Genomic DNA, 72,089 nt, shown 5'->3' with positions numbered 1-72,089 from the left:
GTTGGACAGAAACAGGAAATGGGAATTCGCTAATAGCTGTCATCTTTTGTGGGTCTGCCCTTATGCAGCAATTGCTGACAATGTGTCCTAAAAAAATGAATGGATGTTTTTTTAAACTCACTCTTCTCATTGAGTATTAGGCCTTCATCCTGCAGATGATTCAAAACTGCTCTAACCCTTAGGTTATGTTCTTCAATTGAATCACCATGATCTAAGATGTCATATATATGGAATATTACACCTTCAAGGCCCTGTAGAATATTCAACATAGTTCTCTGGAATATTTCCAGTGCTGATGTGATACCAGAGTAATCCAATTTGTCAATAACCTAACTTCTTATCCAATAGATCTTGCCAAAAGCCACTATTCACATCAAGCTTCGTGAAGGCAGTACTTCTGGATAACTTCACCAAACTTTCATTCACTGAGGACATCAGATGAACTTCTCATGCCACAGCTGAAGTGATTTATGACTTTAACCCCTAATATGGACTAAACCAATTCAGGCATACATCCCTATGAATCTCCCTTAATTAAGTTCAATCCAGACAAATTCTTATAGACACTTATTTGGGTCCAAAGAATTGAACTAGTTTTCCCTCAAAGAAAGAAAACTAACAGAGAATATTACCATCTTTCACAGAGCCTATTTTTAATAATTATGGCTAAGTCATAAATATTCTCAGATATTATAAGGGCCTGGGAAAGTCTCTTCAATACCTAAAGAAGCACAGAGAGGGGGTACTTGTAGTTGTATACAGAATGCTGCATGAGACGATTTATTAACTTTTACATATTTATTTTTAAATTTAACATGCAATACTCTTATAAGTGGATAAGTATATCACAAAATGAAATATTACTAGGAGATGTAACACATAATTGTATTTCTAACATAGAATCCTTGCTAATGTTACAGCAAAATATCTGAGAATATCCATCAAAATTTAAATGGAGTTGATGAAAAATGTTTTTTTTAATATTTATTTTATATTTAGAGATACAACACTGAAACAGGCCCTTCGGCCCACCGAGTCCGTGCCAACCATCAACCACCCATTTATACTAATCCTACACTACCACATCCCCACCTGTCCCTATATTCCCCTCCCACCTACCTAAACTAGGGGCAATTTATGATGGCCAATTTACCAATCAACCTGCAAGTCTTTGGCTGTGGGGGGAAACCGGAGCACCCGGCGAAAACCCACGCAGTCACAGGGAGAAATGCAAACTCCACACAGACAGTGCCCAGAATTGAACCCGGGCCGCTGGAGTTGTGAGGCTGCGGTGCTAACCACTGTGCCACTGTGCCGCCGAGAGGGAGGTGGCGGTCAGAACACATTGCCTGAAAGGGTGGGAGAGGCAGAAACCCTCATTCCATTTAAAATATACTTGGATATGCAGTTGAAATGCTGTAACCTACAGGGCTATGGACCAAGGGATGGAAAGTGGAAGTGGCTGGATTGATCTTTTTCAGCTGGCACAGACTCAATGGGCTGAAGGGCCTTCTGCTGTGGAGTAAATCTTCTATATTTCCATAAATAAATTAGCATCACGATTCAGCAAGGAATTCCATGGAGTGAGGAGCAGGACCTGTCTCTAATGTCAGTGTTATGTGTGAGTATGTACATTGGGAGATTTCACTCCCAGTCATACAGCAGAGGGTTCTGTACTGTATGAAGATCAACCAATAATTACAATGACACAATAGAATACTTTATACACAATGCATAAAACTCCACATTTACAAATCACAGAAATAACCAACAGTTTTCTCTGAAGAACAAGAGGTGGAGGAGAATCAGAGCCTGTGTGTTTGGGCTTCAGTCTGATTAGGACAGCAGCAGTTAAGTACACAGCTATTCCACTAGTTGACCCTCAGAGTGGGTCGGACACCATTGTTTTGACTCATGGAAAAGTAAACATGAAAAGGTGACTGTGTGTGCTCGGAGCTGCTCGTGTGGGTTATGGAAGAAGGACCTGTAGTCTGTGATGTAGGAATCGATTTGTCAGGAAAGTCTTGAACCAACAGCCATGAACTGTGTCTCGGGGAGTCTGTGTAGTTCACACTGGGCTCCATAAATACTTCTCAATCAAAGAGGATGCCTCAGCTGACCCAGTAAGTGAGGTAAGTAAACACAGTGCTGAGCTACAAGAGCTGGTGGCCTCCTCACTGTTTCTGTCCAGAGCCAACAAGCAAACCAGGTTGGAATGGACCTGTTGGCAGAAGCAGGATCTGGAGCCTCCGTTTCCTCACTTGGCTGCTTTTCCCAATCTGAACACTTCAGCCCGCACATTATCAGACTCAGACTCAGCCTCCTGGTGAGAATTTTGTTTAGAAATGGTCGGATGATGATTGTTCTGAGCAGATGTAAGTGATTAAAGAAGCACAAAAACAGATCAAACACTGGAACCTCATTGTTGTTCTCCTTGTTCCCCATCTGATAAATTATTGCACACATCAATTTCTGAGAAAATGTCTTATTGTTGTCACGGGTCCAATTATATTGTTGCCCAGGCCCCTGACATAGAGAAACTGGACAACTGGAGAAACATCAAACAGACACTGAATCAATCTGTTTACCAGAGTGTCTGTGAGCAGTAACTATGAAGTCAGTGAAGATTTTAGCAGCTCTCCAAAGGCAGTCATAGTGACTGTCTGACAATCATGTTAGCTTATTGTCTTTAATCAAAAGCTTGGCCTGGATTTTACTGTACTTTAGACCTCCGGCCCAGCCCGCTCCCCCCTCGCACCATCTTCACCCCGCACCCCCTTCCCCTGCACCCCCCCCCCACCCCTCCCTCCACCCCTCCCCCTTGCATCCCCTCCTCCCACCGGCACCATCCTACACCTGCTTAGGGGCGCCAACAACCCCACTGCCTTGTGAGCGTCTCGGGAGAGACCAAGGCTAAGGGAGCAAACCCTAACAGAAAATCCGGAGCGGAACCCCGTAGGCGGTCATGTGTCACCTTTGGCATGTTTCTGGCAGTTCCTGCAGCCATACTGGTGCCAAACGTCGTGTCCTGCACTCCTTTGGACCCCACCAAAAAGGCCGAGAGGGGGGTTTTGACGACTGGGCAACTCTCAACCTCCATAAATTTGCCCAGGCATGCGTCATGGAGAGGTCACTCCATAGTTGCCTCACAGCGACTAAAACAACACGGAAGGCAGCAGTTACGGGTTATAAGTCCAGCTCAATTGGCATAGAAGCTGGGCGCCACGGGTTGCCTTTGTCGGTGGGAGAGGTCATGGCACCTCACTGGACAGCTACCGCCCGCCTCAAACCGGGCAGCCCCCGGTCAATAAGGTTCTGTCCCGCCACAGTCTACCTGCTTCAATGGGTGCTTGGAGCTCAGGGTCATTGCCCGAAAGGTGGACTGATACACCGCACCAAACAACATGAAAAAAGGAAAGAAGGTACCAGCCCTTCGCTTTGCAAGCTGGAACGTCAGAACTATGTGTCCTGGCCTGTCGGAAGACCTTACACAAATCAACGATTCTCGGAAGACCGCCATCATTAACAACGAGCTCAGTAGATTCAATGTGGACATTGCAGCACTTCAGGAGACTCGCCTCCCCGCGAGTGGCTCTCTAGCAGAGCAAGACTACACCTTCTTCTGGCAGGGCAGGGATCCTGTAGAACCAAGACAGCATGGAGTGGGCTTCGCCATCAGAAACTCCTTGCTCAGCATGATAGAGCCTCCCTCAAATGGCTCGGAACGCATACTGTCCATCCGACTGCTCACTACCTCTGGTCCAGTACACCTACTCAGCATCTATGCTTCAACACTCTGCTCCCCACCTGAAGCTAAAGACCAGTTCTATGAACAACTCCATAACATCATTAGCAGCATCCCCAACACCGAACACCTGTTCCTGCTGGGGGACTTTAATGCCAGGGTTGGGGCCGACCATGACTCATGGCCCTCCTGCCTTGGGCGCTATGGCGTTGGAAGGATGAATGAGAACGGGCAGAGACTGCTTGAGTTGTGTACCTATCATAACCTCTGCATCACCAACTCGTTCTTTCACACTACACCCTGTCACCAGGTTTCATGGAGGCACCCAAGATCACGTCGTTGGCACCAGCTAGACCTCATTGTCACAAGGCGAGCCGCCTTAAACAGTGTTCAAATCACACGCAGCTTCCACAGTGCGGACTGCGACACCGACCACTCCCTGGTGTGCAGCAAGGTTAGACTCAGACCAAAGAAGTTGCATCATTCCAAGCAGAAGGGCCACCCGCGCATCAACACGAGCAGAATTTCTCAACCACAGCTGTTACAAAAATTTCTAAATTCACTTGTAACAGCCCTTCAAAACACTCCCACAGGGGATGCTGAGACCAAGTGGGCCCATATCAGAGATGCCATCTATGAGTCAGCTTTGCCCACCTACGGCAAAAGTGCGAAGAGAAATGCAGACTGGTTTCAATCTCATAATGAAGAGCTGGAACCTGTCATAGCCACTAAGCGCATTGCACTGTTGAACTACAAGAAAGCCCCCAGTGATTTAACATCCGCAGCACTTAAAGCAGCCAGAAGTACTGCACAAAGAACAGCTAGGCGTTGCGCAAACGACTACTGGCAACACCTATGCAGTCATATTCAGCTGGCCTCAGACACCGGAAACATCAGAGGAATGTATGATGGCATGAAGAGAGCTCTTGGGCCAACCATCAAGAAGATCGCCCCCCTCAAATCTAAATCGGGGGACATAATCACTGACCAACGCAAACAGATGGACCGCTGGGTTGAGCACTACCTAGAACTGTACTCCAGGGAGAATGCTGTCACTGAGACTGCCCTCAATGCAGCCCAGCCTCTACCAGTGATGGATGAGCTGGACATACAGCCAACCAAATCGGAACTCAGTGATGCCATTGATTCCCTAGCCAGCGGAAAAGCCCCTGGGAAGGACAGCATTACCCCTGAAATAATCAAGAGTGCCAAGCCTGCTATACTCTCAGCACTACATGAACTGCTATGCCTGTGCTGGGACGAGGGAGCAGTACCCCAGGACATGCGCGATGCCAACATCATCACCCTCTATAAAAACAAAGGTGACCGCGGTGACTGCAACAACTACCGTGGAATCTCCCTGCTCAGCATAGTGGGGAAAGTCTTTGCTCGAGTCGTTCTGAACAGGCTCCAGAAGCTGGCCGAGCGCGTCTACCCTGAGGCACAGTGTGGCTTTCGTGCAGAGAGATCGACCATTGACATGCTGTTCTCCCTTCGTCAGATACAGGAGAAATGCCGTGAACAACAGATGCCCCTCTACATTGCTTTCATTGATCTCACCAAAGCCTTTGACCTCGTCAGCAGATGTGGTCTCTTCAGACTACTAGAAAAGATCGGATGTCCACCAAAGCTACTAAGTATCATCACCTCATTCCATGACAATATGAAAGGTACAATTCAACATGGTGGCTCCTCATCAGAGCCCTTTCCTATCCTGAGTGGTGTGAAACAGGCTGTGTTCTCGCACCCACACTTTTTGGGATTTTCTTCTCCCTGCTGCTTTCACATGCGTTCAAATCCTCTGAAGAAGGAATTTTCCTCCACACAAGATCAGGGGGCAGGTTGTTCAACCTTGCCCGTCTAAGAGCGAAGTCCAAAGTACGGAAAGTCCTCATCAGAGAACTCCTCTTTGCTGACGATGTTGCTTTAACATCTCACACTGAAGAGTGCCTGCAGAGTCTCATCGACACGTTTGCGTCTGCCTGCAATGAATTTGGCCTAACCATCAGCCTCAAGAAAACGAACATCATGGGGCAGGATGTCAGAAATGCTCCATCCATCAATATTGGCGACCACGCTCTGGAAGTGGTTCAAGAGTTCACCTACCTAGGCTCAACTATCACCAGTAACCTGTCTCTAGATGCAGAAATCAACAAGCGCATGGGTAAGGCTTCCACTGCTATGTCCAGACTGGCCAAGAGAGTGTGGGAAAATGGCGCACTGACACGGAACACAAAAGTCCGAGTGTATCAGGCCTGTGTCCTCAGTACCTTGCTCTACGGCAGCGAGGCCTGGACAACGTATGCCAGCCAAGAGCGACGTCTCAATTCATTCCATCTTCGCTGCCTTCGGAGAATACTTGGCATCAGGTGGCAGGACTATATCTCCAACACAGAAGTCCTTGAAGCGGCCAACACCCCCAGCTTATACACACTACTGAGTCAGCGGCGCTTGAGATGGCTTGGCCATGTGAGCCGCATGGAAGATGGCAGGATCCCCAAAGACACATTGTACAGCGAGCTCGCCACTGGTATCAGACCCACCGGCCGTCCATGTCTCCGCTATAAAGACGTCTGCAAACGCGACATGAAATCGTGTGACATTGATCACAAGTCGTGGGAGTCAGTTGCCAGCATTCGCCAGAGCTGGCGGGCAGCCATAAAGACAGGGCTAAATTGTGGCGAGTCGAAGAGACTTAGTAGTTGGCAGGAAAAAAGACAGAGGCGCAAGGGGAGAGCCAACTGTGCAACAGCCCCGACAAACAAATTTCTCTGCAGCACCTGTGGAAGAGCCTGTCACTCCAGAATTGGCCTTTATAGCCACTCCAGGCACTGCTTCACAAACCACTGACCACCTCCAGGCGCGTATCCATTGTCTCTCGAGATAAAGAGGCCCAAAAGAAAAAAGAAAGAAAGACCTCCAAGAACATGTCTCTAAGGTTGACTTCTAAATTCACGCTATAATCACAGTATCGAGAGAATTTCTTTAATTCAAGAATATAATCTGCAATCGATTCACTTGGCAACTGTTTCCTTCCATGAAATGCTACACACAGTGCAATTTCATTCATTGTTGTGCCATCATCCCTGATGAGGACTTTCCGTACTTTGGACTTCGCTCTTTGACGGGCAAGGTTGAACAACCTGCTCCCTGATCTTGCATGGAGGAAAATTCCTTCTTCAGAGGACTTGAACGCATGTGAAAGCAGCAGGGAGAAGAAAATCCCGAAGAGTGTGGGTGCGAGAACACAGCCCAGCTTCACACCACTCAGGATAGGAAAGGTGTCTGATGAGGAGCCACCATGTTGAATTGTGCCTTTCATATTGTCATGGAATGAGGTGATGATACTTAATAGCTTTGGTGGACATCCAATCTTTTCTAGTAGTCTGAAGAGACCACGTCTGCTGACGAGGTCAAATGCTTTGATGAGATCAATGAAAACAATGTCGAGGGGCATCTGTTGTTCGCGGCATTTCTCCTGTATCTGACGAAGGGAGAACAGGATGTCGACGATCGATCTCTCTGCACGAAAGCCACACTGTGCCTCAGGGTAGATGCGCTCGGCCAGCTTCTGGAGCCTGTTTAGAGCGACTCGAGCAAAGACTTTTTCCACTCTGCTGAGCAGGGAAATTCCACGGTAGTTGTTGCAGTCACCTCGGTCACCTTTGTTTTTATAGAGGGTGATGATATTGGCATCGCGCATGTCCTGAGGTACTGCTCCCTCATCCCAGCACAGGCATAGCAGTTCATGTAGTGCTGAGAGTATAGCAGGCTTGGCACTCTTGATTATTTCAGGGGTAATGCTGTCCTTCCCAGGGGCTTTTCTGCTGGCTAGAGAATCAATGGCATCACTGAGTTCCGATTTGCTGACGATGCTGCTTTAACATCTCACATTGAAGAGTGCCTGCAGAGTCTCATCGACAGGTTTGCGGCTGCCTGCAATGAATTTGGCCTAACCATCAGCCTCAAGAAAACGAACATCATAGGGCAGGACGTCAGAAATGCTCCATCCATCAATATCGGCGACGACGCTCTGGAAGTGGTTCAAGAGTTCACCTAACTAGGCTCAACTATCACCAGTAACCTGTCTCCAGATGCAGAAATCAATAAACGCATGGGAAAGGCTTCCACTATTATGTCCAGACTGGCCAAGAGAGTGTGGGAAAATGGCGCACTGACACGGAACACAAAAGTCCGAGTGTATCAAGCCTGTGTCCTCAGTACCTTGCTTTATGGCAGCGAGGCCTGGACAACGTATGTCAGCCAAGAGCGACGTCTCAATTCATTTCATCTTCACTGCCTCCGGAGAATACTTGGCATCAGGTGGCAGGACCGTATCTCCAACGCAGAAGTCCTCGAGGCGGCCAACATCCCCTGCTTATACACACTACTGAGTCAGCGGCGCTTGAGATGGCTTGGCCATGTGAGCCGCATGGAAGATGGCAGGACACATTGTACAGCAAGCTCGTCACTGGTATCAGACCCACCGGCCGTCCATGTCTCCGCTTTAAAGACGTCTGCAAACGCGACATGAAGTCCTGTGACATTGATCACAAGTCGTGGGAGTCAGTTGCCAGCGTTTGCCAGAGCTGGTGGGCAGTCATAAAGGCGGGGCTAAAGTGTGGCGAGTCGAAGAGACTTAGTAGTTGGCAGGAAAAAAGACAGAGGCGCAAGGGGAGAGCCAACTGTGTAACAGCCCCGACAAGCAAATTTTTCTGCAGCACCTGTGGAAGAGTCTGTCACTCTAGAATTGGCCTTTTTCGCCACTCCAGGCGCTGCTTCACACACCACTGACCACCTCCAGGCGCTTACCCATTGTCTCTCGAGACAAGGAGGCCAAAGAAGATGTGCCATCATATGAGTCTAGAATCTCATTAATTTCAGAATAGTCAAAAGTACTGGGGTCTCGTGAACAACATTGGTTCAACACAAGCTCAAAAGCTTTCGGCCCCATCATGGTGAAGAAACATTCACTTTATCCTCATCCACTATTTTATTAGCTTACAGTCAAATGTGTAACCTTCGTTCATAATTACTCAAGTCCTCTTTGTTCGGGTTGAATTCCCCTATTGTCTCAAAACATGTCTCGGCCCCATATTATTTTTAAATAACGCACAGTGTTAACTCACTGAGTTGAACCTGAACATGAATTGCAGACACACCCAGAGCAATCTTTCAAACTGCCAAAACCTCCTCAAAATTGACTTGGGAGTTCCAAAAAGTATGTCACAATGTTCTTCAGACTGTAATCTCTCAAATGAAGGTTAAAAAAAATCGATCCCATCTCTTCGTCATCATGTTTTTGTTGTGTATTCACAGAGTAAATCGACACAAGGTCCTTACTGGGAACAGCCATGTTGAAACTTTATTCACACCTCCCAACAGAGAGGGCAGCAGAGAGGCAATCAGCCAGTTCAATACAGTGCATTGCACGGGGAGAGAGTGGTCACTGCACACAGACATCTCCCAGAAGCTGCTTAATCTGGCCAGTGATTGTAAATAAAAAAGTCCCACCTGCGGGCTCGCTGGATGGGGGAGGGGAAGCTCCCTTTCTCTGTCTCTGACTTTGGTGCCAGCGGTACTGGTGAAACTGGGGATGGAGATATTCCCGGTGTCACCGTACAGCCCAGTGTCTGAGGTGGAGCGGGCCCCGAGCCTCTGCTGCCCTCTGGTGGAGACGGACAGAGTGAGGGACCTGGTCAGGTGCTTCCACTTGGTGGATGTCTGGTGAAATCTCCACCCCGATTCCAGCACTTTCATTTACGTGAGGTCTATAGGAGGAAGGTTCAGAATCGAGAATCTTTGCATTTCCCGGGTGTACGTCTCCTGCATTCTAGCAGCTTCCGTGCAGCTGCTGCCGTGCTTGGACCACTGCCTGGTGTGGATGGAGCTGGTTCTGCTCCGTGTGCGGGCGGGATCCGTGTACTGGCACTTTAACAACCTGCTGCTGGAGGACGAGTGGTCCTGGGATTTGTTCTGTTGATTCTCGGCCAATTGGAGAAGGAATCAGCAGGTGCTTCCCCTCCTTGTGGCTGTGGTGGAACATGGGCAAGGCTCACACTCACATCTCAGTCTGAAGAATCACACTTGAAGTCACAGCTTTAACTTTAACAAAGATTTAACAAGTCTTAATAAAAAGACTTCTGTAGAGTTCTTGCTTACTGCTGCTCACTGTGGTGACAAAGCCTTTCTGACCTTACAACAACCCCCAGGTCAGGTGTTTTCCACAAAGTACATGTTGCTTTCAGTTTCCCTTCCAAGTACCATATATTCTCTAATACTCAAGCCCACACATACAATCATGACATTCCTCCCTTATCAGACTAAAACATGTCCATGATTTTTGAACATAATCATAACACATAATCTTCCTATCGTATAGATGGTCTCCTCTTGTACCATGGTCTTCCTGTTTTCTCAGGAACTCTGGTAACCACATCAGGATGAGGGAATGTCGTCGGCCCCTCTGGAACCGATGTTTTTCCCTCTGGATACCAAGCTGTCTGCCTGTCAATAGCATCACTGACTTGGACATATGGATTGCTGGATACCAGCTTCACCTCAGCTCCTACATCTGCTTCATCTGCTGGTGTATCTTTGTCACCATGATACTTTTTAAAGCCTGAAGAACTTCTGTCATACAGTACTCCTTCTGGTGAATGCACAGTCACACTGTTTCCCTTCTTGACAATAACCATGTACAGCTTGGGATAATATGGTGTATCCATCTTACTCAGACTCTCCCGTCTCAGCAATACTTCATCACCTGGCATCACATCAGACTGTCTAGCTCTCCTTCTGTGGTCTGCATAAACCTTTGCAGCACCCTTTTTATCAGCATCATGATATCAAACCTCCTGATCAACTCCAATATCCCTCAGATCTGGTATCTTGGTGCGTATTTTGCATCCAAGCAACTCATTGGGGCTCTTTCCCATCGTAGTGTATGTAGTTGCTCTATGCATGACCATATATGACAACAACACCTCCTTCCAGTCTTTACCCTCAGCCTGAACAATCCTCATTTGTTTCCCTGAGGATTGGTTTTGTCTTTTCACTTCCCTATTTGTCTGTGGCTATTTCGGGGTAACTCTGTGATGGTGAATGCCTGTGACTTGCATGTAATCTACAAAGGTCTGTGAAATAAATTGTGGCCGATTGTCTGAATAAAAAGTGACTGGTAGACCATGCTGTGCAAATATTTCAGTCAATGCAAACGCTGTTTTCTCTGCCATTGTAGACTTCATTACCATATAATCATAATAACAGCTGTAATAGTCAATCACCACTAGGATGGACTCTCCTGATGGAAATGGACCTAAGAGGTCAACTGCTGCACCCTCCCATGGTCCAGTCAGTAACAGTGTGCTGCATACTGGTTACACAGGAACATACAAACATGCAGACTAAGAGAAGTAGGCTATTCGGCCCCTCCAGCCTGCTCCACCATTCTATAAGATCATGGGTGATCTGTTTGTGGACTCACCTCCACTTTCTTGCTTAGCCCTGTTACCCTTTGACTCTCTTGTTTGTCAAGAATCTGTCTACCTCTGACTTAAAAATATTCAATGACCCTGCCTCAAACACTCTCCAGAGAAGAGTGTTCCACAGACACACGTCCCTCTGAAAGAAAAAACTTCTCTTCAACGCTGTCTTAAATGGGTGACCCCTTATTATTAAACTGTTTCCCCTAGTTTTAGTCTGTCCCACAAGGGGAATCCATTCAACATCCATCCTGTCACGTTCCGTCAGGATCTAATATGTTTCATTCGGATCGCCTCTCATCCTTCTAAACTCCAATGAATACAGACCCAACCTTTCTCACCTTTCCACATAAGATAACCCTCTCATCCCAGAAATCAGTCAAGTGAACCTTCTCTGAACTGCTTCCAATGCAATTTTATCCTTAAGTAAGGAGACCAAAACTGTACACAATGTTCTAGATATGGCCTGACCAATGTCCTGTACAACTGTAGCAAAACATCTCTACTTTTATACTCCATTCCCCTTGCAATAAATGGCAACATTGCATTTGCCTTCTTAATCATTTGCTGTACTTGCATACTAACTTTCTGTGTTTCATGTATGAGGGCACCCAGATCCCTCTGCATCTCAGAGTTCTGCAATCTCTCTTCATTTAAATTATATGTTGCTTTTCTATTTTTCCAGCCAAAGTGGACAAGTTCACATTTTCCCACATTGTCCTCCATTTGCCGAATCTTTGCCCACTCACTTAACCTATCTCTATCCCTTTGCAGACTCCTTATGTCCTCTTCACAACTTACTCTCCTACTTAGCTTTGTGTCATTGGAAAATTTAGCAACAATATATTCCGTCCCTTCTTCCAAGTCATTGAAATAGACTGTAAATAATTGAGGCCAAGCACTAATCCCTGTGCAACTCCACTAGTTACAGCTTGCCAACCTGAAAACAACCCATTTATGCCTACTGTCTATTTCCTGTTAGCCAATCAATCCTCTAACCATGCTAATATATTACCCCGTACACCATTGCTCTTATTTTGTTTAGTGTCCTTTGATGTGGCACCTTGTCAAATGCCTTCTGGAAATCCAAGTCGACCACATCCACAGGTTCCCCTTTATCCACGTTGCTTGTTATTTCCTCAAAGAACCCTAATAAATTAGTCAAACACGATTTCTCTTTCACAAAACCATGTTGATGCTGCCTGATTGCTTTGAGATTTTCTAAATGACCGGCTATAACTTCCTTGATAATAGATTCTAGCATTTTCCCTATGACCGATGTTAAGCTAAATGCCCTGCAGTTTCCTGCTTTCTATCTTCCTCCTTTCTTAAGAGTAGGGTTAAATTTGTTATTTTCCAATCTGATGGCATCTTTTCAGAATCGAGGGAATTTTGGAAAATTGAAACCTGTCCATCCACTATCTCAGCTTCTTTTAAGACCCTAGCATGAACAAAGAACAAAGAACAAAGAACAGTACAGCACAGGAACAGGCCATTCGGCCCTCCAAGCCTGCGCCGATCTTGATGCCTGCCTAAACTAACACCTTCTGCACTTCCGGGGCCCATATCCCTCTATTCCCTTCCTATTCATGTATTTGTCAAGATGTCTCTTAAACGTCACTCTCGTATCTGCTTCCACCACCTCCCCTGGCAGCAAGTTCCAGGCACTCACCACCCTCTGTGTAAAAAACTTGCCTCGCTCATCCCCTCTAAACTTTGCCCCTTGCACCTTAAACCTATATCCCCTAGTAACTGACTCTTCCACCCTGGGAAAAAGCTTCTGACTATCCACTCTGTCCATGCCGCTCATTACTTTGTAAACCTCTATCATGTCACCCCTCCACCTCTGTCTTTCCAGTGAAAACAATCCGAGTTTTTCCAACCTCTCCTCATAGCTAATGCCCTCCAGACCTGGCAACATCCTGGTAAACCTCCTTTATTCCCTCTCCAAAGCCTCCACGTCCTTCTGGTAGTGTGGTGACCAGAATTGCACGCAATATTCTAAGTGTGGCCTAACTAAAGTTCTGTCCAGCTGCAACATGACTTGCCAATTTTTATACTCTATGCCCCAACCGATGAAGGCAAGCATGCCATATGCCTTCTTGACTACCTTATCCACCTGCGTTGCCACTTTCAGTGACCTGTGGACCTGTACGCCCAGATCTCTCTGCTTGTCAATACTCCTAAGGGTTCTGCCATTTACTGTATACCTCCTACCTGCATTAGGCCTTCCAAAATGCATTACCTCACATTTGTCCGGATTAAACTCCATCTGCCATTTCTCCGCCCAAGTCTCCAACCGATCTATATCCTGCTGTATCCTCTGACAATCCTCAACACTATCCGCAACTCCACCAGCCTTTGTGTCGTCTGCAAACATACTAATCAGACCAGCTACATTTTCCTCCAAATCATTTATATATACTACAAACAGCAAAGGTCCCAGCACTGATCCCTGCGGAACACCACTAGTCACATCCCTCCATTCAGAAAAACACCCATCCACTGATACCCTCTGTCTTCTATGATCGAGCCAGTTCTGTATCCATCTTGCCAGCTCACCTCTGATCCCGTATGACTTCACCTTTTGTACCAGTCTGCCATGCGGGACCTTGTTAAAGGCTTTACTAAAGTCCATATAGATAACATCCACTGCCCTTCCTTCATCAATCATCTTCATCACTTCCTCAAAAAGCTCAATCAAATTAGTAAGACACGACCTCCCCTTCACAAGACCATGCTGTCTCTCGCTAATAAGTTTGTTTGTTTCCAAATGGGAGTAAATCCTGTCCCGAAGAATCCTCTCTAATAGTTTCCCTACCACTGACGTAAGGCTCACCGGCCTATAATTTCCTGGATTATCCTTGTCACCCTTCTTAAACAAAGGAACATCACTGGCTATTCTCCAGTCCTTTGGGACCTCACCTGTAGCCAATGAGGATGCAAAGATTTCTGTCAAGGCCCCAGCAATTTCCTCCCTTGCCTCCCTCAGTATTCTCGGGTAGATCCCATCAGGCCCTGGGGACTTATCTACCTTCATGCTTTGCAAGACACCCAACACCTCCTCCTTTTTGATAAGGAGATGACTGAGACTATCTGCACTCCCTTCCCTAGGCTCATCATCCACCAAGTCCTTCTCTTTGGTGAATACTGATGCAAAGTACTCATTTAGCACCTCGCCCATTTCCTCTGGCTCCACACATAGATTCCCATCTCTGTCCTTGAGTGGGCCAACCCTTTCCCTGGTAACCCTCTTGATCTTTATATACGTATAAAAAGCCTTGGGATTTTCCTTAATCCTGTTTGCCAATGACTTTTCATGACCCCTTTTAGCCCTCCTAACTCCTTGCTTAAGTTCCTTCCTACTGTCTTTATTTTCCTCAAGGGATTCATCTGTTCCTAGCCTTCCAGCCCTTACAAATGCTTCCTTTTTCTTTTTGACTAGGCTCACAATATCCCGCGTTATCCAAGCTTTTCAAAACTTGCCAAACTTGTCTTTCTTCCTTACAGGAACATGCTGGTCCTGGATTCTAATCAGCTGACGTTTGAAAGACTCCCACATGTCAGATGCTGATTTACCCTCAAACAGCCGCCCCCAATCTAAATTCTTCAGTTCCTGCCTAATATTGTTATAATTAGCCTTCCCCCAATTTAGCACCTGCACCCGAGGACTACTCTTATCCTTATCCACAAGTACCATAAAACTTATGGAATTATGGTCACTGCTCCCGAAATGCTCCCCCACTGAAACTTCAACCACCTGGCTGGGCTCATTCCCCAATACCAGGTCCAGAATGGCCCCATCCCTAGTTGGACTATCTGCATACTGTTTCAAGAAGCCCTCCTGGATGCTCCTCACAAATTCTGCCCCATCCAAGCCCCTGGCACTAAGTGTGTCCCAGTCAATATTGGGGAAGTTAAAATCACCCACCACCACAACCCTGTTACCTTTACATATTTCCAAAATCTGTCTATATATCTGCTCCTCTACCTCCCACTGGCTGTTGGGAGGCCTGTAGTAAACCCCCGACATCGTGACTGTACCGTTCCTATTCCTGAGCTCCACCCATATTGCCTCGCTGCATGGCCCCTCTGAGGTGTCCTCCTGCAGTACAGCTGTGATATTCTCCTTAACCAGTATTGCAACTCCCCCACCCCTTTTACATCCCCCTCTATCCCGCCTGAAGCTTCTAAAGCCTGGAACATCAGGACCTGGGGACTTTTAGTTTAGTCAGCTTTTAGTTCTGGTGGATTGAGTCTCCTGACAAATTGACATCCATGACATGTTTTGACAAACTGCTTCATATCTTTCTCTATCCCTGGCCACCATAGTTTGGTTTGTAAGTTTTGCTTAGTACTCACCACTCCCAAGTGACCCTCATGAGGTCGCATCACCAGTCTAGGCCTAAGCTTCTGTGGCATTATAAGTCTGTTACCTCTTCCTAATTGTTCACAATTTAACACGTATACTGATGTACGTCTGAAATGGGCAATTCTCCCAATTTCCAACTTGCATTCTCTGTCTGATGTCATTCTATTCTGGATCCTTGTGTGACTTTCAATCTTTCTAGTTGTCATTGCTCTGGGTATAGCATGAACTGCCACAAACTGCACAAATGATTCAGCTTCCTTCTCTAGTGAAGATCTGTGTATTTGTCCTTTATGATGTCTTGGTCAACCAGTTCTTTGATCATTGCCTCAACTTTTCCTCTCAGAGCAAAAGGTTTTCTATGCACAGTTTGAGCTACAGGCTTCACGTTCTCATCAATTGTTAATCTCACTTGGCGGTTGTGCAATTTTCCAATCCCTTGAAACACTAGTGCAAACCCCTCTCAAAACTCTGTGTAGGATTTCACAGAATTCACTTTCAATCCAATGTGTCGCACTGCCAAGGGTTGGCCAGTTTCTTTCCTCAGAAGAGGCTCACCATCCTCCTCAATCACGACAAATTCTCCCTCCGCACTCCGATCTCCAGCTCTCACACACTCAGTGAAGCATCCAACAGTTTGAAATGGGGTTTATGATGTGTAAGGATAAAACTTTATGACACATTTTCCAGATGTGTACTTGATTCTCTTTGTCTTCAGTTCCTCCCACATTTGTACTACTTTCATCTCTCTTTCCTTGACATGATTTGCTGGACTCCCCACTCTGTTCAGCTTTGCTTTTGCACTTGGCAAAATGATCTTTGCCCGCACATTTTCTGCCTATCTTTCCCTTGGCAGGGCAGCAATTGTTTCTTCCATAGTGCCTCACATTGCCACATCTGAAACACTCTCTCTCAGACTTTTGTTGTTTTCTTTTACCCGCACCTGGATTCTGTTGTGTCACTCGATGAACCTCAGATTTGGTAGGGCCGATGGTGGAAATGGAACCAAGTTTCACGCTGTGAATTTGTACATCCACTGCTTCCAATGCAGCTGCTATTTTCAAAATGTCATCCAACGTTAAGTCACCTCCTCTTTCCAGCAGCCTGAGCCTCAACTTATCCGACTTGCAATGTTGGACCACCTGATCCATTATCTGATTATTCAGATCCATAGCAACATAATTACATCCATCCGACACCTGCCTCAAACGAGTTACAAACTGGGCTCCTGTTCCCCCCTCTTTCTGTCTCATTTGATGGAAAACATTGCCTTTGGAATGTGGCGTTTGGCATCACCACAAAATGGCCCTTCAAAGCTTTCACTGTACGTTCATAATCTGCCTTTTCTCCCGTGTCAGGCAATGTCTTGAAAGGCTCCCTCACCGTGCGGCCGATACTGCTGAGCTGCCAGCCCTCTGATTGGCCTGCAGCTCATGGAGGCGGGATTCCCATCTTTAAATTGACAGTATTCCTGGCTTGTGAAACTTTGATGGAGTATGACCGGAGATCGCTCCGGTGGGGCAGGAAAAGGCCGAGGTGAGGTTCTTTCTGCCTTTTCGGCCTGGACCTGGGAGTCCCGCCACCTACACAAAATTCACCCATGGGAAACACTTCCACACACAAAGGGTGGTAGAAGTTTGGAATTCTCTGCTGCAAACAGCAATTGATGGCAGATCAATTGTAAATTTTAAATCTGGCATTGATAGATTTTTGTTATGGAAGGTATTCAGGGATATTGGGTGAAGGTGGGGATAGGGAGTCAGGTCTCAGATCCACCAGGATCTCAATGAATGGTGGAACAGGCTCAAGAGGCTAAACTGCCTCCTCCTGTTCCTGTGTCCGAGCTGAACCCCCATTCGGATGGATTTTGTCATCAGCGCGGGGCCCCGAAACCTCCCTCAGGAGTCAGTGCCTCACAACTTGAACTGTCTCTCGGATGCCCCCCCACCACCACCCCTTGTAATGCCATTTCACTCTGTGGGAAGGGATTTTCCTGTACGGGCTCCTGCACACTCTCCACATCATCGTCCTCATGCACCATCCAGACACACCATGGTGTACCATCCTGCCGTCTGGAGGAGGCGGGGGGGAGGGGGTCTCCAGTGTAGAGCTCTCTAGATGGGAGTCCTCCCCTTGACCATTGGGGACTGGGCATGAAGGGTGTTGCACAGAGCAGTCCCGTGTAACAGGTTTTTAAGCAAATTCACGGACTCCCAGGCTGCCTGTAAACTCTGTGGACTGGGGGACTCTGTGTTTCATGTATACTTCAAGTGTGAGAGGTTGCAGCCCCTCTTCCAATATTGAAGGGGCTTCTCCTCAATTTCTGGCCACAGTTCAGTTCCACGCTCCAGATCTTTGGTCACCGAGTGCGGAGATGAGTGGGCGGATTGGCGGACATTTCTGTGAGCCTGCTCCTGGGCCTGGTCATTGTGGCCATTAGCAGGTCCAGGCAGTGGGCGGTCTAGGGGCCATTCGGCCCGACTGTCTGCCTGTCTCCCACGGCTACGTCTGCACCTGGGTGTCTGCCGGCAAGTTGAGGCCTTGAGGGACTAAATTGCAACATCAACACATGCAATCAAATTTTAATGCAGTTTCCTTTGAAATTTTGTTTAATTTGCAATTTAATGTTGATACCTCTTTAAAAGGGACACCTGAAAACTCTTAAAGTTGATGACATGGTCATCTTCACTGACCAATCAGAAGAGTAGAAATCTGTTACCATAGTAACTGATCATATTCCAGTGTCTGCCCTGAGTCTCTGTAACAATTATCAAGAAATAATCTTTCTCCATCAGCTTTTTCCTTGAACCATTTTCTCCTCACAACTAATTTCTGACACTTGCTGTGAGGTTTTAACCTCTCTCTTTTCATTCTAACTTTGGAGAAAGGGAGGGGTGAACTGATGCAGAATACAGGTGGATAGTGACATCGGGACACCAGTCGACAGTCCTAGATTACTATATCTGTCCCTGCTGGTTCCAACCTGAAAACCATCCCACATTCCAAACTCTGTCTACACCTGACTGCATTTATTACAGTGTTGAACGCTGGATCAAGACTGGGCAGGTTATAAATAACACAGGGACCATTAGGATCCATCTTGTCCCAGATCCCTCTTCAAAGGGGCTCAAAACCATTTAAATGCATCTCTGTATCAAACGGTGTCCAAAACAAATTGTGATGCTGACAGAATAAAGATAAGTTTCTCTAAACTCTCACCTAGTTTAGAGTTTGATAATGACCATGACAGAATAATTTACTGTAATGTGGCAGTGTTAAAAGTCAGAGAAATACAGGTCACCATCCGAAAATCTCTGTCCTACTAAATGTACAAACACATTTTTGCCCCTTCATCTGAGATGCCAACTCTTAGGAAATGGATGTTCTTACTCAAATTCATATTTTATTCCACAGAAAAATGGGGTTTAAAGGCATTTATTGGCTTTCCTAGAAATTAAACAAAATTAAAAATATTACCAACAGTCACATAGACAAGAACTATTGAATACACAAATATAATTACTAATCACATGATAACTATTATGAATAATTACACATACAATATGTTGATTATGAATGATCACATTTTAACCAACTACTTCCCTCCAGCCACCTTATTCATTCCTTTATTATGTTAATAATTGTAGATTCTACACTGCAGTACAACTTGCGACGTCAGTGCATCACAACATAATCTTTCTTTGATCGATGCTGCATGTCTGATGGCAGCTTGGGATGCCGATGTGGGAATGTGAGGTCATCACATTGCTGTCTTCCTCAGTGTCAGTTCTGATGGATTTATGAGCAGTACCTAGAGTGAGCCGTACCCACCAGAGTCACCAGTGTGAATATGATTCTATCAATCTGGCCAATAAATTCACCAGCAAAGTGCCAGTGTTTTTGTGATATTGGGACTGCCTCGTGTAAACACACAATCTGATGATCTTATTTCTTTTCATTTCTTCTTTTGTTCTGGGGGTTTATCTGCTGTCTTTGATTGCAAACTGGGCTCATTTGGATTTATTCAAAGTCTTACTGTACAAGAAGGCTCCTTGTTTTGGGAAATCCCACCAAATAACACACACAGCGGAAATGATTGTGAATATGAACCTTGACCTCCATTTGGAGAATTACATTGACACAAAATCTCACTAATATTGAATTGTAAATATTTCCTTCTGGTAAAGGAGTGTTTAAGGATAGATACAGGCTATTTCCTTGTGAAACTTGATAATCACTGGTTTTGATATTTGACCATTTTCAATGCACATTATTGAGATTATGCTCAAAGTTGACAACATGTGGTCCAAATAAATGAAGTGGAGAATGTCTGTTAAGCAAAATGCAGTGTTGTGTGGTTTTGATATTAATTGTGCTGGATTGACCAATAACTTCAATTTAATTGCTGCACCAGACACACTGTCATTTCCACCTCCACTCCCGAAAGACTCCTATTTACAGGCCCCACAATCGAAAACACAACCTTCCCAACTGGTGGGGGAAAAGTGCACGAATGTGACTGATATCCTAGTTAGGACAGATTGTGCCTTTTTATCTGCACACTCTAAATACTTGCCCAACATATTTATCACTATTGTCTGCTTATAACATTTCCAAGATGGTCAATTGGGGTGTTTATACGGACAGTCTCGAAGTTGGATACTGGTTTCAAACAACAACAACATTTGTATTTTTAAGTACATACACAGCAGGAATAAATGTTATTTTCAATTCTATCTTTAACTGTGCTGTAATATATTTCTAATTGTTTGTAGTATTCCCAATGATCTCCACTTGTTTAATTAACAGTACTGCTTCCATATTAATAATTACACATGTTTGATTCACTTACAGAACAAGACTGGAGAATTCACTGGGTCACAGGTTTCCAGCTCGAGGGGATCAGCTGGACAAGCCTTGTCCAATTCTGAAGAATCTATTCTAACAGCCTCTTTTTATACCTTTCTTTCACTCTCACTACGTGAGGATCCACATGTTTTAAAGTATGACCTATTCCAATTAGCTGCAATAACTGCAGTTTGAACAAGAATAACTCCCCAGAACTTGACTCACTCACTAATTTTCCAGATCTATGACAGGTGCCTTTTCAAGGCTGGAATAACAGAGACAGTTTTGTGGCCTCTCCTTATCAGTGCAAACACTGTCTGACTGGAATCCCTTTTACTAACTGAACATTGACAATGACAACCTAATGTTAATATGAAGAAGTTAACCATGATTAATGGAGTTACACCGGGAACAAGTTAGATCCACTCCTGAGATTAATGGAGGTGTGAAATTATACAACTGAAATGACCAATCAGCTGACATCATCAGAGACCCTGAGCTGACCTGGAAGTGACATCATCGGGGACCTTGAGCTGACTGGGAAGTGACATCATCAGTGACCCAGCCCCAACCCGGGAGTGACATCATCTGAGACTCCGAGGCGACCCAGAAGTGACATTTTCAGTCACCCTTGTTGACCCGGCAGTGACATCAACAATGAACCTGGGTCAACCCGGATGTGACATCGTCAGAGAGTCCAAGCTGACCTGGAAACAGGAAGTGATGTCACAGAGTCTCTGATATCAGGATTATTTTAACAGTTTTATGGATGATTTCTTCCAATAACAATAACAATAAAATGCTGGAAACACGGGTTCAGTGAATGTGGTTTGAAATGTGTGTAAATGTGTCAGTGAGTCAGTGACCTGGTGAAATGACACAGTCCCGGCCTCATAATCCAACTGGACTCGGATCCTGCTCTTAGACTGGAACTGGTGGAGGACAGTGAACTGGGAATTGTGCCCGGCTCTGAGAGCATCAAGAAAACCAGAATAATATAAACACCAGGATTTACTGCTGAGCCCAAGTAGAGACTTTCCCCCCTCCCTCTCCACACTCCCACACACAATCCCGATTCCCCAGTAATCCCCATCAGTCTCCACATCCCAGGAGTGTGATCCTGAGGAGAAGCTCTGGGAGCAGAGGAGTTGAGGACGGTGTTTAAACCTGTCTGGGTGAGGTGGGTAGGGCTGTTTCTGTTCAGTCCATGTCACTGATCTCAGATCATCAGACAGAACCAAGTTCCAGTTTGCTGTATTTGGATCCAGGCTCAATGAGCTTTTCCCTAGGGAGGAGAGAAGAGATTGGTCAGACAGGGTTATTCCACTCAAATCAATGATTGACAGCTGCAAGGTCGGAGTGTCAGTATTTCCCAGACAGTGTCAGCCCCATAATACCTGTTAGACTGTATTCTTCCCATGTTAAATAAATGACCATCAATCAGAATCCCTGTTAAATAACAGTGTGTGGGTCCCAGTGCTGTACACTCAGTGCTAACACTGCAGTGAGACACACAGTAGCAGTCAGTTTAATCACACAAGCCCCTGACACTGAGCACACGTTCTCCCAGACTCAATGGTGCGGATTCACCAGAACACAACACATCCCACAGCCACACAGTTACAGCAACACAATCTCAGCAATGGCTGTACCGGGAATACACAGCTCACAGGAGTGTGTCCTGGGCTCTCTCCCTCCTGTTACTGTCCCATCCTGAACACAGGGGTGTGTCCTGGACTCTCTCCCTCCTGTTACTGTCCCATCCTGAATACAGGATTGTGTCCTGGGCTCTCTCCCTCCAGTTACTGTCCCATCCTGAATAATGGAGTGAGTCCTCGGCTCACTCCCTCCTGTTACTGTCCCATTCTGAATACAGGAGTGTGTCCTGGACTCTCTCCCTGCTGTTACTGTCCCATCCTGAATACAGGAATGTGTCCTGGGCTCTCTCCCTCCTGTTATTGTCCCATCCTGAATACACGAGTGTATCCTGGGCTCTCTCCCTCCTGTTACTGTCCCATCCTGAATACAGAATTGTGTCCTGGGCTCTCTCCCTCCAGTTACTGTCCCATCCTGAATACAGGAGTGTGTCCTGGACTCTCTCCCTCCTGTTAATATCCAATCCTGAATACAGGAGTGTGTCCTGGGCTCTCTCTCTCTTGTTACTGTCCCATCCTGAATAATGAAGTGAGTCCTCGGCTCACTCCCTCCTGTTACTGTCCCATTCTGAATACAGGAGTGTGTCCTGGACTCTCTCCCTGCTGTTACTGTCCCATTCTGAATACAGGAGTATGTCCTGGACTCTCTCCCTGCTGTTACTGTCCCATCCTGAATACAGGAATGTGTCCTGGGCTCTCTCCCTCCTGTTACTGTCCCATCCTGAATAAACAAGTGTATCCTGGGCTCCCTCCCTCCTGTTACTGTCCCATCCTGAATACAGCAGTGTGTCCTGGGCTCCCTCCCTCCTGTTACTGTCCCATCCTGAATACAGCAGTGTGTCCTGGACTCTCTCCCTCCTGTTACTGTCCCATCCTGAATACAGCAGTGTGTCCTGGGCTCCCTCCCTCCTGTTACTGTCCCATCTTGAATACAGCAGTGTGTCCTGGGCTCCCTCCCTCCTGTTACTGTCCCATCCTGAATACAGAGTGTGTCCTGGACTCTCTCCCTCCTGTTACTGTCGCATCCTGAATACAGGAGTGTGTCCTGGGCTCCCTCCCTCCTGTTACTGTCCCATCCTGAATACAGCAGTGTGTCCTGGGCTCCCTCCCTCCTGTTACTGTCCCATCCTGAATACAGAGTGTGTCCTGGACTCTCTCCCTCCTGTTACTGTCCCATCCTGAACAGAGGAGAGTGTCCTGGACTCTCTCCCTCCTGTTATTGTCCCATCCTGAATACAGGAGTGTGTCCTGGACTCTCTCCCTCCTGTTACTGTCCCATTCTGATTACAGAGTGTGTCCTGGGATCTCTCCCTCCTGTTACTGTCCCATCCTGAATAGCGAAGTGTGTCCTGGACTCTCTCCCTCCTGTTACTGTCCCATCCTGAATACAGGAGTGTGTCCTGGACTCTCTCCCTCCTGTTACTGTCCCATCCTGAATAGCGAAGTGTGTCCTGGACTCTCTCCCTCCTGTTACTGTCCCATCCTGAACAGAAGAGAGTGTCCTGGACTCTCGCCCTCCTGTTACTGTCCCATCCTGAACACAGGGGTGTGTCCTGGACTCTCTCCCTCCTGTTACTGTCCCATCCTGAACAAAGGAGTGTGTACTGGACTCTCTCCCTCCTGTTACTGTCCCATCCTGAATACAGGATTGTGTCCTGGGCTCTCTCCCTCCAGTTACTGTCCCATCCTGAATAATGGAGTGAGTCCTCGGCTCACTCCCTCCTGTTACTGTCCCATTCTGAATACAGGAGTGTGTCCTGGACTCTCTCCCTGCTGTTACTGTCCCATCCTGAATACAGGAATGTGTCCTGGGCTCTCTCCCTCCTGTTATTGTCCCATCCTGAATACACGAGTGTATCCTGGGCTCTCTCCCTCCTGTTACTGTCCCATCCTGAATACAGGAGTGTGTCCTGGGCTCTCTCTCTCTTGTTACTGTCCAATCCTGAATACAGGAGTGTGTCCTAGACTCTCTCCCTCCTGTTAATATCCAATCCTGAACACAGGAGTGTGTCCTGGACTCTCTCCCTCCTGTTACTGTCCCATCCTGAATACAGCAGTGTGTCCTGGGCTCCCTCCCTCCTGTTACTGTCCCATCTTGAATACAGCAGTGTGTCCTGGGCTCCCTCCCTCCTGTTACTGTCCCATCCTGAATACAGCAGTGTGTCCTGGACTCTCTCCCTCCTGTTACTGTCCCATCCTGAATACAGCAGTGTGTCCTGGGCTCCCTCCCTCCTGTTACTGTCCCATCCTGAATACAGCAGTGTGTCCTGGACTCTCTCCCTCCTGTTACTGTCCCATCCTGAATACAGCAGTGTGTCCTGGGCTCCCTCCCTCCTGTTACTGTCCCATCCTGAATACAGAGTGTGTCCTGGACTCTCTCCCTCCTGTTACTGTCCCATCCTGAATAAACAAGTGTATCCTGGGCTCCCTCCCTCCTGTTACTGTCCCATCCTGAATACAGCAGTGTGTCCTGGGCTCCCTCCCTCCTGTTACTGTCCCATCCTGAATACAGAGTGTGTCCTGGACTCTCTCCCTCCTGTTACTGTCCCATCCTGAACAGAGGAGAGTGTCCTGGACTCTCTCCCTCCTGTTACTGTCCCATCCTGAATACAGAGTGTGTCCTGGACTCTCTCCCTCCTGTTCCTGTCCCATCCTGAATACAGGAGTGTGTCCTGGACTCTCTCCCTCCTGTTACTGTCCCATTCTGATTACAGAGTGTGTCCTGGGATCTCTCCCTCCTGTTACTGTCCCATCCTGAATAGCGAAGTGTGTCCTGGACTCTCTCCCTCCTGTTACTGTCCCATCCTGAATACAGGAGTGTGTCCTGGACTCCCTCCTGTTACTGTCCCATCCTGAATAGCAAAGTGTGTCCTGGGCTCCCTCCCTCCTGTTACTGTCCCATCCTGAATACAGGAGTGTGTCCTGGACTCTCTCCCTTCTGTTACTGTCCCATCCTGAATACAGAGTGTGTCCTGGACTCTCTCACCCCTGGTACTGTCCCATCCTGATTACAGAGTGTGTCCTGGACTCTCTCCCTCCTGTTACTGTCCCATCCTGAATACAGGAGTGTGTCCTGGACTCTCTCCCTCCTGTTACTGTCCCATTCTGATTACAGAGTGTGTCCTGGGCTCTCTCCCTCCTGTTACTGTCCCATACTGAATACCGGAGTGTGTCCTGGGCTCTCTCCCTCCTGTTACTGTCCCTTCCTGATCACAGGAGTGTGTCCTGGACTCTCTCCCTCCTTTTACTTTTCTATCCTGAATACAGGAGTGTGTCTTGGATTCTCTCCCTCCTGTTACTGTCCGATCCTGAATACAGGAGTGTCTCCTGGGATCTCTCCCTTCTGTTACTGTCTCATCCTGAATACAGGAGTGTGTCCTGGGATCTCTCCCTCCTATTGCTGTCCCAAACTGAATACAGGAGTGTCTCCTGGGATCTCTCCCTCCTGTTACTGTCTCATCCTGAATACAGGAGTGTGTCCTGGGATCTCTCCCTCCTATTGCTGTCCCAAATCGTATACAGGAGTGTGTCCTGGACTCTCTCCGTTCTGTTACTGTCCCATCCTGAATACAGGAGTGTGTCCTGGGCACTCTCCCTCCTGTTACTGTCCGATCCTGAATACAGGAATGTGTCTTGGACTCTCTCCCTTCTGTTCCTGTCCCATCCTGAATACAGGAGTGTGTCCTGGACTCTCTCCCTTCTGTTACTGTCCCATCCTGAATACAGGAGTGTGTCCTGGGCACTCTCCCTCCTGTTACTGTCCGATCCTGAATACAGGAATGTGTCTGGGACTCTCTCCCTTCTGTTACTGTCCGATCCTGAATACAGGAATGTGTCCTGGACTCTCTCCCTCCTGTTACTGTCCGATCCTGAAGACCGGAATGTGTCCTGGACTCTCTCCGTTCTGTTACTGTCCCATCCTGAATACAGGAATGTGTCCTGGACTCTCTCCCTCCTGTTACTGTCCGATCCTGAATACAGGAATGTGTCCTGGACTCTCTCCCTTCTGTTACTGTCCCATCCTGAATACAGGAATGTGTCCTGGTCTCTCTCCCTCCTGTTACTGTCCGATCCTGAATACAGGAGTGTGCCCTGGGATCTCTCGCGCCTGGTACTATCCCATGCTGAACACTGGCGTGTGTCCTGGACTCTCTCCCAACTGTTACCTTTCCCTCCTGAACACAGGAGTGTGTCCTGGGCTCTCTCCCTCCTGTGAATATCCCATCTGGAATACAGGAGAGTGTCCTGGGATCTCTCACTCCTGTTACTATCCCATCCTGAATACAGCAGTGTGTCCTGGACTCTCTCCCTCCTGTTACTGTCCCATCCTGAATACAGGAGTGTGTCCTGGACACTCTCTCTCTTGTCACTGTCCCATCCGGAATACAGGAGTGAGTCCGGGAATCTCTCCCTCCTGTTACTGTCCCATCCTGAAAACAGCAGTGTGTCCTGTACTCTCTCCCTCCTGTTACAGCCCCATCCTGAAGACAGGAAGGTGTCCTGGAATCGCTCCCTCCTGTTCGTGTCCTATCCTGAATACAGGAGTGAGTCCGGGAATCTCTCCCTCCTGTTACTGCCCCATCCTTAAAACCGCAGTGTGTCCTGTGCTCTCTTCCTCCTGTTACAATCCCATCCTGAACACAGGAGTGTGTCCTAGGCACTCTCTCCCCTGTTACAGTCCCATCCTGAATACAGGGGATTGTCCTGGGCTCTCTCCCTCCTGTTACAGTCCCATAATGAATACAGGAGTGTGTCCTGGGATCTCTCCCTCCTGTTACAGTCCCATCCTGAATACAGGAGTGTGTCCTGGGATCTCTCCCTTCTGGTACTGTCCCATCCTGAATACAGGAATGTTTCCTGGAATCTCTCCCTCATGCTACAGTCCCATCCTGAATACAGGGGTGTGTTTTGGGCTTTCTCCCTCCTGTTACTGTCCCATCCTGAATACAGGGGTGTGCCCTGGTCTCTCTCCCTCATGTTACTGTCCCATCCTGAATATCGGGGTGTGTCCTGGGCTCTCTCCTTCCTGTTACTGTCCCATCCTAAATACAGGGGTGTGTTCTGGGCTTTCACCCTCCTGTTACTGTCCCATCCTGAATACAGGAATGTGTCCTGGGCTCTCTCCCTCCTGTTACTGTCCCATCCTGAATACAGGAGTGTGTCCTGTGCTCTCTTCCTCCTGTTACAATCCCATCCTGAATACAGGAGTGTTTCCTGGACTCTCTTCCTCCTGTTACAATCCCATCCTGAATACAGGAATGTGTCCTGGGCTCTCTCCCTCCTGTTACTGTCCCATCCTGAATACAGGAATGTGTCCTGGACTCTCTCCCTCCTGTTACTGTCCCATCCTGAATACAGGAGTGTGTCCTGGACTCTCTCCCTCATGTCACTGTCCCTTCCTGAATACAGGGGTGTGTTTTGGGCTTTCTCCCTCCTGTTACTGTCCCATCCTGAATACAGGAGTGTGTCCTGGACTCTCTCCTTCATGTTACTGTCCCTTCCTGAATACAGGGGTGTGCCCTGGACTCTCTCCCTCATGTTCCTGTCCAATCCTGAATATAGGGGTGTGTCCTGGGCTCTCTCCTTCCTGTTACTGTCCCATCCTAAATACAGGGGTGTGTTCTGGGCTTTCTCCCTCCTGTTACTGTCCCATCCTGAATACAGGAATGTGTCCTGGGGTCTCTCCCTCCTTTTACTGTCCCATCCTGAATACAGGAATGTGACCTGTGCTCTCTTCCTCCTGTTACAATCCCATCCTGATTACAGGAGTGTGTCCTGGACTCTCTCCCTCCTGTTACTGTCCCATCCTGAATACAGGAATGTGTCCTGGGCTCTCTCCCTCCTGTTACAATCCCATCCTGAATACAGACTGATTAAACCCTCCATCAGTTTACACACAGCTGTTATGATTCCGTTGTGAATCCAGATTAATCTGATGTCCCTTCTGTACATTGAACCGTTGCTCCCTGTTCACTCTGATGGGACATCCCCACCCCAATCCCCAGTCTGTACCCCCTCCACTCCCAGTGGCTCTGGTGCAACCATCCTCCATTACCAGTACGTGTTGTCCCAGGAAATGGTGATGGTTGTGATCTGCGGTTTTTAATCTCAATGTTGAGTTTGACCAGCAATAAAATGCCAAATGGAACCGTACGGTGCTGATCCTCACTGAGCTTCAGTGGAACAGTGTAGGATCCCGAGAACAGAGAGGTCAGAGTGGGAGTGGGATACAGAATTAAAGTGACAAGCAACCGGAAGCTCAGGGTCACACTTGCAGACTGAACACCCAATCCTGCATTTGTTCTCCCCAGTGTAGAAGAGACTGCGTCGTGAGCAGTTAATACAGTTTACTAAATTGTAAGAAGTACAAGTAAATCAATGTTTCATCTGGATGGAGTGTTTGTGGCCCTGAACAGTGGAATGGATGGAGGTGAAAGGGCAGGTGTTGCATCTCCTGCGCTTACACAGGAAGGTGCCATGGGAAGGGGAGGGGGTGTTGAATGTGACAGACACGTGGACCAGGGTGTCACAGAAGGAAGGGGTCCTGCAGAATGTACTTTACAGCAGGGGCACTGCACAGGGGTCAGGATCAGGAACCTGTGAGGGTTTTCATTCCAGCCCAGAGCCAGTGAGGGAGAGAGTAGTTCCAGCAGGAAGGAGAGTAAATGAAACTGAAAAAATACATTCCAATGGGGGCCTCGGATTGTACCAGCGGGAGACGGGGGAGGGAAACTGACTGGGCAAACACTTCATGGTATCTGTCAGGTAAGATCCCGTTGGCTGCGAGTTTGAGGGCAGCTTGGGTTTACTGAGTTTTATTAACCAAAGGTATTGAGGGATATGGAGCAAAGATATGGAGTTAGGTCACAGATCAGCCAAGATATCACTGAATGATGGAACAGGCTGGAGGGGCTGAATGGCCTCCTCCTGTTCCGATGTTACTTCTGTACTTTTACCTGTTGCTCCCTGTTCACTCTGAATTCATCAACACCCATTCAGGCCCTGGGTCTGAAACTCAAACCAATAGAGAGCTGGGAGGAGGGAACAGGTGCTGGATCTCGAATCTCAAATAACTGACTGAAAAAACATCACCGAAACAGAAAGGGTTAAATAGAAACAGAAAGGGTTAATAGAAACAGAAAGGGTTAAATAGAAACAGAAAGGGTTAATAGAAAATCAAGAGGTTTAAATATAATTTACAGTCTGTGTGATCCCAGTTAAAGATTATATACACACCTTGGGATATTCCTGCTGTCCCGCTGATCCCAGTCGCCAGCTGGAGGATGTTCCCTGGAACAGGGACTGCCCCAGAGGAGCTGTGTGGGGCAGGAGTTACATTCGATGGGCCCCTGCATTCAGTGGAAGCTGACACTGTAAACAAAGCACACAGTGATTGGGAATTGTAACACAGTGAGGTCCAGCCTCCTTCATATTACTCAATGGTGGGTTATAGAAAAAAAACAAGGAAGAGAATTTTAAAATCACAATGTTGCTTGACCAGGAGTCAATGTAGGTCAGCGAGTACAGGGGTGATAGGTCAATGGGACTTGGTGTGAGTTAAGACACAGCCAGCAGAGTTTTGGATGACCTCAAGTTTACAGAGGATAGAATGTGAGAGACCAGTCAGAAGTGCATTGGAATAGTCAAGTCTAGAGGTAATGAAGGCATGAATGAGGGTTTCAGCAGCAGATGAGCTGAGACAGGAGGGAAGTGGGCGATGTTATGGAGGTGGAAATAGGCGGTCTTAGTGATGTCACAAGTATGAGGTTTGAACCTCATCTCCGGGTCAAATGTGACACCGAGGTTACGAAGAGACTGACTTAATCTCAGACTGTTGCCAGGGAGAGGGGCGGAGTCGGTAGCTGGGGAACGGAGTTTGGAGCAGGGACTGAAAACAGTGGCTTCATATATTCCATACTTACATATTCCTACATTACAACATTATAGCCAGAGTCTGTTTCCCAGGGTAGGGGTGACTAAAACTAGAGGGCATAGATTTAAGGTGAGAGGGAGGAGGTTTAAAGGGGATCAAAGGGGTAAATTTTTCACACAAAGAATAGTGGGTATCTGGAATGAGCTGCCTGAGGAGGTGGTGGAGACAGGAACAGTAGCGACATTTAAGAGGCATCTGGACAGGTACTTGAATGAGCAAGGCATACAGGGATATGGAATTAATGCAGGCAGGTGGGATTAGTATAGATAGGCATTATGGTCGGCATTGACGCAGTGGGCCGAAGGGCCTGTTTCTATGCTGTACGACTCTATGACTCTAGAACAGTGACTACACCTCAAATATAGAATGTCATTGGTTGTAAAGCACTTCGGGACATGAGGTTGTGACAGATGCTACAAAAATGCAAGTCTTCCTTTATTTTACTTTACTCTTTAAACACACTGACAGCCCTGTGAGGGACAGTGTTCCTTTAAGAGACACTGTGATTGGCAGTGTGTAACTCCGCCCCTCCCTGCCCCATGGTGGGTGAAGCTCTGGCCCATTCCACTGAGGAATGTTTAAAGCAGGTGTCACTGGGGACTGAGGATTAATCTCAGGCTCCTGATCCACAGACACAGGGAGCTGATATTAAAGTTCAGGGATATTCCCAGCTGTCTGAACACAACTGACCCGACCTGCTCTCAGTCCCTTATCATGGAGAAAAGCTGCATGTTCTTACTGATGATTCCCAATATGTCGGAGTGATACTTTTCCCATCCATTCAGCCTCTTCTGGATAAGTTGGGATATATTGGACAGGTTCAGGGTGAGTGCTGGAACATCTGGGTCTGTCACTCTCTGAGTCTCAGTCACTCTGTAATGAAAGAGGAGAGAATGTTTTTATCAGTGGGGACATTTCAGATCAGAAACCCAAAGGGGAACAAGTGATCAGTGCAACAACCTGCACCCCTTCTAATACTCGTACTGACATCCCACAGCAACCCATCCTGAAAATGGCAGAATCCCGGGATTTTACAGTCTCCCTGGATTCACACTGATCTTCACATGTGCAGTGGGAAGCCTCGGTTAGATACAGCTCACTGCAGCTTTCTCTCTCTCTCACTTGCTGTCTAACAGCTTCCTGAGAAGCTCTACACACTGATGGAACAGCCCATGTCACTGCCATTTCCCACAGGCTGCCTGAGTCAATAACCCCTCAAACCACAGTTAAACATCACTCAATATTCCCACCATTTCAAAGCACCTGAGGAAGCTAAATGGTAAGTTGCCCTTCATTACAAAGGGAGCTGAAGTTAAGAACATAATAAATAGGAGCAGGTGTAGGCCATTCAGCCCCTCAAGCCTGCTCTGCTGTTCAATAAGATCATGGCTGATCTGACTGTGGCCTCAACTCCACTTTCCCCCCTCTTCCTCATAATCCTTGACCACTTGTGTAGTTTTATGATGTAAAGGGTTAATATGAAAGACAGTGAGAGAGACTCCTCCCACTGCACCAGCGATGATGTAACTGTCACATGAGATAGGCTGGAGAAGATGAATGTATAGCAGTACGAAGAATGCTGGCTAAGTAACTTGAGGAGTGTGTTTATTATTACGACTGAGGCTGGAGTCATGCACTGTCAATTCAGTCCCGTTACTCCACAGGTCACAGCATATTATTAAAGTTTCCCACCTACTGGAAATTAGTCAAATTAAATTATTTATTAACCCCCAGAATAAAACACACCAAACCAGGTATCTTCAAACAACAACAAATTAACTATTTATTAACAAGCTGAATCTTAAACAAGATGAAGATAAAGCTATGTCTGAAAAGACTTTATAACTTCTTATTCCTCCTAACCCTCATGCAAACACATACATTCAAAACCAACCAGTACTAAAACAATGTTTCAAATCAGAGCAATTTCTTCGGAATGGGCTGTAAGTCTTGGTGGATTACGTTCCCGGTTTGTTGAGGTGAGGTGCTCCAGATTTGAATGGTCAGGTGCCACTGAAAGTCTCCAGATGAGTTTGATGAACAACCTGTCATGGATAGGCATTCATGGCACTTCAGCTGCAATAGGCATCACACAGCTCTTTCAACAAGGAGTATAACAATAGGTCTATTTAGATTTTGAATTAGCATTCTATCAAGAGAAACTTTACTGAGTTTCTAGAACTCCCAGCAACACGAAAGGCAACAGAAAGTCACTCCTGAGACAGAGACCTCTTAGAGTCTGGGATTTGCTTCCTCCAATAATGCAAAGATTCTTTTCCAGGGGTCCTTTTCTCTTTAGGTGAAACACAATCTGTTGGCCAATGTAGATTTTCTGCTGAGAGAGAAATTCTTCTTGAAAGGAGAGCATGCTTCACTGGTCTGCCAGATCAAATCGGTTTGAGACAGTCTTTACGCACAGTCAAACTGATACAATATGGCATGTGACCTCTCTCTCTTGCTATTGCCTAGGAAACAGGCTTGCAGCTCACACACTGTTCCCAGAGAATATAAAAACTTCTCTTAGTCTTAAAATCACATAGACCCCCTTAGTTCTAAAGAAAAAAGAGAAGAAAAAACACTTCCAATATAGTAATTGCAAAGAATAGAGTTGCTAGTTAACCATTACCTGAGTCTACGATTTTCTGTACAATGCCCTGACAAGCTACAGAGACATCGAATCCAACAACTTGTAGATCAAAAGTCTGTCTAACTCAGCCTTGAATATATTCAATGACCCAGCCTCCACTGAGGTCGAGAATTATAAAGATTAAGGACCTGCTGAGAGAAGAAATTTCTCTTCATCTCTGTCTTAAATGGGAAACCCCTTATTCTGAAACTGTGTCCCCGAGTTCTAGATTCCCCACAAGGAGAAACATTCTCTCAGCATCTACCCTGTCAAACCACCTCACAATTTTTCAATAAGATCACCTCTCATTCTTCTAAACTCCAATGAGTCCAACCTGCTCAATCTTTCCTCATAAGACAACCTGTTCTTCACAGGAATCAACCTCGTGAACCTTCGCTTAATTGCCTCCAATGCAAGAATATTCTCCTTAAGTAAGGAGACCAAAACTATACACAGTACTCTAGGTGTGGTCTCACCAACGTCCTGTACAGTTAAAGAAAGACTTCCCTATTTTCATATTCCAGTCCTCTTGCAATAAAGATCAACATTTAATTTACCTTTCTAATTAGTTGCTGTACCTGCAGGTTAACTTTTTGTCTTTCATGTACGATGACACCCGGATCCCTCTGTACCTCAGCATTCTGTGGTCTCTCTGCATTTAAATAATATTTTGCTTTTCCATTCTTCCTACCAAAGTGGATAACCTCACATTTTCCCACATTATCTTCCATCTCACTGAACCGATCTAAATCTCTTGGCAGATTCTTGGGCATAAATTTTACCGTGGGCACCAGGACCCCAACGTCAGGGATAAAAGCGGGTCCCGAGACCACTTGGAGGCAGCGGGACAGCCTCGGCAATTTTACTGCAGGCTGCTTTCTAATTGGCTGCCTGTAGCTCCACTGTCCAATAAAGGAGGGTGGGCGGGTTCCTGATGCTGTCTGCCCAATCAGAGGGCCAGCAGCTCTGAAGCCTCAGCAGTGTCACTGGTAGAGGTGGTCACTGCTGAGGAATGCAGGAGACCTCGGGAGCTGGGCCAGGTAAGATTCAAAATAATTAAAGAAATCAGGGGGCAGAGGGTGGGAGGGGAACCCTCCGGGGAGATTGGTGGGGCTGCGGGCGCTGCCTTGCCTGCCCATGGCCTCATCTTTGTGCCATCGAACCTGGCACCCCCAGTACCCACACCTCCCCCACTCCGGGCTGCCACAGGGAGGCCCTGTCCATTTAGTTGGTGCCTTCCCCACACAGCCTGGGGGTGGAGGTCACCCCGCCTTCAGCAAAATGCTGTCGTCACCATCAATGTCCCCTAATTGGAGCGGGCAGCCTCTCTGCCTCCGGTCCCACCGCTGGAAAATGACCCGGCAACAGGGCCGTGTCAGGGTGCAGATCCAACATGGCTCCCTACGATTTCACTCCCCCTTCCCCACCTGACTACCACCTCCCCCTCACCGGGGGCTGGTTGAATCCTGACCATTGTAAATAGCTGAGGCCCCAGCACTGATCCCCATGTCACCACACTAGGGACAGTTTGTCAGCCTAAAAATGACCCATTTATCTCGATTCTCTCTATTCTGTTATTTAGCCAATCCACTATCCATGCTGATCTATTACACCCAACATGAGGAACTTTTATCTTGTGCAGTAACCTTTTATGTGGCTCCTTATCGAATGCCTTTTTGAAATCCAAATCCATCGACTGATTTCCCTTTCTCCACCCTGCTCATTACATCCTCAGAGTTGAAGAGTAAGGACATCTTGTTCAATTGTACAAAGCTCTGGAGGGATCCCACCTGGAGAACCATGAACAGTTTTAGTCTCTGTATCTAAGGAAAGGTAGAGTTACCTTAGAGGGTGCAATGAAGGTTCATTAGATTGATCCCTGAGATGAGAAGGCTGTCCTATGAGGAGAGATTGAATAGAATGAGCCTAAACTCTCTGGAGTTTAGAAGAATGAGAGGAGATCCCATTGAAACAGATCAGATTCTGAACAGGTTTGACAGGGTAGATGCTGAGAGGCTGTTTCCCATGGCTGGAGAGTCTACAACTAGGGGTCATAGTCTCAGGATCAGGGGTCAGAAATTTGAGAGTGAAATGAGGAGAAATGTCTTCACTCAGAGGGTTGAGAATAAGGTTATAGAGTCATTTACAGCACAGGAGTCATGGAGTCCCATTGAGTCCATGCTGACTCTCCACAGGGCTATCCAGTCAGTCCCACTCCCCTGCTCGATCCCCACATCCCTGCAAGTTTATTTGCTTCAAGGGGCCATCCAGTTTCCTTCTGAATCATTGATTGTCTCTGTTTCCACCAACCTTGTGGTCATTACCACCCGCTGCATCAAAATTTCTTTCTCATATTCTCCCAACATCTCTTGTCCAAAACCTTCAGTCTGTCTCACTAGTCCTTGTACCATTAGTTAATGGGAATAGTTTTCCCTTGTCGAACTTATCTAAACCTGTCATAATCTTGTCCACCTGGATTAAATCTCCCCTCAATCTCCTTTGTTCTAAGGAGAACAAACCCAGCTTTTCCAAGCTAACCCTGTAACTAAAATCCCCCATCCCTGGAACCATTCTGGTAAATCTCCTCTGCATCCTCTCAAGGACCCTCACATCCTTCCTCCAGAGTGGGGACCAGAACTGGACACAATACTCCAATTGGAGCATAACCAGAGCTTTCTAAAGGTACAGCATAACCTCCCTGCTCTTGTACTCAATGCCTCTATATTTAAAGCCCAAGATCCCTCTGCTTTACTCACCACTTTCTCAATATGTCCTGCCACCTTCAAAGATCTGTCTACCCCAGCGGGCTGTGGATACTCAGTCGTTGAGTATATTCAAGGCTGACATTGATTGATTTTGGAGTCAAAGAGAATCAAAGGGACAAGAGGATTTCATGGGAAAGTTAAGTTGGGGTTGAAGAACAGATACGATCTTATTGAATGGAGGAGCAGGCTCGAGGGGAGGTATGGCCAACTCCTGCTCCTATTTCTAATGTTCTTACATACAGGCATGGGGCTGATCCATATCAATCCTGGAGTAACAAAGACATGGATGAAGGTTTCAGCAACAGATGAGCTGAGGCAGGGAGGGAGACGGGTGATATTGTCACAGAACTGTTTTTTTTTCCTCCTCTGATTAAAACAGTATACCCTTAAGACTCTGTTTAAAAACAGTGTGCCTTTAAAAACTAAGAGGCACAATGTGCCACAGCTGCACCTGTCCCCGAGGCAACAGCAGGAGAGAGAGGTCACATGGTGTACTGTAACAATGTAACTCTGTGTAAAAACCAGCTAAAACCAGTTGTGATAGATGCCAACAAAGTGTGCTTGCCTTGAAAGAAGAGAATTTTCTCGGCAGACATTCGACAATGAGCCACAGGCTGTGTCAATTACCTAAGGAGAAAATAATCCTTTTTGAATAGAACATGCTGGAGTAAAGCTTTGACTGAAATCTACCAATTTTAAAAATCCAAATAATAGACCTGTCGTTATATTCCTTGTTGAAAGAACTGTTTGATGCCTGCTGCAGCCGAAGTGCTTTGAATGCCTATCATGAAAAGACTGTTTCATCAAATCCACATGGAGACTTCGAGTGGCAGCTGATTCTTTTTACACTAGGATGCCTCACCCATCAGGAACATAACCCACAAAGACTAACCACTCAGTTATTTATTTATTTTTAAGAAACAGCTACTTTTAAAAACACTATTTTTAAAACTGGGTTAACCATTGATTTTTGAATGTATGTGTGTGAATGGGGGAGTTCGGTTAAAATCGATGTTATAAGATCTTTAGACATAGGTTTATCCTAATAGTTTAGAGATACAGCACTGAAACAGGCCCTTTGGCCCACTGAGTCGGTGCCGACCATCAACCACCCATTTATACTAATCCTACACTAATTCTATATTCCTACCACATCCCCACCTGTCTTTATATTTCCCTACCACCTACCTATACTAGGGACAATTTATAATGGACAATTAACCTATCAACCTGCAAGTCTTTGGCATGTGGGAGGAAACCGGAGCACCCAGAGGAAACCCACGCAGACACAGGGAGAACTTGCAAACTCCACACAGGCAGTACCCAGAATTGAACCCGGGTCACTGGAGCTATGAGGCTGCGGTGCTAACCACTGCGCCACTGAGCCGCCCCTAACTTTAAGAGTTAGTTTTAATAAATATTTATTATTTGTTGCTGTCCAAAGATACCTGGTTTGGTTTGCTTTATTCTGGGAGTTACTAGAGTGTTTAATTTGGCTGTTTTCCAGTTGGGTGGGAAAACTTTAAATAATATGCTGTGGCCTGTGGAGTGATGGGACTGAATTGACAGTGCATTGCTCCCACATCAGTTAGAACAATATTGCAGAGGTGGAAGAAGGAAGGGATATGGAGTCAGTCGCTCAGCTCAGGGTCAAATAGACTTGCATTTATACAGCACCTTTCATGACTTCAGGATGTCCCAAAGCACTTGACGGCCAATTAAGTATTTTGAAGTGTACTCACTGTTGTAATGGAGCAAACACTACAGCCAATTTGCACACAGGAAGCTCCCACAAACAGCAATGTGATCATGACCAGATAATCTGGTTTCATGACGTTAATTGAGAGATAAACACTGACCAGGCCAATGGGTATAACTCCCCTGCTCTTCTTCCAAATAGTGCCATGTGATCTGTTCTGTCCACCTGAGAGGGCAACAGGGCCTCAGTTTAAAGTCTCATCTGGAAGTCGACACCTCCGGCAGTGCAGCACTCCCTCAGTACTGCAGTGGGATCTGAACCCACAACCTTCTGAGTCAGAGGCGAGAATCACAACTGTCACTCAGGGTCAGCCTCAGACAGTGGCCGAGGAGAGGGATGGAGTTGGTGCTTCGGGAATGGAGTTTGTGGCAGGGATTGAAGACAATGGCTTCAATCTTCCTGATATTAAATTGTGGGAAATTTCATTTTATCCAATACTGGATGTTGGACAAGCAGAGAAACAAATCAGAGGCAGTGGAGGGGTGGAGAGAGGTGATGGTGAGGTAGAGCTGGGTGTTGTCAGTGTATGTGTAGAATCTCCCATTTCCCACAGGCTGCCTGAGTCAATAACCCCTCAAACCACAGTTAAACATCACTCAAAATTCCCACCATTTCAAAGCACCTTATCTGGGAAGGTTTCCAAGCCGTGATTCTACTTTCACTCTTCTCCCAGATACAGGTGAAGGTTCCCTATCAGCAGCAGGTTCTGTATGACTGAGAGGAACTTACCTGGAAAGGACCTGCTTCCAGTTCTGTGAATAAAGAGAGATCAAATCAGTCAACGAACAAACCAACACCCAATGGAAGCAAACAGTGAATTTGGGATTGAGAGTAAAGAGTTCAGTGTGTAACAGTAGGTGGGACCCCAGTCACAGGAATGGGGAATAATCCCACATTTCACTGCACTCCATCCTGGGACAGTACCAACACTCCGAGGGCAGGACTGAGGGGGCAGCACCAACACTCTGAGGGCAGGACTGAGGGAGCAGCACCAACACTCTGAGGGCAGGGCCGAGGAGGCAGCACCAACACTCCGAGGGCAGGACTGAGGGGGCAGCACCAACACTCTGAGGGTAGGACTGAGGGGGCAGCACCAACACTCTGAGGGCAGGGCCTAAGAGGCAGCACCAACACTCTGAGGGCAGGGCCGAGGAGGCAGCACCAACACTCTGAGGGCAGGACTGAGGAGGCAGCACCAATGCTCGGCCCCACCAACAATCTTCAAACAATTCAGCCTCATACCAGCCTCACTGAAACATCCCATTCCCCAGCCATGGCCCTGTTTATATTGAAGATGTACCTGAATAAAGGAGAGAGGGTGCCTCTGTACCAGACTCTGGGTTTCTTCATCTATTAACGTAATCTGTTCCATCCTCTTGTTTAATGCTTCAGAACAGTTTGTAATCTGTGAGAGAGTTCGGAGACCCTCCTCATCGATCAGTTTCAGTGTGTATTCTTCATCTTCTTCCAGCTGTCTCCTCCATTCAGAGAAGCTCTTCAATAACTTTCCTTTCAGCTCATTGATTCGTGTCTGAAACCCAAACCAACTCTCATTACAAACGGCCCTTCCACTCAGCTGTTACCCTGAGCACACGGCACTTTCCAGGGATGGGACAGTTTGTTTAGATCACTACTCCATCACCCATTAAAGATAGACAAGCAGTGGAGGGTGTCTACTGGGAGAGAAAACACACTTTAACCAGTGTTGCCTTGAGCCTTGAGTTTAAAAGAAAGAGCTCTGTATTTAGACTGTGTATGGCACTGCCACCTGGTCCATTCACACCTGGAGTGATGGCTCCAGTTTTGGTGCCCACACCTGGTGAAGGAGATGGAGATTCTGGAGAGGACAGTGGCCAGAATGACACGTAATCTGATGGATTTTAGTTCACAGGATCGGCTCCAAGAGGTCGGGGGATTTAGAGAAAGGCAGGCCGAGAGGGACAGGATTGAAGTGTTAAAATGATGGAGGGATTATTGGACTCACTCATTGGGTGAGGTACTTGAGATGGATCAGGATGGTAGGACTAGAGGGCCTGTGTATAAAATCCATAGACACACAGTGAGGTTAGACGTCAGAGTCCTCGATCTCTGGAACAGACTCCCTGAACATGTGGTGGGTATGGAGTCACTACCACCCTTTAAAAGGGAGCTGGAGAGGAATTTCCCCAAGTTTGTCCTGAATTGGCTGCAGGTGTTTATTCTCTCTTCTGTTTGTCTTTCCCAGGTGAGTACATGGTTCAGGATGGATCAGTGGTGTGTGTGATTGAACCCTGTCTACATGGGGCAGGCTCACTGGGGCTAATGGGCATTTCTTCCTCTTCCTTTCTATGTTCACTGATACAGGCTTCAGGACAAGTCTTCACCTGCCAGCCTCTGGCTATGTCTGTTTCAGTAAATCCAGTGTCTAAGTGATGTAATAATATTCGCTGGGAGGTACAGGTAGAGTTAAGCAGCTCCTCCTCACATCAAACACACAGGATCTCAGTGTAATCAGTGACTCGGCCCCAACAGAACCAGCCTGGTTTGGAAGGCCTGTTTCTGATGTGCTCATTGACTCAGTGGGGAGAGAAACCCTTTCGAAATCCAGTTCCACTTTTCCCTACCTTTATTTCAGCTTCTGATCTCCCCAAGTCTCGCTGTTTGCTGGAACAATTCTGCTGGACTCCCCGAAGCTTCTCGACTTCTCTCTCCAATTCTTCCTGTAAAGGCATTTAGAAAGTGTTTAAAATAACAACCTGCTTTATCAAGCACTTTGAACAAGTAAAACATCCCAAGACCCTTCACAGCAGCGTAATCAGTCAAAGATTCACAGTGAGTCAAAGGAGGAGACATTCGGACAGGTGACAAAATGCTTGGTTAAAGAGGTGGGTTTTAAGGAACCTCTTAAAGGAGGAGAGGGAGAGATGGAGAGGCAAAGAGGATTGAGGAGGGAATTCTAGAGCTGACGGTCAAGACTGCTGAAGGCATGGCCACCAATGGTGGGGCAAAGGAAACTGGGGATGCACAAGAGGCCAGGATTGGTGGAATGTAGAGTTGTCGGAGTGTTGTCTGACTGGAGGGAGTTACAGAGACAGAGGGGACTCAGGCCATGGAGGGATTTCAATACAAGGATGAGAATTTTAAAATCGAGGCATTGTCAAACCGAGAGCCAATGGGGAACAGCGAGCACGGGGGTGATGGGAGAACGGGACTTGGTGTGATTTAGGAAACGGGCAGCAGAGTTTTGGATGAGCTCATGTTTATGGAGGTGGAAGGTAGGAGGGTGATCAGGAAAGCATTGGAATAGCCAAGTCTGGAGGTAACAAAAACATGAATGAGGATTTCATTAGCTGATGGGCTGGGGTGTGGGTGGTGACAGGTGATATTACAGAGGTGGATGTAGGTGGTCTTTGTGATGTGGAGGATAAGGGGTCGGAAGCTCAGCTCCGGGTCAAATAGGCCTCCGAGATTGTGATTGGTTCAGGCTGAGACAGTGGTCAGGAAGGGGGATGGAATCAGCGTCTATGGAACCGAGTTAGTGGTGGGACCAAAGACAATGGCTTCAAACTTCCCAATATTTAATTGGAGGAAATTTCTGCCTCTCCAGTACTGGATGTCGGACAAGCAGTCTGACAATTTAGAGACAGTGGAGGGGTGGAGAGAAGTGGTGGTGTGGTCGAGCTGGATCTCATCAGTGTCTATGTGGAACCTGACATGGTGATTTTTGGATGATGTCACTGAAGGACAGGATGTAGATGAGAAATAGGAGGGGCCAAGGATATATCAATGGGGGACTCCAGAGGTAACAGTGTGGGAGTGGGAAGAGAAGCCATTGCAGGAGATTCCTTGGCTATGACTGGATAGGTAAGAGTGGAACCAGGCGAGGGCAGTCCCACTGAACTGGACAACAGAGGACAGGCATTGGAGGAGGAGGATGTGGTCAACTGGGTCAAAGGTTACAGACAGGTCAAGAAGGATGAGGAGGGATAGTACACCAGGGTCACAGTCACATAGGATGTCATTGTGACTGTATAGTAGGGAGAGGCAGAGGCAGAAATCTGATCAGAGAGGTTTAAATATGGAGTTGCTGCCGAGGGGGCCAGGAATTTGGGAGGTGACAACAAGTACAAGTTCTTTGGAGAGGAAAGGGAGTTTATGATGGGGCCGTAGTTTGTAAGGTCCAAGGGGTAAGGGCGAGTTTATTGAGGAGAGAGATTTCGAAGTGAGCAGAACGGTGCCTGAGTGAGAGAAATATTTACAATATCAGCTAGAATGGGGAGCAGGAGGGGAACTTGGTTGGTCAGTAGTTTAGTGGGAATATATTCAAAGAAGCCAAGATCTCCTCTACTGTATATCATTACACCCTCCCATATACTCACATCGACTGGATCCCCATCACCCCGTTCCCCCTTTACTCTATATCATTACACCCTCCCATATACTCACATCGACTGGATCCCCATCACCCCATTCCCCCTTTACTCTATATCATTACACCCTCCCATATACCACATCGACTGGATCCCCATTACCCCCTTCCCCCTTTACTCTATATCATTACACCCTCCCATATACCCACATCGACTGGATCCCCATTACCCCCTTCCCCCTTTACTCTATATCATTACACCCTCCCATATACCCACATCGACTGGATCCCCATCACCCCATTCCCCCTTTACTCTATATCATTACACCCTCCCATATACCCACATCGACTGGATCTCCATCACCCCATTCCCCCTTTACTCTATATCATTACACCCTCCCATATACTCACATCAACTGGATCTCCATCACCCCTTTCCCCCTTTACTCTATATCATTACACCCTCCCAGATACCCACATCGACTGGATCCCCATCACCCCGTTTCCCCTTTACTCTATATCATTACACCCTCCCATATACCACATCGACTGGATCCCCATCACCCCATTCCCCCTTTACTCTATATCATTACACCCTCCCATATACTCACATCGACTGGATCCCCATCACCCCGTTCCCCCTTTACTCTATATCATTACACTCTCCCATATACTCACATCAACTGGATCTCCATCACCCCTTTCCCCCTTTACTCTATATCATTACACCCTCCCAGATACCCACATCGACTGGATCCCCATCACCCCGTTCCCCCTTTACTCAATATCATTACACCCTCCCAGATACCCACATCGACTGGATCCCCATCACCCCGTTCCCCCTTTACTCTATATCATTACACTCTCCCATATACCCACATCGACTGGATCCCCATCACCCCTTTCCCCCTTTACTCTATATCATTACACCCTCCCAGATACCCACATCGACTGGATCCCCATCACCCCGTTCCCCCTTTACTCTATATCATTACACTCTCCCATATACCCACATCGACTGGATCCCCATCACCCCGTTCCCCCTTTACTCTATATCATTACACCCTCCCATATACCAATGGAGAAGTGGGAAGATAGATTTTAGCAGCAGTGCGAGAGAAATTGAAAGCAAACACAGGAAATTGAAAGACAAACTGAAATGAGAGCAAAAGAAGGGATTTCATTTGTTTTCAGCTTGAAAAACATCTACAATTGTTCACTTTTCGGAGCTGGAGGCTGCACATGGCTCCACTCCCTGTGACAGCCTGCAGTGTTCACCTCTTCTGCAAGCCTTGGTTGATTTCACATTAACAATGTTCCTCAAATTTCAATCTTTGTTTTTCCTGCAAAAGCTAATTTTTCGTCAGTTATTTTCACTAGATTGATAATGAGACCTGCTGGAGAGCAGGAGGAAGATGATGTATTTTATTGGTTATCTGTAAACACGTGCTGTCCTATTGACATATACAGAGATGTGATGTTTTGTGTTACAGAGTTCCTCTGGTTCTGGGTCTGAGCTGAATTCGAGTAACTGAGACTAACTGACCTGTTGTTACACACCGAGAGTCTGATCACATTCTGAAATTATAAATACTGGTTTTCTGTGACTGGTTATCACAGGCAGCTCGTTCTGGAAATGATGTGAACAGTCTCTAAACTGTCAAATAAAACTGGCATTTCAATATTCACACCCAAAACAGGGAATCAAAGAGTCAAGGTGGACAAGGAGTTAATGTTGAGTATAACTGGAGTTGCCATGTTAAGTATTGGAGAATGTAAATACAGTTAATATCTTGGAAAACTAAATCAGTGCAAGAAATTAATTTCAGCTTAATGTATTGTCTCCAAAACCTTGGGAGATTTCAGGTGGTGCAGCGATGTCTCCGATCCTTGGGTGAGTGTGAGACGGTGCGAGGAAACAAGACTTTTCATTTTAAATGAGATGAACAGTGAACATTCTGTCATTCCCAACAGGATTGGGTTACAGACTGAGTGGTTCCAATGGTCATTATCCAATCAATTGTCCAATAGTTTCTGCTTGTTTGAACTGATTTGTGTTTTTGCTCTTTCTTCACAATTCTTTATTCTGTTGCTGTTTCTCCCTCCTAGTTTTCTATGAACTATGTCTCTCCTCCCTGCTGCTGTGTCCTGGAGATCTCTCCCTCCCACTGCCATCTCTCCCTCCCCCGTCATCTCTCCCTCCCACCACCATCTCTCCCTCCCACCACCATCTCTCCCTCCCCCGTAAACTCTCCCTCCCCCGCCATCTCTCCCTCCCCTGCCATCTCTACCTCCCCCGTCATCTCTCGCTCCCACTGCCATCTCTCCATCCCCTGCCATCTTTCCCTCCCTCGCCATCTTTCCCTCCAGCACCATCTCTCCCTCCCCCGCCATCTCTCCCTCCCCCGCCATCTCTCCCTTCCCCGTCATCTCTCCCTCCCACCGCCATCTCTCCCTCCCCCGCCTTTTCTCCCTCCCCTATCATCTCTCCCTTCCACCACCATCTCTCCCTCCCCCGTCATCTCTCACTCCCTGTCATCTCTCCCTCAACGCCATCCCTCCCTCCCCCACCATCTCTCCCTCCCCCATCATCTCTCCCTTCCACCACCATCTCTCCCTCCCCCATCATCTCTCCCTTCCACCACCATCCCTCCCTCCCCCACCATCTCTCCCTCCCCCATCATCTCTCCCTTCCACCACCATCTCTCCCTCCCCCATCATCTCTCCCTCCCACCACCATCTCTCCCTCGCCCGCCATCTCTCCCTCGCCCGCCATCTCTCCCTTCCACCACCATCTCTCCCTCCCCCGCCATCTCTCCCTTCCAAGACCATCTCTCCCTCCCCCGCCATCTCTCCCTCCCCTGTCATCTCTCCCTCCCACTGCCATCTCTCCCTCCCCCATCATCTCTCCCTCCCACTGCCATCTCTCCCTCCCCCACCATCTCTCCCTCCCACGTCATCTCTCCCTCCCACGTCATCTCTCCCACCCCCGCCATCTCTCCCTCCCCCGCCATCTCTCCCTTCCACCGCCATCTCTCCCTCCCCCGCCATCTCTCCCTCCCCCGCCATCTCTCCCTTCCAAGACCATCTCTCCCTCCATCTGCCATCTCTCCCTCCCCCACCATCTCTCCCTCCCCTGTCATCTCTCCCTCCCCCGTCATCTCTCCCTCCCCCGCCATCTCTCCCTTCCACCACCATCTCTCCCTCCCCCGCCATCTCTCCCTTCCAAGACCATTTCTCCCTCCCACTGCCATCTCTCCCTCGCCATCTCTCCCTCCCCCGCCATCTCTCCCTCCCCCATCATCTCTCCCTCCCCCGCCATCTCTCCCTCCCACCGCCATCTCTCCCTCCCCCGCCATCTCTACCTTCCACCACCATCTCTCCCTCCCCCGCCATCTCTCCCTTCCAAGACCATCTCTCCCTCCCACTGACATCTCTCCCTCCCCCGTCATCTCTCCCACCCCCGCCATCTCTCCCACCCCCGCCATCTCTCCCTCCCCCGCCATCTCTCCCTCCCCCAGCATCTCTCCCTTCCACCGCCATCTCTCCCTCCCCCACCATCTCTCCCTCCCCCGCCATCTCTCCCTTCCAAGACCATCTCTCCCTCCATCTGCCATCTCTCCCTCCCCCATTATCTCTCCCTTCCACCACCATCTCTCCCTCCACCGCCATCTCTCACTCCATCTGCCATCTCTCCCTCCCCCACCATCTCTCCCTCCCCCGTCATCTCTCCCTCCCCCGTCATCTCTCCCTCCCCCGCCATCTCTCCCTTCCACCACCATCTCTCCCTCCCCCGCCATCTCTCCCTTCCAAGACCATCTCTCCCTCCCACTGCCATATCTCCCTCGCCATCTCTCCCTCCCCCGCCATCTCTCCCTCCCACCGCCATCTCTCCCTCCCCCGCCATCTCTACCTTCCACCACCATCTCTCCCTCCCCCGCCATCTCTCCCTTCCAAGACCATCTCTCCCTCCCACTGCCATCTCTCCCTCCCACTGACATCTCTCCCTCCCCCGTCATCTCTCCCACCTCCGCCATCTCTCCCTCCCCCGCCATCTCTCCCTCCCCCAGCATCTCTCCCTTCCACCGCCATCTCTCCCTCCCCCACCATCTCTCCCTCCCCCGCCATCTCTCCCTTCCAAGACCATCTCTCCCTCCATCTGCCATCTCTCCCTCCCCCATTATCTCTCCCTTCCACCACCATCTCTCCCTCCACCGCCATCTCTCACTCCCACTGCCATCTCTCCCTCCCCCGTCATCTTTCCCTCCCCCATCATCTCTCCCTTCCACCACCATCTCTCCCTTCCAAGATCTTCTCTCCCTCCCACCGCCATCTCTCCCTCCCTGTCATCTCTCCCTCCCACTGCCATCTCTCCCTCCCTGTCATCTCTCCCTTCCAAGACCATCTTTGCCTCCCCTGCCATCTCTCCCTCCCCCATCATCTTTACTCCCACTGCCATCTCTCTCTACCCCATCATCTCTCCCTTCCAAGACCATCTCTCCCTCCCCCATCTCTCCCTCCCACTGCCATCTCTCCCTCCCTGTCATCTCTCCCTTCCAACACCATCTCTCCCTCCCCTGCCATCTCTCTCTCCCACTGCCATCTCTCCCTCCCCCGTCATCTCTCCCTCCCCCATCATCTCTCCCTTCCACCATCATCTCTCCCTCCCCGTCATCTCTCCCTTCCAAGACCATCTCTTCCTCCTCCATTATCTCTCCCTCCCCCGCCATCTCTCCCTCCCCCGCCATCTCTCCCTTCCACCACCATCTCTCCCTCCCCCGCCATCTCTCCCTTCCAAGACCATCTCTCCCTCCCACTGCCATCTCTCCCTCCCCCGCCACCTCTCCCTCCCCCGCCATCTCTCCCTCCCCCGTCATCTCTCCCTCCCCCGCCATCTCTCCCTCCCACCGCCATCTCTCCCTCCCCCGCCATCTCTACCTTCCACCACCATCTCTCCCTCCCCCGCCATCTCTCCCTTCCAAGACCATCTCTCCCTCCCACTGCCATCTCTCCCTCCCCCGCCATCTCTCCCTCCCCCAGCATCTCTCCCTTCCACCGCCATCTCTCCCTCCCCCACCATCTCTCCCTCCCCCGCCATCTCTCCCTTCCAAGACCATCTCTCCCTCCATCTGCCATCTCTCCCTCCCCCACCATCTCTCCCTCCCCCGTCATCTCTCCCTCCCACGTCATCTCTCCCTCCCCCGTCATCTCTCCCTCCCCCGCCATCTCTCTCTCCCACTGCCATCTCTCCCTCCCCCACCATCTCTACCTCCCCCGTCATCTCGCCCTCCCCCGCCATCTCTCCCTTCCAAGACCATCTCTCCCTCCCACTGCCATCTCTCCTTCCCCCGTCATCTCTCACTCCCACCGCCATCTCTCCCTCCCCCTCCATCTCTCCCTTCCAAGACCATCTCTCCCTCCCCGTAATCTCTCTCTCCCACTGCCATCTCTCCCTCCCCCGTCATCTCTCCCTCACCCATCATCTCTCCCTTCCACCATCATCTCTCCCTCCCCGTCATCTCTCCCTTCCAAGACCATCTCTTCCTCCTCCATTATCTCTCCCTCCCCCGCCATCTCTCCCTTCCACCACTATCTCTCCCTCCACCGCCATCTCTCAATCCCACTACCATCTCTCCCTCCCCCGTCATCTTTCCCTCCCCCATCATCTCTCCCTTCCACCACCATCTCTCCCTCCCCGTCATCTCTCCCTTCCCCCACCATCTCTCCCTGCACCGCCATCTCTCACTCCCACCACCATCTCTCCCTCCCACGTCATCTCTCACTCCCCGTCATCTCTCTCTCCCACCGCCATCTCTCCCTCCCTGTCATCTCTCCCTCCCACCGCCATCTCTCCCTCCCCCGTTATCTCTCCCTCCCACCGCCATCTCTCCCTCCCACCGCCATCTCTCCCTCTCACTGCCATCTCTCCCTCCCCCGTCATCTCTCCCTTCCACCACCATCTCTCCCTCCCCGTCATCTCTCCCTCCCCCATCATCTCTCCCTTCCACCACCATGTCTCCCTCCCCGTCATCTCTCCCTTCCAAGACCATCTCTCCCTCCCTGTCATCTCTCCCTCCCACCGTCATCTCTCCCTCCCCCGTTATCTCTCCCTCCCACCACCATCTCTCCCTCCCCCGTTATCTCTCCCTCCCACCGCCATCTCTCCCTCCCACCGCCATATCGCCCTCTCCCAGATTTCTCCTCCACCATCTCTCTCTCCTGCCATCTCTCCTTCCCACTGCCATCCCTCTCTCCACTGCCATCTCTCCCTCTTACTCCCACCATCTCTCTGCCGTGCTCCGAGCCTTTTCCCCCATGGAGCTCTGATCTTCATTTCACTGGGACCGTCCCCAGCGTTCCCCGGCTCCTGCCTTGTGCTGCAGGATTTCCCACTCGGCAATGCTCAGTCTCTCAATCCTGCCGGCTGTCCGGGTGGGGAAACAGAGTCAAAGAATTCTAATGAGGTCTTGCTGTTAAAAAGAAAAAGGAAAGTGTGGAATTTATGTAGCGCCTGTCAAGACCACCGGATGTCTGAATGCGCTTTATAGCCAATGAAGTACTTTTGAAGTGTAGTCACTGTTGTAATGCAAGAAGCACAGAGGCCAGTGCACAGCAAGATCCCACAATCAGCAATGTGATAATGACCAGATAATCTGCTTTATTTGTGATGTTGATTGAGGAATAAATATTGGCCCCAGGACACTGTGGATAACTCCCCTGCCCTTCTTCAAAATAATCCCATGGGATCTTTTACATCCACCTGAGCAAAAAGATGGGGCCTCAGTTTAACGTCTCATCCATAAGACGGCACCTCCGACAGTGCAGGGCTCCCTCAGTACTGCACTGATGTGTCAATCGGCTGGACCTCCAAGATCCCGGCATTTCCAGATTTCCCAGCCGCTGAGAGGCCCTCCCACTCCCTCCCTGTAAATCCCAGGGACTCAGTGTCTGGATCCTGAGCAGAAATATTCCCTTCTGTGTCTCTCAGTAAAGAGGTGCTCCCTGTCCTGTATAAACTGAGTAATCACACACACACATCGGCTTCTTTTCACAGTGACACACTGTGTGCTGCATTTTCACACAGACTCAGCTCCTCCATTTCCAGGAATCAGCCAAGGGGAAAGGGAGACAGACTCAGATGCACCAGCATTTCTCAAACAACAATTCCCTCTTGTTGTGAGGAACAGTTTTCCACCCAGTCCCTGAGTCTCTCCCCGTGGGTGTCCCTCACTCCCCCACTGGTGATGATCCTCTCCCTGCTGCTCAGAGGGCAGAATCCCCCAGTCTTACACAGGGTACAACATGCTCTGCTCTACAGCCCTATGCCATGGAGTGCCAGTTCTCACAGGTGCCCACACAGTGAATTACTCAGCTCTACGGTGCCCTCCCCAGGAGGTGCTAAGTGTGGGTGAGGGGCAGTCACCCTGGGCCACTCTCACATCCCTCCCAGTGCCCACCCTGTTCTCTCAGACACACTGGAAGAGAAAGGTGAGGGAGCAAATCTGACTGACAAAAACAAACAGCTGTAAACTGGGGCAGCAAGAAAACACTGGGCTAAATCAGCACTGTCTGTAATCAGTTCCAATTAATGTTGGTCATTAACAGGAAAACTCTCCCTCACTGTATTTAATATCAGGAACTGTGTCACTCACCTTAATTACAGCTTGTGCCTGATCCAGGCTCAGCAGTGTGTGGGATTTATGTTTGCCTATTACTGTACAGGAAACACACACACACTCGGCATCATCTTTACAGTAAAATTCCAGCATCTTCTTATGATCAACACATTGCCTCACTGTAATGTCGGCCACAGGCTCGATGAGGGTGTGATCATTGAAGGCCTTGTTCTGTAAATGTGGTTTTAAATGAAGGGAGCAAAGAGATATTTCACATTTCAGACATGTCTTCACAGCTGGGTTTGGATTATCATCACAGTAATCACACACGACACGAGCTGAATCAGCAGGAGGCTGTGACTGGTTGTATTTTTCCACTATATTACACATAGTGAAGTTTCTCTCCAGACTGGGCCTGGGGTTGAATTTCTGGTGACACTGAGGACACTCCAACCCCCCTGGGCCTGTTGTCTGAGCCAAAACTCCCTCAATACATTTCAAACAGAAACTGTGCTGACAGGGTAATGCTACAGGATCCTGGTACACGTGGAGACACACAGCACAGGTTAATTCATCCTCTAAAGCTCCGGGATCCATTGTTCCAGCACCTGAAGAGGTTTCACACAGCACCAGAGAGACTGAGGCACCAGAGCAGGAAGTGAAATTCTTATAAACACTCGGTGCAGGGAGTGACAATGTTAGTTTAATTTTCATGATTCACTTTGACTGAAGATTAACCTTTTCAGACTTGTAGTAGCAGTTCAGAACCAAAATCAAAAAACAAGATTGCAATGTTACAATATGGAGCCAGAATACAGCAAGCAGGGCTCAGTAAACACAAACCCAAAAATAATCAGCTCAGACCAGACCCAAAATAGTTTAACAAACAAATGAAAACAGGTATTAGGAGGAAACATAACCTTTCCGAGCCCTGCAGACAGGAAGGAGAAGGAGCTCTCTGGGAGGAATAGAAAAATAGACAGAAAAAGTTAAAGGTTCATCAGAGGGGTAAAGAGAAATGTGAAAAAGCAAAGCAACAGAGGCTGCAGGTCTCAGTAAACTCAACACCGAACATGTCCTATCAGTGCAGAGATGCAAAAACAAAGACAGAATAATGTTGGACTACAAACACAAAACAGGAGAAATAACAGGAGGAAGTTACAATCAAACTGTACAGGGTTCTGGTCAAACCCACTTCGAGTACTGTGTCCAGTTCCAGTCAGACCCACCTCGAGTACTGAGTTCAGTTCCGGTCAGACCCACCTCGAGTACTGTGTCCAGTTCCAGTCAGACCCACCTCGAGTACTGAGTTCAGTTCCGGTCAGACCCACCTCGAGCACTGTATCCAGTTCCGGTCAGACCCACCTCGAGTACTGTGTCCAGTTCTGATCAGACCCACCTCGAATATTGTGTCCAGTTCCCGTCAGACCCACCTCGAGTACTGTGTCCAGTTCTGGTCAGACCCACCTCGAGTACTGTGTCCAGTTGCGGTCAGACCCACCTCGAGTACTGTGTCCAGTTCCCGTCAGACCCACCTCGAGTACTGTGTCCAGTTCCGGTCAGACCCACCTCGAGTACTGTGTCCAGTTGCGGTCAGACCCACCTCGAGTACTGTGTCCAGTTCCGGTCAGACCCACCTCGAGTACTATGTCCAGTTCTGGTCAGACCCACCTCGAGTACTGTGTCCAGTTCTGGTCAGACCCACCTCGAGTACTGTGTCCAGTTCCGGTCAGACCCATCTCGAGTACTGTGTCCAGTTCCGGTCAGTCCCACCTCGAGTACTGTGTCCAGTTCCAGTCAGACCCACCTTGAGTAGTGTGTCCAGTTCCAGTTAGATTCATCTCGAGTACTGTGTCCAGTTCCGGTCAGACCCACCTCGAGTATTGTGTCCAGTTCCAGTCAGACCCACCTCGAGTACTGTGTCCAGTTCCGGTCAGACCCACCTCGAGTATTGTGTCCAGTTCCAGTCAGACCCACCTCGAGTATTGTGTCCAGTTCCAGTCAGACCCACCTCGAGTATTGTGTCCAGTTCCGGTCAGACCCACCTCGAGTATTGTGTCCAGTTCCGGTCAGACCCACCTCGAGTATTGTGTCCAGTTCCAGTCAGTCCCACTTCGAGTACTGTGTCCAGTTCCGGTCAGACCCACCTCGAGTACTATGTCCAGTTCCAGTCAGACCCACCTCGAGTACTGTGTCCAGTTCCGGTCAGACCCACCTCGAGTACTGTGTTCAGTTCCAGTCAGACCCACCTCGAGTACTGTGTCCAGTTCCGGTCAGACCCACCTCGAGTATTGTGTCCAGTTCCAGTCAGTCCCACTTCGAGTACTATGTCCAGTTCCGGTCAGACCCACCTCGAGTACTGTGTCCAGTTCCGGTCAGACCCACCTCGAGTACTGTGTTCAGTTCCAGTCAGACCCACCTCGAGTACTGTGTCCAGTTCCGGTCAGACCCACCTCGAGTACAGTGTTCAGTTCCAGTCAGACCCACCTCGAGTACTGTGTTCAGTTCCAGTCAGACCCACCTCGAGTACTGTGTCCAGTTCCGGTCAGACCCACCTCGAGTACTGTGTTCAGTTCCAGTCAGACCCACCTCGAGTACTGTGTCCAGTTCCGGTCAGACCCACCTCGAGTACTGTGTCCAGTTCCGGTCAGACCCACCTCGAGTACTGTGTCCAGTTCCGGTCAGACCCACCTCGAGTACTGTGTCCAGTTCCGGTCAGACCCACCTCGAGTACTGTGTCCAGTTCCGGTCAGACCCACCTCGAGTACTGTGTCCAGTTCCGGTCAGACCCACCTCGAGTACTGTGTCCAGTTCCGGTCAGACCCACCTCGGGTACTGTGTCCAGTTCCGGTCAGACCCACCTCGAGTACTGTGTTCAGTTCCGGTCAGACCCACCTCGAGAACTATGTCCAGTTCTGGTCAGACCCACCTCGAGTACTGTGTCCAGTTCCAGTCAGTCCCACTTCGAGTACTATGTCCAGTTCCGGTCAGACCCACCTCGAGTACTATGTCCAGTTCCGGTCAGACCCACCTCGAGTACTGTGTCCAGTTCCGGTCAGACCCACCTCGAGAACTATGTCCAGTTCCAGTCAGACCCACCTCGAGTACTGTGTCCAGTTCCGGTCAGACCCACCTCGAGAACTATGTCCAGTTCCAGTCAGACCCACCTCGAGAACTGTGTCCAGTTCCGGTCAGACCCACCTCGAGTACTGTGTCCAGTTCCGGTCAGACCCACCTCGAGTACTATGTCCAGTTCCAGTCAGACCCACCTCGAGAACTATGTCCAGTTCCAGTCAGACCCACCTCGAGAACTGTGTCCAGTTCCGGTCAGACCCACCTCGAGTACTGTGTCCAGTTCCGGTCAGACCCACCTCGAGTACTGTGTCCAGTTCCGGTCAGACCCACCTCGAGTACTATGTCCAGTTCCGGTCAGACCCACCTCGAGTACTGTGTCCAGTTCCGGTCAGACCCACCTCGAGAACTATGTCCAGTTCCAGTCAGACCCACCTCGAGAACTGTGTCCAGTTCCGGTCAGACCCACCTCGAGTACTGTGTCCAGTTCCGGTCAGACCCACCTCGAGTACTGTGTCCAGTTCCGGTCAGACCCACCTCGAGTACTGTGTCCAGTTCCGGTCAGACCCACCTCGAGTATTGTGTCCAGTTCCGGTCAGACCCACCTCGAGTACTGTGTTCAGTTCCGGTCAGACCCACCTCGAGTACTGTGTCCAGTTCCGGTCAGACCCACCTCGAGTACTGTGTCCAGTTCCGGTCAGACCCACCTCGAGTACTGTGTCCAGTTCCGGTCAGACCCACCTCGAGTACTGTGTCCAGTTCCAGTCAGACCCACCTCGAGTACTGTGTCCAGTTCCAGTCAGACCCACCTCGAGTACTGTGTCCAGTTCCAGTCAGACCCACCTCGAGTACTGTGTCCAGTTCCGGTCAGACCCACCTCGAGTATTGTGTCCAGTTCCGGTCAGACCCACCTCGAGTCCTGTGTCCAGTTCCAGTCAGACCCACCTCGAGTACTGTGTCCAGTTCCAGTCAGACCCACTTCGAGTATTGTGTCCAGTTCCAGTCAGACCCACCTCGAGTATTGTGTCCAGTTCCAGTCAGACCCATCTCGAGTACAGTGTCCAGTTCCAGTCAGACCCACCTCGAGTATTGTGTCCAGTTCCAGTCAGACCCACCTCAAGTATTGTGTCCAGTTCCAGTCAGACCCACCTCAAGTATTGTGTCCAGTTCCAGTCAGACCCACCTCAAGTATTGTGTCCAGTTCCAGTCAGACCCACTTCGAGTACTGTATCCAGTTCCGGTCAGACCCACCTCGAGTACTGTGTCCAGTTCCAGTCAGACCCACTTCGAGTACTGTATCCAGTTCCGGTCAGACCCACCTCGAGTACTGTGTCCAGTTCCGGTCAGACCCACCTCGAGTACTGTGTCCAGTTCCAGTCAGACCCACCTCGAGTACTGTGTCCAGTTCCGGTCAGACCCACCTCGAGTACTGTGTCCAGTTCCGGTCAGACCCACCTTGAGTACTGTGTCCATTCAGCCTGTTCCTAAATTCAGTTCGATCATGATTGATCAGTATCATAACTGCATCTCCCCACATTTGTTCCTTAACTCTTAATACCCTGGTCTAATATAAAATCCATCAATTTCAGTTTTGAAATTTTCAATTTAATTCCAGACTCAGGTGCTTTTTGGGGGAGAATGTTCCAGATTTCCACTACTGTTTGTCTGCTTCCTGACATCACCACTGAATGATCTCGCTCTAATTTCGAGATTCGCTCCCCTTGTTTTGGACTCCCCATCACAGGAAATGGGTTCTCTCTGTCTCTGTTATTCTCTCTTTTAATCAGCTTAAACACTTCAATCCTAGCACCCTGAAACTTCCATACTCAGGGGAATACAAGGTTAGTCTATACAACCTGTTCTTATCATTTAACCTTTTTAACACAAGTATTATTTTGATGAGTCTATGCTGCACCCACCCCAGACAAATATATCCTTCCTGAGGCTCGGTGCCCAGAACTGAATGCATTACTCCAAATGGGTCTAAAAGGGACAGAGAAAGAGAGAGGCCAGGGCAGAGAGAAAGTGAGGGAAAGAGAGAAAGGCACAGACACAATGGGAGAGAGAGAAAGGTACAGACACACGGGGGGAGGAAGAAAGGTACAGACACATGGGGAGAGAGAGAAAGGTACAGACACATGGGGAGAGAGAGAAAGGCACAGACACACGGGGGGAGGAAGAAAGGTACAGACACATGGGGAGAGAGAGAAAGGCACAGACACATGGGGAGAGAGAGAAAGGTACAGACATATGGGGAGAGGAAGAAAGGCACAGACATATGGGGAGAGGAAGAAAGGTCCAGACACATGGGGAGAGAGAGAAAGGCACAGACACATGGGGAGAGAGAGAAAGGTACAGACACATGGGGAGAGAGAGAAAGGTACAGACACATGGGGAGAGGAAGAAAGGCACAGACATATGGGGAGAGGAAGAAAGGTCCAGACACATGGGGAGAGAGAGAAAGGCACAGACACATGGGGAGAGGAAGAAAGGCACAGACACATGGGGATTGACAAAAGAACGAGGTTAGTGAGCTCCAGGTACGCGGTGTTCAGGAATAATAGGGAGAGAAAGAAAGGAGGAGGGGTAGCAGTATTGATGAAGGAGAACATTACCGTGCTGGGGAGAGAGAGGATGTCCAGGACAGATCAATGACAGAATCCATTTAGTTGGAGCTAAGAATCACTCGCAGTACCATTACATTACCTAATGTATTCTATAGGTCCCCAACTAATGGGAAATTAGCAAGCAAATTACAGAGAGATACAAGAACTACAGTGTAGTTATAATGGGGGACTTTAATTATCCTAATATAAGTTGGGATAAGAATAGTGTAAAAGGCAGAGAGGGGGGAAAGTTTATGAAGTGTGTTCACGAGAAATTTCTTGATCAGTATGTTTCTGGCCCAACAAGGAAGGAGACAATGCTGGATCTGGGAAGTGGGGTGGGTCAAGTGGAGCAAGTGTCAGCAGGGGAACATTTAGGGAACAGTGATCGAGGTATATAGTTTATCTTAGCTACGGAAAAGTACAAGGAGCAATCCAGAGTTAAATCAATTAATTGGAGGAAGGGCCAATTTCAATGGGGTGAAAAGGAATCTGGCCCAGGTAAATTGGAATCAAAGATTAGCCAGCAAAACTGTAACAGAAAATGGACTGTTTGTAAAGAATAGATAGTTTGGATTCAGTCGAAGTACATTTCCACTAGTGGGAAAGGTAGGACAAACAAAGCCAAAGCTCCCTGGATGATGAAAATGATGGAGAGTGAGATCAATTAGAAAAAGGGTGCATATGACTGATATCAGATGGTTAATACACTTGAGGACAAGGCCAAATGTAATAACTTCAGAGAGGAAGTGAAAAATGAAATAAGAGAAGCAAAGAGAGAGTATGAGAAGAGACTAGCAGCTAACATAAAAGGGAATTCAAGCGTTTTCTGTAGGCATATAAATAATAAAAGGATGGTAGAAGGAGCAGTGGGGCTGATTAGGGACCAAAAAGGGGATTTATGTACAGAGACAAGGGGGATGACTGAAGTATGAAATGAATACTTTGCATTTGGTTTTACCAAGGAAGAAGATGATGCCCATGTCATGGTGAAAGAGGAGGAAGTTGAGACACTGGATGGGCTAAAAATTGATAAAGAGGAGGTATTAGATAGGAGGCTGTGCTTGAAGTTGAAAACTCACCAGAGTCGGATGATATCCAAGGATACTGAGGGAAGTAAGGGTGGAAATTGAGGAGGCGCTGGCTGTAATCTTCCAATTCTCCTGAGATACATGGGTGGTGCCAGAGGACTGGAGAACTGCAAATGTTACACCCTTGTTCAAAAAAACATGTAAGGATAAGCCCAGCATCTACTGGCTGGTCAGTTTAACCTCGGTGGTGGGAAAGATTTTAGAAATGATAATTCATTGAAACATAGAAAATAGGAGCAGGAGTAGGCCATTCGGCCCTTCGAGCCTTCTCCACCATTCATTATGACCATGGCTGATCATCCAACTCAGTAACCTGTTCCCGCTTTCGCCCCATACCCTTTTATCCCTTTAGATTCAAGAGCTATATCTAACTCCTTCTTGAAAACATACAATTTTTTGGCCTCAACTGTGTTCTGTGGTAGCGAATTCCATAGGCTCACCACTCTCTGGCTGAAGAAATTTCTCCTCATCTCTGTTCTGAAAGGTTTACCCCGTATCCTTAGATGATGCCCCCTGGTTCTGGACACCCCCACCATTCCTGTTAGAATTTTATAGGTTTCTATGAGATCCCGCTTCACTCAAATAAACTCCAGCGAATATAATCTTAACCGACTCAATCTCTCCTCATACATCAGTCCTGCCAACCCAGGAATCAGTCTGGTAAACCTTCGCTGCACTCCCTCTATAGCAAGAACATCCTTCCTCAGATAAGGAGACCAAAACTGCACACAATATTCCAGGTATGGCCTCACCAAGGCCCTGTAAAATTGCAGCAAGACATCCCTGCTCCTGCACTCGAACCCTCTCGCTATGAAGGCCAACTTACCATTTGCCTTTTTTACCGCCTGTTGCACCTGTATGCTTACCTTCAGCGACTGGCATACGAGAACACCCAGGTCTCGCTGCATATTCCCCTCTCTCAGTTTATAGCAGTTCAGATAATAATCTGCCTTCCTGTTTTTGCTACCAAAGTGGATAACCTCACATTTATCTACATTATACTGCATCTGCCATGCATTAGCCCACTCACTCAACTTGTCCAAATCACCCTGAAGCCTCTCTGCATCCCCCTCACAACTCACTCTCCCACCCAGTTTTGTGTCATCTGCAAATTTGGAGATATTACATTTAGTTCCCTCATCTAAATCATTAATGTATATTGTGAATAGCTGGGGTCGTAGCACCGATCCCTGTGGTATCTCACTAGTCACTGCCTGCCATTGGGGAAAAGACCCTTTATCCCTACTCTTTGTTTCCTGTCTGCCAACCAATTTTCTATCCATTGAAATACACTACCCCCAATCCCATGCGCTTTAATTTTACATGCTAATCTCTTATGTGGGACTTTGTCGAAAGCCTTCTGAAAGTCCAAATAAACCACATCCACTGGCTCCCCCTCATCAACTCTACTAGTTACATCCTCGAAGAATTCTAGTAGATTTGTCAAGCATGATTTCCCTTTCGTAAATCCATGCTGACTCTGCCCAATTCTACCACTGTTCTCTAAGTGCTCTGCTATAAAATCCTTGATAATGGACTCTAGAATTTTCCCCACTACCAACGTCAGGCTGACTGGTCTATAATTCCCTGTTTTCTCTCTACCTCCCTTTTTAAATTGTGGGGTTACATTAGCTGCCTTCCAATCTGCAGGAACTATTCCAGTCTATAGAATCTTGGAAGATGACCAGCGACACATCCACTATTTCTAGGGTCACTTCCTTCAGTACTCTGGGATGCATACAATCAGGCCCTGGGGATTTATCGGCCTTCAATCCCATCAATTTCCCCAACACCATTTCTCTACTAATACTGATTTCCTTCAATTCCTCTCTCTCACTAAGCCCTGTGTTCTCCAACATTTCTGGTATGATATTTGTGTCCTCCTTTGTGAAGACAGAACCAAACTATACATTTAATTGGTCAGCCATTTCTTTGTTCCCCATAATAAATTCCCCTGTTTCTGACTGTAAGGGACCTACATTTGTCTTCACCAATCTTTTTCTCTTCACATACCTATAGAAACTTTTACAGTCAGTTTTCATGTTCCCCACAAGCTTGCTCTCGTACTCTATTTTCCCCTTCTTAATCAATCCCTTTGTCCTCCTTTGCTCAATTCTAAACTGCTCCAAATACTCAGGTCTGTTGTTTTCCCTGGCAAATTTATATGCCTCTTCCTTGGATCTAATGCGATCTCTAATTTCCCTTGTTTGCCATGGTTTGGCTACCTTTCCCATTTTACTTTTGCATCAGACAGGGATAAACAATTGTTGCAGTTCATCCATGCGCTCTTTAAATGTTTGCCATTGCCTATCCACCGTCATCCCTTTAAGTAATGTTTCACAATCCATTTTTTGCCCCTTAGTGTTTCTCAGCTCTCAGGATAAAATTAACTGTCACTTGGCAAATGTGGATTCATTAGGGAAAGTCAGCATGGATTTGTGAAGGACTAATTCTGTTTCACTAACTTGCTTGAGTTTTTTGATGAGGTAACGTGACACTCTCGGAAGGAGTAGGGATGAAATATGAAGCAAACTGGAGCAATTATGAACTTCAAAAAATGAACTGTTGAGTTAAACTGCAAGAAATGGACACATTGCTGCAGACAAGATGGAGTAGGGGTCAGGTGACCCCCCTCCTGTACTGCAAAATATATTTGAGCTGTTGGAGACCAACGCCCATCATCACATCTGGCCTAGCCCTGGGAAAACATTAAAATGGCCATTCAATGCTCAATGTCTCCTACCTTCAAGAATTGAGTTGTCAGAGACCCGGGCAGACAGAGAGATTGTGGATTCAAAAGCCAAAATAATAGGCGTTGTTTAACACCACTGTGTTGTGATGAGTCATCTTCAAACTCCATTGTTAATAATGGTGCATGTTCAAAGACATTGTATGAACACCACAGGGAAGAGCATTCTCTGGTCACCTGACTGAAACCAAGCTGATCAGACTTTTTCTTAAAAAACAGACTTCTCTGAAAGCAGAGAGAGACAGAAAGCCATTTTCTGTAGCCAGAGAAGCTGTGAGATTGATCCAGCTGAAGAAGAATAAATAAATAAAGGGTATAATTCTAAAGAGGGTGCAGGAGCAGAGGGACCTGAGTGTGTACCTGCACAAATCATTGAAGTTGGCAGGGCAGGTTGAGAAAGTAGTTAATAAAGCATACAGGATCCTGAGCTTTCTAAATAGGGCATAGAGTATAAAAGCAAGGAAGTTATGATGAAGCTTGATAAAACATTGGTTCAGCCTCAACTGGAGTATTGTGTCTCATTCTGGCCATCACACTTTAGGAAGGATGTGAAGACATTAGAGAGGGTGCAGAAAAGATTCACGAGAATGGTTCCGGGGACGAGGGACTTCAGCGATGTGGATAGATTGGAGAAGCTGGGTCTGTTCTCCTTGGAGAAGAGAAGAGTAACAGGAGATTTGATGGAGGTGTTCAAACTCATGAGGGGTCTGGACAGAGTAGATCAGGAGAAACTGTTCCCATTGGCGGAAGGATCCGGAACCAGAGGACACCGATTTAAGGTGATTAACAAAAGAAGCAATGGCGACATGAGGAAAAATGTTTATGCAGTGAGTGTTTCGGATCTGGAATGTGCTGCCTGAGAGTGTGGTGGAGGCAGATTCAATCGAGGACTTTCAAACGAGAATTGGATAATTATCTGAAGAGAAAAAAAACTGCAAGGCTACGGGGGAAAGGGTGGGGGAGTGGGATTGGCTGAGCTGTACTTGCAGAGAGCCAGCATGGACATGATGAGCCGAATGGCCTCCTTTTGTGCTGTAACCATTCTTTGATTCTATAATTCTATGAAAAGGGAGAGAGAGAGTGACACAGAAAGAGAGAGAGAGAAAGGCACAGGCACACAGGAGGGGAGAGACAGAGAGACATGGGAAGAGGGAGAGGGAGAGAGGCAGAGACACAGGGAGAGCGAGGGAGAGAGAAACACACACACAAGGAGAGAGAGAGAGGCACTGACACACGAAAGGAGAGGGAGAGAGAGATAAGGTAAATTCAAAGAGAGAGAGAAAAGCACATAGATACACGGGGAGAGAGGGAGAGAGAGATAAGGTAAATTCAAAGAGAGAGAGAAAAGCACATAGATACACGGGGAGAGAGGGAGAGAGAGATAAGGCACAGACACACAGCAAGGGCGAGAGAGAGGAGCACAAACACACAGGGAGAGTGAGAGAGGGAACGAGAGACAAACACACAGGGAGAGAGAGAGAGGGAACGATAGACAACCACACAGGGAGAGGGAGAGAGAGAGAGAAAGAGACAAACACACAGGGAGAGAGAACGAGAGATATAAGGCACAGACACATGGAGAGAGACAGACAGACAGACAGAGACACACAGGGAAAGAGCATAGCACAGACACACCGAGAGAGAGAGAGAGATAAGGCACAGACATAAGGAGAGAGAGAGAGAGAGGCACACACAGACACATGGGGAAGAGAGAGGCACAGATGCAGGTACACAGAGAAAGAGAGAGAGAGGCACCAACACATGGAGAGAGAGAGAGAGAGAGAGAGGCAAACCGACACACTTGTGCTTTCACAGAGGTTGGACATTTGCCAATTGTTTGTATTATAAAATTCTATCGTTATTATATTTCATATTCATTGTTTAAAAATGCTTATTCTTTCATTGTGAGATGCTGCCTTCACCCTTCTCCCTCATTGGGCTGTCAGTGTCGGCACAGCCCTCCTTTGGTAAGTGTCTCCGATGTGCCAGAGTGTGTGGTTGAGGTGGGCGCTAGGCATGGAATCCAGATAGAAAGGAGATGACAGGCTGAATCCATTGAGGTGAGTCTTTATTGAGTTCTCTTTGAGAGGCCATCATGGTGGTTGGAAGTGGGTAAGTATGAGATTGTCTCTTGCCTCCCTTGCCCATCGCTCAATGTGCCTGGTCTCTAGTGCAAGGGGTTCAAGATCCAGAGCTGCTGCTCATCACCCTCCTCACATCTTCCTTGTCAGTTGAGGACTGGCGATCAATCATGTCCTCTTCATGTAATGGCTCCCTCCTCTGCAGTACTAGATTGTACAGAGCACAGCAGACCACCACGATACACGAGACCCTCGCTGGGGAATACTGCAGGATCCAGGCACAGGAATCTCATCTTCAGCAGCCCAATGGCCTGCTTGATGGTCACTCAGGTGGAGCCATGGCAAGTGTTGTACCTCTCCTCTGCTGAGGATTCCTCACAGGTATCAGTGCCATGTTTTCAATGGGGAGACCTTGTCCCTGAGAATCCATCCCTGAAGGTGAACGGGGGGCCTGGAAAGCTGTGGCATCTGGGACTATCGAAGTCTGTAGACATCATGGCTGCTTCCCCGGAACTGGGAACAAACCTGCAGGAAACATTTTCAGTGATGGCAGACCAGTTGAATGTGGATGAAATGGAAGCCCGTCCTGTTGATGAAGGTGATTGGCTGGTCCATTGGAGACTTGTTGGCCACATGCATACAATCTATCACACCTTGCACCTGGGGGAATCCGGCAATGGTCCTGAATCCAGCCTGACTGTCATGGTCAATCCAGTACTGCACCTAGTCACTGGCCCTCTTGAACAAGGCATTGGTCACCTCCTTGAAGCATTGGTGGGCTGCTGCCTGGGAGATCCCACACATGTCCCTGGTGGATCCCTGGAAAGATCCTGTTAAGTGCCACTGTGACCTTCAGGCCCATGGGTCACAGATCGTCCTGCAGCAGGGAGTATAAGTCGGTGATGGCCTTCCTGGAGACTCACAGTCTTCACTGACAATGCCACTCAGACATTTGGAGGTAGCTGAGTTGAGTTCGATACACTCTGTGGCACAGATGGGCCCTTCTCAGCATGGCCAGCTGCTGTCGTTCTTGTCATGGAGCTTCATGGGTGGGCACAGCTGCCTCCTAGCCCTCCCTCCATCGGAGGCGCTGTATCACGCCACGGGGGTCCACAAAGACAGGGTGTATCAGACCCATGCCTGTTGATCAGTGAGCCTCCAGAGTAGTGTCCTGGCAGAATCAAACTTGACTTGGCATCGTTGTCTTTGCTCCTCCTCTTGGCTTTCGTGCTAATGGCCCTCGGTGCCAACCCTTGCTGAGAGCCAAACCTCTCACCCAATAGTGTGATCACCTGACTCTCCCACTCGATAATGTGGTCACCTGACCCTCTCACCCAATCGTGTGGTCACCTGACCCTCTCACTCGATAGTGTGGTCACCTGACTTTCTCACCCAATAGTGTGGTCAACTGACCCTCTCATTCAATAGTACAATCACCTGACCCTCTCTCCCAATAGTGTGGTGACCTGACCCTCTCACTCGATAGTACAGTCACCTGACCCTCTCACCCAATAGTATGGTCAGCTGACCCTCTCACTCGATAGTATGGTCACCTGACCCTCTCACTCGATAGTGTGGTCTCCTGAACCTCTCACCCAATAGAGTGACCACTTGATCCTCTTACCCGAGACCAAGCCCACCCATTCAGACTGCACAGCACTGTACACCAATAACAGCCTCCACTCTGCCCTCTCCCCCTATTATGTTGGTCATGGCTGCCTTCTTGTTGTGGCACTGAGGCCTCATCTCGGTGCTGCCCCCTTTCAACAGCTAGGGATTCGAAGGCACATGAGGGCCACCCATCGTCCACTTAATCCGAAGACCGCCCCACCTCATTAAATCACAATCAATTGTATGCAAATGTATTATGACGATCTGTTCACCAATTCAAATCGCATTCCCATCGCTTAGGGGCAGCACCATCTTGGAGCTTTCCCACCGCCGACTAAATCCACAACTGACATCATAATGTCAGATTTCTGGCCAGAAGCGGAGGATGCTATTCTCCGTACCCCCAAATCCCTCCATTCCCAATCCAAACAGCCTCATTAAATCCAGCCCATAGAGAGAGGAAGTCACAGATACACAGTGAGAGAGAGACAGAGAGAGAGAAACACACACAGGAAGAGACAGGTAGTCACAAATATACAGTGAGAGAGAGAGAGAGAAACACACACAGCGAGAGAGAGGAAGTCACAAATACACAGTGAGAAAGAGAGAGAGAGAGAGAGAGAGAAAAACACACAGGGAGAGAGAGGAAGTCTCAGATACACAGTGACAGAGAGAGAGAGAGAAAAACACAGACACAAGGGGAGAGAGAGAGAGAGAGAGAGAGAAAACACACACAGGGAGCGAGATAGAGAGAGAAAAAAAGACAGACACAGGGAGAGAAAGAGAAAAAAACACAGACACAGGGAGAGAGAGAAAGTCACAGATACACAGTGAGAGATAGATAGAGAGAGAGAGAGAGAGAGAGAGAAACACAGACACAGGGGGAGAGAGAGAGAGAGAGAGAAACACAGACACAGGGAGAGAGAGGAAGTCACAGATACATGGGGAGAGAGGTACAGACACTTATTTGATAGAGGGGCATGGACACACATGGAGAGAGAGAGAGGCACAAGACACACAGGGAGAGCAGGAGAGACACATGGGGGAGAAAGAGAAGGGGTTACAGACACATGGGGGGAGAGAGAGGCACAAACACAGAGAGTGAGAAACTGCCACACAGAGATAGGATTTGGTTATTTGACTAAACGGTTTTTTGAGGGGATTGTACACAAAGGCTGCTTTCCAGGATTTGAAAATAAAATCATTTTGTTTTGAAGATTCTGTGCTTTTCTCCAACAACTTTTACAGAAGTTCATCCCTGTTTCAACACCACACAGGACAAACCAGTTTCTCAACATTCCCTATCTATAAACATTCTATAAAATACTTCTCATGGCTTCCTGCAATATGTCATCTTGCTTGTAGAAAAGACAATCACTAAAAACTGAATCTTTCTGATTTATTGCAGATTTAGAAAGTTGAGCTGGGATTTTATGAGTCCTGCGGTGTTTCCGATGATGGAACGGGAAGTGGTCGGCTTTTCCACTTCCGTCCTTTTTCCCGTTTCACATGCAGTTTTACATGCAAATCAAAGGTGCAGCGATGGGCACAGGATAAAGGTGTAATATGTGGTGGGGATGGACTTTCATTGGTGGATGCTGCTGTCACTCTCAGAAACACCATGATACACACATCTATAAATGTTTCTGTGTCACAATCTTCAAGAATCAGCAGCCTTCGCTAGTCTCTGCCGATCGCAGCGACTTCGAACCAAGGAACTGAAATTGAGCAGCTTTTCCTGAATTCTCCTTTGTCACCAGACCACAACCCACCCCGCCAAGCAATATTTGTTGTCTTCCTGCAAAAAGCACAGCTGTCAGGCACAAGGCAGGGTCCAGCCCCACGGTTCAGTGATGTCTCTCTGCAGGTCCTCCTCCAGGCTGTCAGGGCAAGGCGGGTGGTCCTCCTGTTTGACCAAGATGGCCTGGATGGAGGTGATGGAGGAGGTGTCGAACCGTGGGGTGACACGACTTACAGGGGCAGCACAGTGGCGCAGTGGTTAGCACCGCAGCCTCACAGCTCCAGCGACCCGGGTTCAATTCTGGGTACTGCCTGTGTGGAGTTTGCAAGTTCTCCCTGTGTCTGCGTGGGTTTTCTCCGGGTGCTCCGGTTTCCTCCCACATGCCAAAGACTTGCAGGTTGGTAGGTAAATTGGCCATTATAAATTGCCCCTAGTATAGGTAGGTGGTAGGGAAAATATTGGGACAGGTGAGGATGTGGTAGGAATATGGGATTAGTGTAGGATTAGTATAAATGGGTGGTTGGTGGTCGGCACAGACTCGGTGGGCCGAAGGGCCTGTTTCAGTGCTGTATCTCTAAAACTAAAACAAAAACTAAACATGGATGTTGTGTCGCAAACCTCTAAATGACCTGCTCAGGTTGGTGAGGGTAAGTACTTTCACCGAAGCTCAATTAATTCTGTCACCTTGGCTCCATGTGTGTTTGACAGTGGACACACAAGGCATGTATTAGAATGTCTGATCAGCTTTAGTGACAGACACCAAATGAATTTACAGAATCCTGAAGTCTGACGTTTGCATGTGTTTGGAGCAATGGTGTGAAAGCCACTCCAGAATGATTGATGTTGATGCAGGTATACATTGTGTGTTATTTATCGTTTGACATGTCATTAAATCTACACTGTATCCTGTATGATAAACACATCCTTAACCAGAGGGAGTGACAAAGACAGGTGGAGGAGTGCCTGATATTAGAGCCCTTTCAGTAGTTGAGGAGGAGGTAGCGCAGATCACCAGAGAGGAGAGAGTGAGATCTGTAGTTGATGGTGAGGCATGATCCTCAAGGTGTAAGGATAAAGTGTTCAATGTAGTCGAGCAGGGATATGTGAATGCAGCAGGAACCAGAGTGAAAATGTCACATTCATGTCGAACTGATGCTGAATGTTTCTCTGTCTGTGTCTCCAGTGCAGGTGGTCTCACTCTGCCAATGGAATGATATGGTGTCTGTCACTGGAGGTGTTCCCCCCTCTACCCCTCCCCCAACCACATCCTCACCCTGGGTCTTTGCCTCTCACCAAGTTGTGTGCTCTCTTCTCCTGTAAAGACAGAAAGCAGAGAGGTTATAGTGCTCAAAATGGCTTGGGTGGAGAGGAGGGAAGGACACCAGTTGTGGTGGGTAACTGTGAGGCATGGGTGCGATAGGGCAATAGGCTGAGGGTGAGTGTGAGTATTGGCTGTTTGATTTGATTTAGAGATACAGCACTGAAACAGGCCCATCGGCCCTCTGAGTCTGTGCCAACCATCAACCACCCATTTATACTAATCCTACACTAATCCCATATTCCTACCACATCCTCACCTGTCCCTATATTTCCCTACCACCTACCTATACTCGGGGCAATTTATAATGGCCAATTTACCTATCAACCTGCAAGTCTTTGGCATGTGGGAGGAAACCGGAGCACCCGGAGGAAACCCACGCAGACACAGGGAGAACTTGCAAACTCCACACAGGCAGTACCCGGAATTGAACCCGGGTCGCTGGAGCTGTGAGGCTGCGGTGCTAACCACTGCACCACTGTGCCGCCCCTTATCCAGTAAAAGGCGACACAGGTTAGCAAAAATGGGTGCGATAGGGCAATAGGCTGAGGGTGAGTGTGAGTATTGGCTGTTTGGATGAGGATGTGAGGTGCCTGGAGAGAGAGGAATGAGTGGAGCTGCAAAGTAAGGTCATTAGGATTGGTAATTACTTGGCATGTCTTGTCATATATTTCAGTAATGAATGCTGAAAAGTGCTGTGAAGTATTTTTTTCCAAAAATATGCTTTATTTATAAAAATCTGTAAAAAAAAAATACATAACAAAACAGTTCAAAACAATTCCAAGTTGACATTCCAGACAGTGCAAAAGAAATCAGTTTTCTTCAATACAGACGTGAGTTTTTACATTCAAGGTACATTTACATTACACAGCAAAACCATATTTTGGTACATACAGCCCGAGGGGTTTTACACTGGTTCCAGCCCCTCGGTTCACTATGGCGGGAGGACCTTACACAGTGGCCTTTCCCCATTGAGCCTTTGCGGCATCTGCCCCAAGATTTAGTGTGTCCCTCAGCACGTAGTCCTGGACCTTGGAATGTGCTAGTTATGTAAGTTAAAGGTGTGACAAGTCAATGTACATGTTTACATTGCACACAGCAGATTGTTCTGAGTGACTGCTTGTAACCTGCACAATATACATATTGAAATCAAACCCATTTTTGCTGACCTGTGTCGTCCTTTACTGGGTAAGAGGAAGGTAGATGATTTTTCCAATTAATCAGCATGAGTGCGATTGTGTCAAGATGTGGTTTTGTTATATAATTGCCTTTAAGAGTGATATCCCTTAAAGATCTTAGTCTGCTAATGAGCTACGTGCCTAGACTTGGTCATGTGACTACATTCAAGTCCCACTCTGCTGCTGTCTCTTGATTGAAGTCTATCTTCTGCTGCTGTAACACCGAGAGGCAAGTTCTGTAAATAGTTAGCTCTGTGCTGTACATGAGTTAGCGATTTAATAAACCTGTTTTGAGATTTTCAACATAACTGGACTCATAATGACATCAGACGTATTGATGTGCGAGTGTTGCTTCACCCCTCAATGACTGTGAACGCTGCCTCCATCCCCTCTAACAGTATCCAGCTCCCTCCCTCGATCGGAGTCTCAATCACTGCTTCTCTTCCCTGCTCCCTCCCGCCATTCTCTCCCACACCTGCCTGCTCCAGACTGCTCCAGCCTGTTTGTTGTTCCATTTCACCGTACCATTCTGTCGCTCGCTTCCCACCTCACTCACTCGCCACCCCCTCAACCCCCAGGCTGAGCCCGCTGTGTCTCTGGGCAGTGAGACGGGGAGCGTGTGGTGAGATGGAGTGACGGGATGGGGCAGTGGGACCGAGTGACGGGATGGGGCAGCGGGATGGGGCGGGGGATGGGGCAGCGGGATGGGGCGGGGGATGGGGCGGGGGATGGAGCGGGGGATGGAGCGGGGGATGGAGTGGGGGATGGAATGGCGGGAAGGCCGGTGCGGGATGGAGCGAGGAACAGAAGTGACGATGACGAGAGGGAATGGGTTACTGTTAGAGGGGATGTGGAGACGGAGTTTGCAGCCACTGAGGGGTGAGGGGGTTTGGGTTCAGTTTGTTTCCTTGTGTGAAATTGAGCAGCACCATCTTTAATACTGGCAGCTGCCTGAACGTCATCGACGCTGACATTTCTGTCAATGAGGCGACATTTACACATGTGCCAACAGAGCGCCGCCTAGTGGTTGTGTTGTCAGCAAACGCAGTCTTTCAATATTGAAATGACTGTGGTGCCGAAAATTGAACACAATGTTCCAGCTGAGGCCTAACCAGTGATTTATAAAGATTTAGCATAATTTCCTTGTTTGTGTACTCACTGTCTCTAGTTATAAAGCCTTATCAACCTGTCCTGCCACTTTCAACGATTTACGTATGTGGAGCGCAGGTCTCTCTGACCCTGCTCCTCCTTTACAATTATACCATTTAGTAATTGAATTTGCCATTTGTCTTTCCCTATTGATCTGTGCACAGACTATGCAGGGACCGACTAAACACGCAATGCTATTTGGTAATCGGTTGTTGACCTGCAGAAACGTACTTGGCCAGCTCCTCCCGGAGCCTCCTGTGACTTCAGGAACAATGTCCTGTATAAGCAAATGTTTTTAACTCAGCTACAGTCACTGGTCAGGCAGACATTGAGTTTGTTCATTTTCAAAAACAGCCCCAGGCTGAGATTCATGGAAATAGTCTCCAGGCATGGGGAAATGTCAAGTGTTTGATCACAAATCCCATTCCTGTGTCTGTAGTCAAAGGTCAGTCCCACAGGTATACAGGATGGTGGGGGGCAGGGGACAGTCTAGGAATAGAAGGGTCATGACTTGCTACAGTTGTTGTAAGTCTGACCACATTTCCCAAGATCATTATGGATTTAGATGAAGTTCACCGCCCTCATTCCAAGAACAATCTCAGGACAGAGAGGGTCCCTCCTCCTTGGAGGTTAAAAGGGATAAGATATTGGAAACTGCCAATCAGACTGGTGGATCAGTATTACACCAGTTAGTGATGGTAATAACACCTCCAGTCCCACCATTGGAGAGTCATTGAAGAGAGTCAGACCCCCACAGTTGATAGTGGAGTTTTGTCGTGATGGACATGCACAACCTGTGGTATCGGCCATTATTAATGGGGGCCAATGGAAGGTCATGCTTGTCGACACAGGTTTAGTCGTGAACATCGTTCATGCTCCATATCCTGAACAGCAAGCTGCAGCCAGAGGGAAGAGTTTGCTTTTGATGCGTCTTCACAACTTGCCTTTGAGGTCCTCTCAACTCAATTCAATATAGCTGGGGCCCTATGTAACTTAACAAACGCGATTGTGACATGTACTAAGTATGGAAGAGGAACACTGGGAACTGATGCGTTGGCTCAGGACAAGATTTTACTAATGACTGTTTGAGGATATTTCAGGGAACAATGATCCCCCCCATGTACAAATCTCTGACATACACTCAGTGTTTACTATTAAAAACACTGAGGCATACACCTTCCTGATTCACCAGAACCCTGGTGTTGAGAGTTTCCTGCAAAAATGTGTGGATGTGTTTGTTAAGAATAAACATGATTGTGAGAGATAGGGAGATTGTGAGAGAATGGAAGGGGAAAAGTCCATCAACAGACCTCCACACCCATTCACCAAACAATATTCAATATCTAAATCGAGTAACCCATATATAATAGACATGATTCAATCACTTGACACACAGTTTCAGTAAAGCAGACACACTCACTACAAATTCCACGATTTTACTGATAATGAAACATGACTGACCATGGACTATCATATATTAAACACCGTCATGCCTGTGTGTTCACCCGCTGTTCAGCAAACACAAACTCCACTTTCCTGTCTGTCCCCATAACCCTTGACTCCCCAATAGTTCAAAAATCAGTCTATTTCAGCCTTGAATATATTCACTGGCTCAGTCTGCACAGCTCTCTGGGCTGGAGAATTCCAAAGATTCACAGCTTTCTGAGAGAAGAGAATCTTCCTCATCTCTGTCTTAAATGGGTGACCCCTTATTCTGAAACTGTGCCACCTAGTTATATATTCCATCCCGCTTACAATAAAGGCCAACATTCCATTTGCCTTCCTAATTACTTGCTGTACTGACATCCTAACTTTCCTGTATCATGTGTGAGGACACTCAGATCCCTCCGTACTACAGCATTCTGCACTTGCACTTCATCCATGTAATGTTCTGTTTTTTCTATTCTTCCTACCTTAACATCACATTTTCCCACATAATACTCCATCTGCCAAATTTTGTCCATTCACTTAACCTATCCATATCCCTTTGCAGATTCTTTCTCCTCCTCACAACTTGTTTTCCCACCTATCTTGTATCATCAGCAAATTTGGCTACAATAAACTTGGTCCCTTCATCCAAGTCATCAATATAGACTGTAAATAGTTGAGGCCCCAGCATTGATCCCTGTGGCATCCCACTAGTAAGATCTGATGTTTAATTTAATTTTATTGTAAGACTTAGGTCAATGACAGACTAAGCTGGGAGCAGATCTCAAAGGACTTGCAGCTCAGAATAGCTACAAAACCACACGGGTACGAGGGTGTTTTCACAAGCTTCACAGACTTTATTATGTTTTCCACAATAAGCACAAAATCATGATACTTAGCAAAGGGCAGTGTCAACAGTTGCGTTCACAACTGAAGACCAGTCCTCAACCTCCAGTTAACTCCCGCTTCTCCACAGGTCACAGCATATCAATATATTTTCCCACTTACCGAAGTACAGCCAATTAGACTCTATTTGTCCCCAGAATAAAGCAAATGAACCAGGTTTCTTTAATCAACAATAAAATTAATTATTTATTCTAAAACCAAGTGTTAACCAATAATGAAGTAAATATATATAAACAAAAAGCTCCTTATTTCCCGAGCCCTCATGCACACACACATACATCCCAATAAAAAGGTTAAACAGGGAAAAAAGGATTTTGGTTTATGGCTGTTTCATAGGAATAAAAGGAATTTTTAAAATAACTTAGTAAGTCATGGTCTGGTAGGAAGTTCTTCGATTTGGTGAGGTGTTCCAAAGTCAAATAGTTGGATGCCACTCAAAGTCTTTCCAGGCGAGGTTGATGAACAGTCTGTGATAGGTAGGCTTTCAAGGACATTCAACTGCAGAAGTCATCACATTAGGTCTTCCGTCAGGGGTGTAGCAACAAGTCTTCTTAGGTCTTACAGCAGCAGTATAGCAGTTGAAGCTTTCTTCAAATTTCAGGATTTCTTAAAACACAGAAGGCAACAGGAACCACACTTGATGCAGGGATTCTTCATAGACAGGAGGCAATAGGAATCTGCCACCTTTGAAATACAGGGTTTCTTCCCAAAGGATGGAGGATTCCTTTACAGAGAGGTAATACTTTTTATGGAATAAAAACAAGAAATGCTGGAAATACTCAGCAGGTCTGGCAGCATCTGTGGAGAGAGAAGCAGAGTTAATGTTTCAGGTTAGTGACCTTTCATCAGAACTGCCAAATATTAGAAATGTATAAGGTTTTAAGCTCGTAAAGTGGGGGTGGGCAAGAGATACCAAAAGAGAAGGTGTTGATAGGACAAGGTCACAGAGAATAACTAACCAGAAGATCTTGGAGCAAAGGCATACAGTATGTTAATGGTTTGGTGAAAGACAAAGCGTTAGTACAGAGAGGGTGTTAATTGATAGAAAAATGAACAGCCCTGGCTCTAAGCACAAACATGAAAAAAAACAGTGGGTAGGCACAGTAGAAACAAACTAAACAAACTAAAATAAAATAAATGAATAAAAAAGAAAAAATAACTAAAAATAAAAATAAAAAGGGGGGCACGTTTATGGGTCTGCTTCTGATCTCCAGGTAGGTCAAAATCAAATTTCAAAATGTTTGTTTTTTGCCCAACTCACTGGCTTTTTTAACAGTTCAAAACTGAAACTGAAACTAAAACTTCCAGAAACAAGTCACATGTCCAGTCATAAAGTCTCTCTTGTCAGTCAAAGTTTAGTCAAGAGGTCAAACCCCTTGCTGGTTTCCTTGAAATTATCTGCTTTCCTGTTCTTGTTTACAAGTTCAGCTTTTTTTTAAAACTTACTTTCAAAATATTTATAAATTTCAACTATTTGCAGGTGTCTCAATGTCCACTGAAATCCTTTTTCAGTTTTTTAAAACACATGGAATCCTAAGATTTTAACGCAAAACAAAACTGCAGAGTTTAGATCTGATCCATTGGTTGTGGGATTGCTTAGCTCTGTCTGTTGCATGCTGCTTCCACTGTTTGGCATGCAAGTAGTGCTGTGTTGTAGCTTCACCAGGTTGACACCTCCTCTTTATGTATGCCTGGTGTTGCTTCTGGCATGCCCTCCTGCACTCTATCCCCTGGATTGATGGTAATGGTAGAGTGGGGGATATGCCAGGCCATGAGGTTACAGATTGTGGTTGAATACAATTCTGCTGCTGATGGCCCACAGCGCCTCATGGCTGCCCAATTTTGAGTTGCCAGATCTGTTTGAAATCTATCCACTTAGCACAGTGATAGTGCCACACAACACGAGGGAGTGTATCCTCAATGTGAAGATGGGACAACGTCTCCACAAGGACTGTGCAGTGCTCACTCCTCCCAGTACTGTCATGGACAGATGCATCTGCGACAGGTAGAT

General features: G+C 47.7%; 1 protein-coding gene across 1 annotated transcript; it reads right to left on the bottom strand.

Annotated features, from left to right (window-relative positions):
• Positions 1-21,195: 21,195 nt before the first annotated feature.
• Positions 21,196-49,784, bottom strand: LOC137375681 (E3 ubiquitin/ISG15 ligase TRIM25-like). The gene is made up of 8 exons (XM_068043070.1): positions 49,535-49,784; positions 49,185-49,486; positions 39,788-39,883; positions 38,485-38,715; positions 37,914-37,936; positions 30,774-30,907; positions 29,338-29,472; positions 21,196-21,731 (listed from the first exon to the last, which is right to left on the bottom strand). Exons 1-8 carry the CDS (start codon positions 49,743-49,745, stop codon positions 21,196-21,198), a joined length of 1,668 nt encoding a protein of 555 aa, XP_067899171.1. The 5' UTR covers positions 49,746-49,784.
• Positions 49,785-72,089: the final 22,305 nt, after the last annotated feature.

This window comes from Heterodontus francisci, chromosome 12, assembly GCF_036365525.1.
Source record: "Heterodontus francisci isolate sHetFra1 chromosome 12, sHetFra1.hap1, whole genome shotgun sequence".
NCBI classification, from domain to species: domain Eukaryota; kingdom Metazoa; phylum Chordata; class Chondrichthyes; order Heterodontiformes; family Heterodontidae; genus Heterodontus; species Heterodontus francisci.
Note: the sequence above shows the minus strand (reverse complement) of the source record. Positions and strands in the feature narration are given on the sequence as shown.

Bases quoted from the DNA above. Each gene is read 5' to 3' on its own strand.
- LOC137375681 (XM_068043070.1), bottom strand. From the start codon at position 49,745: ATGGATCCCGGAGCTTTAGAGGATGAATTAACCTGTGCTGTGTGTCTC. The intron at 30,908-37,913 runs GTAAGTTCCTCT...CTTTCATTACAG, and splicing joins TGGAAGCAGGTCCTTTCCAG to AGTGACTGAGACTCAGAGAG. The intron at 21,732-29,337 runs GTGTGTATATAA...TCTCCTCCCTAG, and splicing joins GACAGCAGGAATATCCCAAG to GGAAAAGCTCATTGAGCCTG.